This window comes from Hibiscus syriacus, unplaced genomic scaffold (assembly GCF_006381635.1).
Source record: "Hibiscus syriacus cultivar Baekdansim isolate YM2019G1 unplaced genomic scaffold, ASM638163v2 tig00112293_pilon, whole genome shotgun sequence".
NCBI lineage: Eukaryota > Viridiplantae > Streptophyta > Magnoliopsida > Malvales > Malvaceae > Hibiscus > Hibiscus syriacus.
The window spans coordinates 487,999-560,087 of NW_024063296.1; the positions used below are offsets into that span (position 1 = coordinate 487,999).

At 33.4% G+C, this 72,089-nt stretch overlaps 2 protein-coding genes, 3 long non-coding RNA genes and 1 pseudogene across 5 annotated transcripts; 2 read left to right on the plus strand and 4 right to left on the minus strand.

The window, feature by feature from the left end:
• Nucleotides 1-4,486: 4,486 nt before the first annotated feature.
• Nucleotides 4,487-5,009, minus strand: LOC120177650 (mediator of RNA polymerase II transcription subunit 17-like). The gene is made up of 2 exons (XM_039183723.1): nucleotides 4,900-5,009; nucleotides 4,487-4,801 (listed from the first exon to the last, which is right to left on the minus strand). Exons 1-2 carry the CDS (start codon nucleotides 4,968-4,970, stop codon nucleotides 4,519-4,521), a joined length of 354 nt encoding a protein of 117 aa, XP_039039654.1. The 5' UTR covers nucleotides 4,971-5,009; the 3' UTR covers nucleotides 4,487-4,518.
• A 992-nt stretch (nucleotides 5,010-6,001) lies between these two features.
• LOC120177612 lies at nucleotides 6,002-23,057 on the plus strand. The gene is made up of 3 exons (XR_005521434.1): nucleotides 6,002-6,279; nucleotides 17,642-17,649; nucleotides 23,043-23,057. It is a non-coding gene; the product is annotated as an uncharacterized LOC120177612 (long non-coding RNA).
• Nucleotides 23,058-23,930: 873 nt separating this feature from the next.
• On the minus strand, nucleotides 23,931-25,707 carry LOC120177543 (zinc finger CCCH domain-containing protein 39-like; the record flags this gene model as incomplete). The annotated part of the gene is given in 4 exon segments (XM_039183655.1): nucleotides 23,931-24,138; nucleotides 24,631-24,703; nucleotides 24,705-24,888; nucleotides 25,302-25,707. Coding segments are annotated over 4 exon segments (669 nt in total), but the record flags the coding sequence as incomplete, so codon positions are not given.
• Nucleotides 25,708-26,013: 306 nt separating this feature from the next.
• On the minus strand, nucleotides 26,014-41,310 carry LOC120177611. Its single transcript, XR_005521433.1, has 3 exons — nucleotides 40,982-41,310; nucleotides 37,327-37,332; nucleotides 26,014-26,249 (listed from the first exon to the last, which is right to left on the minus strand). It is a non-coding gene; the product is annotated as an uncharacterized LOC120177611 (long non-coding RNA).
• On the plus strand, nucleotides 27,588-28,161 carry LOC120177613. Its single transcript, XR_005521435.1, has 2 exons — nucleotides 27,588-27,864; nucleotides 27,969-28,161. It is a non-coding gene; the product is annotated as an uncharacterized LOC120177613 (long non-coding RNA).
• Nucleotides 41,311-68,619: 27,309 nt separating the features above from the next.
• LOC120177544 lies at nucleotides 68,620-71,177 on the minus strand (annotated as a pseudogene).
• Between the last annotated feature and the right edge of the window lie 912 nt (nucleotides 71,178-72,089).

Below are 72,089 nucleotides of genomic sequence, written 5' to 3' on the forward strand. Positions count from 1 at the left end.
ATATCCAATTCTCAGGTTCAACTTCACGACGAAAGGGCCATATACATACACAACTTCACAGCAAAGGGCATCATACCCTAACAGATGGACCCAACTTCACGACGAAGGAGTCATTTGTAACACCACAACACCAAAGTCTTCAAGTCGAGTTTCAGCTTCATAACAAAGTATCTTTGGCTAGAAGACAATCCATGAGCTACTTCCAATACTCTGAGTTCGATTTCAACTTCACGATGAAGGATCCAGGCTCAGAATTTTCTAGTTTTGACTCAACCTCACGACGAGGGGGTCATTTCGTATTGACAAACCAATTTCCATATCGGATTTCAATTCTACGACAGAGAATATTCGATATGACCGAAATTTATGTCTTTTAATCTTTGCCCTATTTTTCGTTACACGAAAAAGGACAAAGAGGGGCAGCTGTAGACACTAATTTCCGTCCCTATAATGTATATATTATATAATATATGTAATTTACATATTTTCCTTTTTTTTACAGGCCCAATGATGAACCAAAATCCACCAGGCCAAGTGTGCAACAGACCCAGCCACACGTCCAGCCGCATCTCCAAGACTCCATGTGTATCACGTCACCTCACGCCTTCCTCTCCGATTCTTCCGGCAAACGTTACTCCATCAACAACGTGGGTACCTAGGACACATCCATAACCAAGAAACAGAAGTTCAGTTCAATTATGACTCAAAAACTGAAGTCTAAAATAGGAATTTTAAGCTATAAATACATGGGTAATCAACACCATTAGAGAGGGAGGAGAGTGGTGTCATGGCCTCTCGGCCATGGCTCGATATTACCAAATAGTATACCCTTGCGTCAGTCTTAATCATCAAGCTTCCATTCCCAAACTTAGCTAACACATTCAACAACACATAAACACTCACAACACCGTAGCCCCGTTTTCCAGTACAACCAAAACCCACCACAAAAGAACCCATGACTAGCGATGAGCAAGAGGTGGAAACATATGAAGAAACCTACGAAGAAAGAGGCCAGCAACCGAAAAGGCAAAACAGAAAAATAAGAGAAATGGAGAAACTTACCTTTCGACTTTGGGCGTTTTCCGACGATTGAAGGCTCGTTTGATTATTCCAAACGATCAAGCAATAGAAGACGATAAGAGAAACTACATAATCGAAGTTCACCATGATCCAACGGTTCAATCTCATGCGATCAAAGGTGAAAAAGGCTAAGATTTCCAAATTTTGTTTCCTGTATTTGAGTTTAAAAGGAACAATGTTGTGCAAATCGAAGGCAAGGGCAAAAACCCTTTAAATTATATTTTATAAGGGGCCCACGAGCTTGACTCATGTGTAAGGTAACATATTTTTGGATTTTAAGGGATTAATCCCTGGTGTAATCATTTCATCTTGAATTACATTCATTTTGGTCCCTTTTTATTTATTTATTTATTTTGACTTTTTATTTATTTTTATTCACAATATTCGTATATATGTTTTTTTTGTATTTTTTCTCCATATATATATGTTTATTATTCTTTACCTCTTATTTTTTATTTATATATATATATATTAACATTTTGTTATTATTATTATATTTTATTTTATTTTTCTCTTTGATTTGTTTTTATTTATTTGTTTATTTATTATTATTTTTAAACATTTTTTTAAAATTATTTTTTATTTTGATTTATTTAGTATTTATTTATATATTTACTTATTTATTCCCTCTAACATTTTTAACTTTGTATATAAATTTCAACTGATCAAAGGTGAGTAATTCGAATCGGATTTTTAAATTCTAATTTTCAATTTTCAATTTTCACAATTAAAGACAACTGAAAAATTAATTGGTACCGAAAGGGCGGTTCAAGGGTGTTAATCCTTCCTTGATCGTAACCGACTCCCGAGCCCGACATATTTTTGGTAAGACGCAGATCAGTAAGAAATAGGGTATCCGATCAACCCATTTATTTTTAAATAAATGATCGGTGGCGACTCCAATCCATTTTCCTAAGTCGAAACCCAATTCCGGGATCCAACCGAAAGACGATTGCGACAGGTAATATCTAATATTAATATTTTTGGTAAAAAAAATAATATTTTAAATAATATTTTATCAAAAATATTAAAAAAATAATAACATTTTCGATAATATATTTTCTTTAGTCGTATATTAAACTGTCACATAAGACTTATCCACTTAAAATTCAAGATTGGTGGAGGAATGAATACTTACTTGGCCGCCACTCCTCTAAACACACACGTGTTTATCTTTCAATTCCAACTGACATATTAATGGGTATTTGTGAGCTGGAAATTGGATCAGATTTTTTTATTAATCATAGTTGGTAATGAATTAAGTAATTTGGGTAAGTTGGGGGTACAGTTGTTGCAAACCACATGCTTTTAAATCATTTCCAATTCATTCATCCATTTCTTGTCAATGCCAGAAACAAAATTAAACATGTCCATACCATTAATTCAGTTGCAAAGCACATGAAAAGAAAGAATATTTGATCCCACAGACTCCGACAATTGTTTTTATTTTATTTAAAAAAACAGATTAGAATCAAATTAGATTCTTTTCAAAAAAATGAGTCGAGTTCGAGTTTATAATAAAAAAAACTTTGGCCCGACCTGATATAACATTATGATTATCCATATGTTTAGAGATTCTCTATATTATCTTTTCAATTAAATTTCTATTTGACCTAATAAAAATAAAACAATTATAATTATATTTATATCGAATCAGATTGCATAAAAGTGCAGGTTTTCACCTAAAAGTTGGGTATGATTGAAGATCAAATGAAATCCTCTTAAACTCGGAATGAATCAAATCAAACGAAGAGATTTAATTTTCAGGTAAAGTCTAGGTGAACCGAAAACCAACCTAAAACATGACCATCCTACATATACTTTTAGCCCACTCTTACCTGTTGTTTGTCTGGGATGAAAGTGACATGTTTTAATTTGGTGAAATAGAAAACGAAATGAAAGTGAACTGACCTTGAAATCTTAATCAAGTCCAGGTCCATCCTTTCCTGATTGACCAGATACATTTGGTTTATCCTTTTCCTTTACAAATGCATGTTCATCAAAATTTTGACAAATGCATGTTCAACATTTTACAGCAGATAAATTTCACAACTAGTACGATTAGGGAAAACCCATTTCTTTTTAGTATCAAATGGCACAATTGCAGATTCTAAATTCTGGGTATCAGCACTGTCCTGATTATTTTATTGCATAAAGGATGTGAAAAGAGTGTTTCCTTGGCCTATACTTTCAGAATATATACTCTTTTAAACAAATGTAGAGGTATACCTTAATAGAACACCATAAAATCTTGCTTCCCGGGCAATCTGCTCTTCAAAAGCTTTGGCAGACTGTTTAAACTATTTACCCAATTGCAGCATCATAGAAGTAAAGTTCAACAGTAAATTAAAGAAAAAAGATTTGGTACCTTGACAATTAAGCATATTTTCAATAGCAATTATCACCAAACTTGTCACACTACTCAAACTTATATTCAACCAAAGAGTTACGAACTTACGATAATCACTTCTATTCACCAGAAGAAGAAGAACAATACCAGGTAAGATTGTAGTTTTTGGTTGCAGCAGAATAGATACAGCAAGATCAGACAGGAGCTCAGGTTTAGGCCTGGTCATGCCAGCGACTGTTACAGCATAATTAGCTTCCACCTTTCGAAGGAAAAAAGAAAAAAAACGTTATGTACAAATGACTGGGCACTTACCATTCAAAGCAGACATTATTCACCCTTTATCTTACTACATGAAAGGAAAAAACAAAACCTAGCCAGACAAATAAAATAAATGGCAGCTTCAATTATAGATTGTCAATTCACTTACTGGAGTGAATGTCTTCTCATGCTCTTTTACCTTGAGAATTCGTTCAATCGAGGATAAAGATAGTGTCATGACAATAAGGGGGCACCTAGGGAACACGAATATGGATACACAATAAAGGTAGAACACTACATGGACATAGTGATACAGGAATTTCTATAAAATTAAGACACATATACTGCAACAAAATATATAAATTAAAAATGTAGGAATGATACTCTTTGATCAAATATTAACATAATAATAGCATTTTGCTCAACAAGAGAATTCTTTTCATATTTGTATCATTTGGTTTACCTCTATCTTCTTTCTCTTTTGTTCTGTCCTTGTAAGCTATTCAAGTTGATACCTTGCTTTCTACTCCATTCTGTTTTATTTTTCTTTATGGATTTCAAGCAGTTCACTTCCTTCAGACGTGTTTTTTATTCATTTTCCATTTAGTTCTGGAAAAAAAAAGGTGGAGAAAAACCCTTTTATCATGTTCCTAGCTGTGTCTTAATCCATTTTTTCTTTTTTTGGTGATTCGGACATGTATCCAACACTTCTGCATAGAGTGTTGGTGATTCTGAAATTCAAACATTCGTACACGATATACATGGTTTTACTCTGTATGTAACAGATGTTCATTTTTCATATTTACTAGAATTTTTAATCAGATGCAATTTTACTTTGGAGAACTAAAAGAAAGAAGTTCAGTTGCAAACGCAGCAATGAAAAGAAGCCAAAGTATACAATCAAAAGCTGGGGAACTTACAGCGTTGATAAGGTCGATGATGACGCAGAGCTCCTGGAAATTCTCAACCATGCTCTGCCACTGCCACGTGTAGGAGGCAACTTTGGAGTTCTTCTTCTTCTTCTTCCTCCCCCTTTCTTCGTCGTCCTTCACTGCCCACGATAAGTCTATTCTCCGTATAAGCGACGCCCGCTTCTCATCGTAGCTCGAATCTCTATATAGTTAAGTAATTCAATAGCAAAAAAAAAAAAAAGACATCAGCACGTATCAGTAAGGAAACAAAGAAGAACTTGATCAGAGAGAGAAGCTTACGGAGGGTCTTCGATGGCGTCGAGGCGATTAACGGGAAGTTTAGCGAAGGAGATCTCTAGATTTCCGTCCATATTTAATTTTCCCGGGAAAATCTGAGGGAAAATTTTTGAAACAACCCCCGGCCCAATTGCTCTGGTTTGAGATTTGGCCTAATTAAAAAATAATTGATTATTTGTTTTAGGTTAAATTATACGTTTAGTATATAAACTATTATTTTTGTTCTGTTTTGATACCTAAATTTTATTTTTTTAAAATCATATCTGAAATTTAAGTTAGGTTTTATTTTGGTACCCGAAATTAAAAACTTAACGTTGGCGTGTCACCATAAGGTAATCTCAAGTCATCATTGAAAAATAAAAAATTTCACATCAGCAGTTTTGTTAATTTTTAAATTGACGAGTATCAAATTGAAACCTAAACTAAATGTTAGGTATGTTTTAAAAAAATAAAGTTTGAGTACCAAAATAGAGCAAAAATAATAACTTATATACTAAATGTGTAGTTTACCCTTTGATTTATGCGATTAAAGTTCTGTGAGTAAATTATATAAATGGTCGCTAATGTTTGAGTAAGTTTTCATTTTCCCACTAAAATTAAAAAAATTACCAAGCTTGATCACTAATGTTATCTATTTATAATAAATCGGTTACTCGCTGTTAACAAATGGTCACAGAGGTGGTTTGACTAATGTCATTTAAATAATTAAATGATCTTATTGATAAAAGTAAAAGATCGATGATTATATTAGAATCTTTCTTAGTTAAGTGATCATGGATTTCATTTATCATATTTAAAAAAATATCGAATAATATTATATATTTTTCTTTTTTATCCTTTAATACCCAAATTACATTACAAAGGAAATAATGGAGAACTCTTGGAAAAATAAAAGAAATCAATCTCTACATCTAATGAGATCACAAGAAACACATAGTTTGAGGCTTGTGCCCTCTCAGACACACATTTTCAATGCACTATGTGGAAATTTAACACCAAAATAAATAAAGTAAACACACACATAAATGGAATCTCCATATACCCCATAGCACACAAGCTATATGTTGTACATGCTCAATACTTACATTTGTTTGATCTTCTCTTCTTTGCTCCTTCCGGTTTACCAAAAACCCCCACAAAATCCACAACCTGAGACCCTAGGTGAAGGAGGATCGAAGCTAGGCGGCGGCGCCTTCATCATCGGCCGGTACATGTTCCCGTCGCCTCCGTTGGATCGGCTACGTTCATTGTTGAGTTTCATTTGGTTCAGGTCTCCTGATAAAAACTTGTCGTCCCATATCAACCCCGAGGACCCTTGTCGCCTGAACGACGTGGTGGACCGTTGCAAACCACTCTGCTCCATCACTTGAACTGCGATTCCTGGTGCTCCTAGTCCTAGAGGAAGTGGGGTTTGATGGTCAGATGCCACTTTTTCAATGTATTTATAAGTGGGGAAGACGACAAAGGAATATAAGAAAATGCATAAAATGGCGACTAAATATGTGTAAGAATGGGGATTTTTGGCCCTCCATTTTTGCAAACTTTTAAAGCACCGAATCAAATATTGTTGTTGTGGTGTTTGCTCTAAAATTTGGAATATTGAAGGTGGCCGGCTTATATAAATAATCTTAAACAAGAATGCTAATTACTCATGTTTTTAAACTAATGTCATCTTTTTTCTGTTACTTCATTCGGAAATAAAAATAAAAATTACTTCATTTACTCCTATTGGAGCGTTGACATGAACTTCTCTTCCTATATATATTTAAATAACTAATGTCAACATTTTAATAACTAGGACTAAACTGACAAACTAGTAGAGTTAAAGGGGCCAATTAATCATTTTATCTAAAACTTGTATAATTATAAATTAAAGTAGTGATGAACTCTTTTTTGATATTTAAGAAATTTATAATTTGATTCTAGCCCCTAAAGTAATTTCCTGAATTTACATCGTTAATTTGTCACTGAATTTGCAACGTTAAAGCTGAAAGCTATGAATTGGGGGTTTATTTATAGCCAGTTGTTTTTTACTATTGTGTTGGGTTTAGGTTTGTACATGGGTTGCATTAGATGGGTTTTCAGTTATTTGAATCTGAATTTAGTATTATATTTCTTTACCGGTCAATTTGGGTTTAGAGAGATTTCATACTATATATATATATATATATATATAATTTTTTATTTTATCTTATAAAGTAAAATTTATTTAAAAAGTTGTAAATAGATGTGTATTATTATAATTATATTTAAATATATAAGAGATAAGTTGAATTGTGAAATTTTTATTATAAATCTAGACCCGATCCGAGTTTATTTTTTTAAAAAAAAAAATCAACGGTATAAAATTAAGTCGGGTTGAATCCCATACACGTCCATATGAGTCTCACGGTCGCCTAACTCCTAGACTTTTGGCCTGCGGTGGCCTAACAATATAGATTAGAGAGAATATAACCTAGTAGAGAGAGTGTGATTTATAGATTAGAGAGAATATAACCTAGTAGAGAGAGGGTGATTTATGGTGCAGCAGAGATGGTTTGAGGATGGCAATTGGAGCCTAGTGTCCACGTGGCATGATTCTATTGAACCCTCATATTTCAGACACGTCCAATAACAAATATATAACACAGTTTCAAAATTTAAGGATTCCTCGCATGAATGTTATTTAGATCCGTTCATATATAATATTTGTGCTATAATGATATTTACATTGGAATGGAAAATAAGTTTTTTCCACTGATTCTCGAAAAATAACAGAGAAAGTAATAAATGAATATTATTATAATATCTTTAATTATTTTTTATGATAAATATAGATAAAAGAACTATTAAAAATTCTTCGTAATTTTAAATTTAACAAATTAATTTTAATTATAAAATGTTTTAAGGGTTTTATTTTTAAAATAGTGAAGTATCTTCGTGTCATTTGGGACGAGCCTGTTTCATGTTGTCTAAGAAAGCAACGCTTTTTCAAACCACTTGCAGAAACTGCTGCATCTTTGTTCATTCATTCAAAGGAATATGAACCCAAACTCTGCACACCTGTGCTTTCTGCACAACACTGGACAACTTTCCCTCACAACCATCACAGTCAACATGGAAAAAGGGTGAATAACAGAATGGAGGACAAGCATAAACAAATTGTTGTCTTTGTATCTATGGTTTCAACGGTGGACAATGGTATAAAAATCCTAAACCCTCTTTTACAAAACATGCGAGAAGAATCTGGTTTTTTTGATATGGTATCCTTGAAACATGTCGGTTGCTGTTATAGGGAGCTTGGGATCTGCAAATTTACTCCACAGGTGCACACTTGAAGCTGAAATGCAGCGCTCTCACGGGTTTTTTTTAACTGTTTTAGGTTCTGAAATCTTTTGGTAATTTGGGATGTTTACTATAAACTGCCCACAAGTAGTAGGTAATATGTGTAGAGACAGAGCTCGGTGTAGAACAAAACCAAACTCAAGTTTTGCAGTGAAAATTATTGGATTAAAATTCATATTGTCGTAACCGGTTTTCGTCCGGGCACGAAATTTTACTTGACGGAAAAAATAAAATGAATAAATAAATGATTTTTATTTTTTTTAAAATATTTTGGAGTCGCCATTGATCTTTTTGAGTTAGATAGATCAAATACCTAAAAATAATTTTTTAAAATAGTTTTTAAGAAAACATAATTTAAAAGATAAACTGATCTGCCTATAACAAAAAAAAATTAATAAAGAAGGGATTCGTGGTCGGTTACGTTTAGAGAAGGATTAACACCCTATAACGCCTAAAATTGATATTCATTAATTATAAATTGTCTCTATTATTAGAAATTTAAGAATTTAAAAATATATTTAATTCATAATCCTGTTATTTCAAATTTATTAATATAATTTTAAGAAAATATATTAATATATATATTTAATATATATATATATATATATTTAAGTTTTTATAAATAAAATATTTATTTACTTAGAAATATCAGAAAAGAACTTCTAGTTGTTTTAAGATAGCTCCTTTCTTAATATTTAAAAATAAATAAATATTATTAATTAATTAAATATATAATCGATTAAATTAATTAGCAAAAAGCATTGATTTTCAGTTAAATAGTAACTTTTGTCCAACTGTAAAAAAAAAAATTAAGGACTAATATTTAAAAATAATAATAATAAAAAAAATTTGAATTGAAGTCTGCTCCCACGTTGACTTTATATTATAAAATCATATATATATTAAAATAATGGAAAAATAGGCCTAAAATGAAAAATCGCATATAATATTACAAAATCCTACTGCTCTATTACTCCTATAATAAAACAGACATTACTACACAGTTTATTATTTTTTTACAAAGTCTATTTTTGAAGCACTACATGTGCGTGAGACTTAAAAGTCAATAATTGTTGAATAGCTTTAATAACATACTATTCACATGTTGATTTTAAAATTATATATTTATATAATATAATTATTATCACCTAACATCCATAACAAATCATTTAATATAGGTATTAATCATAATCAATTATAAGAGATAAAAAAATAAAAATAATTAAACTTATAGGGGATAAAAAATATTAAATTAAAAATATTAAAACTAAAGGGTAATAATAAAAATAATTAAAATTATAAGATTAAAATATAAAATATAAAATATTTAAATTAATAGTCCTAATTTGAATTATTATTAAATATAAGTATTATTAATGTAATTTAACTATAAATAATTATACATGATTAAAATAAAAATTATTAAAATTAAAGGACTAAATATGGTATTTATCTTAAAATAGATGAACATGTTAGTAAGGATTAAAAAGTAATAAAATAAAATTTAATACTAAATTAAAATAACAGAAATTGATTTTAATGACTAAAATATAAGATTACAGAACTTAGGAGAACTGCGGAGATAGTTTGCCCGTTACGAATTTACACAAACACCCCTCACCAAAACAGTGTCGTTTTGGTGAGGGTATAAATACCTTGTAACCGGCCCCATTTCTTCTTATTTTCCTCTTTCAGTAGAGAGAGAAGCTATGACTTCTCTCTAAGTTTCCCTCGTCGGATGGAAATCGTCCACCGACAGCCACCACTCGCCGGCGATTCCATCCACCACCGGCCACCGCACACGGTGGCCAAATTTTCCTTAATTACCCAAATTAAAGATCTAAAACCCCTAATGTCAAATCTAACCTTTATTTCCCCTAAAAAGCTCTTGATTTAAGTAGATCTATAATTTTTTACCATACGACGTTTCGGTTTCCGGTGAACTTTGAAGAACTCTGATGATGTGGTAAGTCTCTTTCTTTTTCCTTTTTCTTTTGGTTTAATATTTGGCTGTTGTGGTTTTTTTTTCTTGTTTCCTTTTTTTCCTCTCGTTTTTGTTGGTTGCACTCTCTTTCTCCTCGTGTTCCTCTCTTCTTTGCAGGTAAATCAAGTCCTTTTATAGGGTTGAGGTTCTCCTCGGTGGATCTATCACAGGAGGGTCCTCGGCGAGTCACCGGATTGTGATGTATGCGGCTCTCCTTGAGTCTTCTAGAGGATTTGGTGGCGTGTCAGAAGACAACTGGGGAATATGACGGCGGAGCAGTTGGCGTAAAAGTGGCGGAGTAGTTGGAGTGGTTGAAGGCAGCGCCGGAATAGACCCTAGGGTTCACCAACCCTAGGGTTTCTGCTGGATCTTCTTTGGACTGTTGGATCTCTTTAGATCCAACGACTGAGATTGTTGGTGGCTGAGATGATGTAAAAAACCCTAGATGGGTGTTGGGTCGGTTCTGGATCTGGGCTTTCGGGTTTTGGGTCTGGGCCTCCGGGATTTGTAAAACGGGTCTTCGGGTCTGGTTATATTTTGTAACTGGGCCAGTTTGGTTTTGGGCCTGTGATGTAAATAATAATAATAATAATAATAATAATAATAATAATAATAATAATAAATACTATAAATAATAATCAAATGGAAAAAAACTAGTGTCTTCAGCTGCCCCTCTTTGCTCATTCTTGTGTTAATGAGAATAGAGCAAAGATAAAAAGACAATAAGTTTTTTTTTTCATTTGAATTCACTTGGAAATGTTGAACAAGTTCTTCTTCGGGATTAGTTCTTCTCATTATGAACTTTTCCACTGTGGATGACAATTTATCTCCTTCTGTGATGTAACCTAGCAAAAAGTTGAACAAATTCTTCTCATTATGAACTTCTTCTTCTTTTTCGAATGAGTTCTTCTCATTATGAACTACTTCTGGAAATGCCGGTTTTCAAAAGAGGGGTTATTAATTTGGCTTCATATGTGATAAATTTAAGGCAAGGTTGAACAAGTTCTTCTCATTATGAACTTCCTCTGAAAATGTTGACCCTCAAGAGAGGTTCTTCTTTCATTCAACTCCATAGGTGATGAATCAAGCTAAGGTCGAACAAGTTCTTCTCATTATGAACTTCTTTTTCCTCTTCAGATAAGTTCTTCTCATTATGAACTTTATCTGGAAATGTTGGTGCTGATCTATCTCCTTTTGTGATAGAGTCGAGCAAAAGGTTGAACAAGTTTTTCTCATTGTGAACTTTTTCTTCCTCTTCATATGAGTTCTTCTCATTATGAACTTCCTCTGGAAAAGTTGATCCATCGAATGATGAATTTAAGAAAAATGTTGAACAAATTCTTCTCATTATGAATTTCTTCTTCCTTCTTCAGATGAGTTCTTCTCATTATGAACTCTACCTGACAATGCTGATCCATCAAGTGATGAATTTGAGCAAAAGGTTGAACAAGTTCTTCTCATTATGAACCTCTTCTTCCTTCTTCAGATGAGTTCTTCTCATTATGAACTCTACCTGGAAATGTTAATCCATTGAATGATGGATACGAATCTTTGCTAAAATCTTTGAAATTCCTGTTAAATATTCAACATGGATAAAATGAATGAAAAATGCCCCTATTTTGAAAATGTCTAAATATGATGCATGAATGTTAAGTTCTTCTTTATTTGATTTCACAGTGGCCAAATAGGTCTTCCTTCACTTGGTCGAAATCATAAGCTGAAACTATCGTTGTAATTAGAACTATGAATTTGATGCCCCATTTGGTCTTTGATAAAACTGGCTTTCTTTTTCTTAACTTGCGTAGAAATCCAATAAATCTTTCTTCTTTGAAAAGAGGATCTATCATCTTTAAAGAGAGAATCTATCTTTGAAGAATGTAGATGTAGATATGCCAAACTTAATAGAGATAAATTAATAGAGCAGTATATGTTCTGATTTGACTCTTGAAACACATCATAAGGAGGATTTATCCTAAGTCCTTTCATGTCTCCAAATCTAATCAAATTTCGAACAAAGCCATTCAGACCATATCATGTCTAGATGCTTAACAATAACCTGTCGTTCAATCTTAGTTGGCTCCTAGTTTCTTGTTGTTAAAATTTCAGCTTCTTTTTGTGGAAAAAAATCATATCTCACTTCAAAGCTTGGTGTTTGAAGAAGACAAACTTCACTTCGGATCAATAAATGGAAACACCATATGATCACAACATTGGTTCAGCACCATAATTAATGGTTCGTAAAACATTTGACAAAACATTCATCTTTTCCTGTGGCTTCTGCCCAGAATGTCTTTTCTGCTTTTCTGTTTTACTTGCTTCCAAATGACTCTATGATGGTAATAACTTGTTTGCTTTTCAACAATGATTGCAAATGTTGATAAGAATTACTTTGTATTCCATGCACTTAAAAGTGTTATCATAAAGTAATAGCCATAAATCTTTTGCTTATTTCAAAATTATGTTAATCCATTTGCAAGAATAAATTGAATTTTGGAAATAAATTGAATTTCAGAAATAAATTGAATTTCAGAAATAAATTGAATTTCGAAAAGATAAACTTGGAATAAATATATAGAAATATATTCAATGTCATGACAAACATAGGAATGATAAAAATTCAAATGACTCAACAAATCATTAGCATAAGTATTTCTAAACTAATCAACTTGATATAATTTAGAGTACTGAGGTAAGCTTAAGTCTGGAAGATCTTGAACGTTGCCAGAATGCTTGTAGATGTGAAGTTCCTCCCAAAATATCAAACTTTTTAAGAGGGTTTAATTGCCAGATCTAAAGGTGAAATATTAATGAAGTATTCGATATCTTGAAATAAGGTTTAAGTGTATTCAAATTTATTATTATTTTAGTTATCTTTAAATTTTATTGAAAAATAAATTAAGAGAAATTGATTAGTTGACAATATTTATATAGTTTTATTTATATTTTTAATGCATATGTATATATTCAATTCGGTTTTTTAGTTTTGATTGTTGGTTATGAATATATATATACATTTTTTGAAACAAATTAATTCATATTTTGGCTAAGTATGATATTTTAGTAGATTTGTTGAAATAAAATGTCTTCAAAGTGATTTTTTTGTGTAGACTGATTTATTTGAAATACCAAGATGATTATGTGTTTCTTGTGATTTATGCGTTTATTAATTGACCCAAATGAAAGTTAATATTTGGCCGGATTTCAAGCGACACATGTGATAATAACATGTGACAATTATAAGGTATTTATTTTAGGCATAATGCAACAAAATAACCTTAACGTTTGACAGTTGTGTCAAATTTGCCCATATTGTTTTTTTGGAACATTTGACCCATTAACGTTTCATTTTAGGGCAAAAAACACCCTCGTTGGATAAAAATCGTTAGTTAACTAACGATCAACGCATGGAGATGATGTGGCAAGCTTACATAACATCGCACGCTGACATGGCAATGCCACATATGCAAAGGTAATGACATGGCAAATGCCACATCAACAAAAATTAATTTTTTTTAAATAATTATAATATTTTTTAATAATTTTCAATCAGTACAAAGATGACATGTCATCATTCATTGACTTAAATATAAAATTGAACTCAAAGCTCACTTATTCTTCTTCTTCTTCTTTTCTTCTTTTCTTCTTTTCTTCTTCTTCAATCTTCATTCTTTATCGACAAAACACTGAAAAAGGAAGAAAATTACTAATCAAATTAAACTCAACCCCATGATTCACTTCTCATTCTCCTTGTCAAAACCCTCACTCTTTTCAACTCCTAAAAGTCACCCAAACAACAATAAAAGTAAAATATAATAGCAATTTGAATACATGAAGCCAAACTGCAGAAATTCCTTCAAAAAAACTAAAGGGAAATGTGCCATCTGTTTTTCCAAATTATAGTAATACATATAAAAGTGAGACTCATGAGCAAAAAACCTAAAAAACAGACTGCCTATCAAAAATTCATATAATAGTAAATATCTTAACCTCGTTTCATCATCAAGCACCGGTAATCGTCGATTTACGACCGCTTCCTACAGTAAACATACACCGCAGCAGCCGTAACAACAATGGCACCGGTCGTTCCTGCTGCCACAAGCGACGACACACTCAGCCCTTTCCCTCTACTCCCAGTAGTCCCTACAATCTCCCTTGACTAGTCATTGATGAACTCAGCGGTCTTCTTCTCCACCTCCTCCGTCAATTCCAGCAACTTTATTTGCAACCCCATGACCTTCTCCTCGGATTCTCGTTGTCCTTTCCTAGATGGGTTGGAAAGTAAACAAAATAAAACACGCCCAGCATTCCTTGAGCAGGTGGTGGTTTTTATGTTGTTACGCCAACTCTGCTGTTTTTCCATGATCAAAACCTGAATCTCAATGAATTACCAACTATTACCAACAAAGAGTATGCTGCTTGGCAAAAAATGAATTATTTGCTTTTCTCCATCATCAGAAGCGAATATGAAGCTCTTGTTTTAGGCCTATTTCTTCAAATACATAATCCGAAAAAAGTATCACTATCCCTTTTTATGATCGACAAGAATCTAATTACCCAGAATTTCCGAACAACAAAGTCGTTCCCCTTTCCTACAGTTAGAAGAAATCAGTTCTCAGTCACAACGCTAAGCAGCCCAAAACCAAAGAATCTCGTGGTAAAAATCGTTGATTCTCTAAGCGAAAAGTTTATTCCATAGGCTAAACTGGGAAGAACATACGAGCAGTGCGGTTCAGATGATAAATGAAAGATGATTCCATAAAAATAAAAATAACACAAAACCTTATTTAACCCATCATAAAAGTTGAAAGTGAGCAGAGAGAGAGATGGAGCTAGAGAGGAAATTGGGGGTTTCAGAAGTGAGGGAAACGAAGGAGAGGAGCAAGAGAGTTAGGACTAAAGAGGAAACCAGGGACTAGGTAGATGGATTGAAAGGTGAAGGTAGATGGATATTGAAAGGTAAAGTCATGGACCAATAGGAGAGTGACACATATTGCTCTCTCATTGGTACAAAATTCTAAAAAAAATATTAATTTTTTAATAAAAAAATCTGACATGTCAATTCCACGTCAATATACATTAGTGACGTGGACACACTACATTATCATTTGTGTCCACATGTGTTTGCTTAGTCAGCTGGAGGCATTGACCGTCAGTTGACTAACGGTTTCCATTCAACGGGGTGACTTTTGAATCAAAATGAAACGTTAAGGGGTCAAATATTCCAAAAAAAACAATACGGGCAAATTTGACACCACTGTCAAACGTTAAGGTTATTTTATTGCATTATGCCTTTATTTTATGTGAGCATTACATTAGACCAAAGATTAGTCTTTTGTTCGACATAACTTATTGTCAATGTTTGATTACCACAACAAGAGTACCGTTTACTGTTAATATTATTGTCCAAAGACTTGATATTGATGTAGTGTTTGGTATCTTGTGATGAGAATTAGCCATAATTTTGAATTTATTTGTTTACTTAAGATGTGAACTTCAATTTTATTTATATTTTATTCTATATTTAAATGATTTATTTATTTGTTACTACAATATATGCTCTATGAAAAAATGTACTTAGGAAATTGAATATTAATGACTGGAAAAATGCACTTACATAAGGTTTTGGTTGTATGAATATATATTTTGTGCTAAGTAAAGAACAATTTTCACCTTTGATGGGGGATAACATTCTTAATTGGTATAAGGGATTTTGAGAGGTGAAATTTGTTTAAATTTCATAAGTCTAGTGGTCATGAAGCACAATATTTTAGAAGCCTTTATGGGTACATAATCTAAAAAGATTAATGGTTTTTTCAAAATTAAAAACAATAAGGTTTAAATGACATCACTTTTGACTTTTTTGATGTCTATAAAGTATAAGGGTCAGGAAATGTGAGGAGGTACATCATGGATATGTTTCATATTGCTTCAAGACTTAAAACACTTAATATCGAGTTATTTTTCTAAAGAAATACTCATTCTTATAATTCCAGTATTGCTTCCTATAGAGTTTAATCAACTCAAAGGGAATAATGAACTCTAAATGAGCTCATTTTTCATTGTGTGTAGGAGGAAGAAAGCTTGAAGCATAATATGTTTGAAAGTACTCATTTGAAAAATGCATATAAAGATAAGGGAAAAAATAAAATCATAATATAGTTGTTAAGGGTCTAACTTAAAAGAGATAACAATATGTTACAAATGGTTGTTCTCTTTTGTAATAAGTTAGAACATATGAGAAGAAATTAAATTCTAAAATAGTAAGCAACTACTTTGGTTATTCTGAGCGATCCATGGGTTATAAGTTTTATGATCTCATGATTAGGAATATTTTTTAAGGAGATCTATAATACTATCTTTTACGGTGTTGAGTTTGGAGAGAGAAATAAGGTTTGATGAATTGATTTTGAGGAGGAATTGGATTATTACTCAATTCCTATTATCACTTTTGATGATATTCATGTGTTCATACATGTCATTGATCAAGAAGTGAATCTAGAAATGTCAACAAGATTATTTTGAAACTGTAATACCCTAAATTTTGACAAGTGACTAAAATATAAGTTTTGAAAGTTTGAGGGCTAAAATATAAACTTTGTAAAAGTTTAGGGACAAAAAAATGTAATTTTAAAAAGTTATAGATTTTAGCTAATAAATGAAAAGTTTGGCCTAAAACGAGAATTTTTGTGGGAATCAGATTTTCAGTATGAGATTTGTGTTAAAAACTATAAAGCGATAAAGTTCGGTATTGAAATCAGATAATCGGATTAAACCGGAATTTTACGAAAATTTGAAGGATGTTATAAAATGGTTGAAAATATTATTTTCATATTTTATATCAGAGAAATTTGGCTCCTAAAATGTAATTTTTTAGATTTGATCGAACAGTGGGATTTTAGTGACTAAAATGAAATTTTGGAAAATTTGATTGTCAAAAAGGGAAATTGAGAGATGACTTTTTTACATCCATTTATGAATATTAAAATATAATTAAAGGAGTGGCATGGAGGTAAAAATAGGGATAATCAGATAATCGGATTAAACCAGAATTTTACGAAAATTTGAAGGATGTTATAAAATGGTTGAAAATATTATTTTCATATTTTATATCAGAGAAATTTGGCTCCTAAAAATGTAATTTTTCAGATTTGATCGAACAGTGGAATTTTAGTGACTAAAATGAAATTTTGATTGTCAAAAAGGGAAATTGAGAGATGACTTTTTTACATCCATTTATGAATATTAAAATATAATTAAAGGAGTGGCATGGAGGTAAAAATAGGGATTCATTAAGGGCAATTTAGACTTTTGGATTAAATTGAATTAAAAATTCTATTTAATTAGCTTTTAAAAGTCAAAGTTAGGAGATAATTGCTTAGAATTTTCAAGAAACCATCTTCTTTCTTCCAGCAAGTTGCTGAACCTCCATTGCCAAAGGTGAGTTTGTTTTGTTTTGTTTTGTTTAATTTTTGGTCAATTTTCATTAAGATTTAAAGTTAGGTTATTAAGGATAAAATAACCTACATGAAATTCTCTTTCATTTGGCATAAAAATCTTCATGTTTTTTATTTAAGTTGGTGAGATGTGGATGAAGGGGAAGTGTGATTCTTATGATTTAAGGTTGATTATTGATGTTAGAAGTGTTGTGAAGTTGAAATCAAGCATGAAAGTTGTTAAACATTAAGTGTAAGATTATATTTATGGTTTGACCATAGGGTTATGTTTAGGAAAATGTATGTTTGATTTATATTTGATATGGAAAGGAGTTGAATTGGTTGTAAATGTTGTGTGAATGGTGAAATTGAGCTTGAATCAAGTTTAGATAGAGATTATTTTGAAAAGAATAAAACTATTCGGCCAAAGGGGAAAATATTTGGAAAAATTCTCAAAAATTTCATAAAGGCTTAGAATGATGATAAAAGTGATTTGGAAGTTGATTTGAATCAATTTGGAAGCTTGAGCTAGTAAAAAGGGCTAATATACAAGTTTTGAAAATTGTGGGATATTATTGCAAGAATGTGAAGCTTGGGGTGTTCAATGTAATTTTCAACATTAAAATACTGTAATTCTAAGTTAGAAAGTTGGTTGGAACTAAATTTCAAGTTTGATAAAAGTTTGGGTTGGAATTCGAAAGGTTCTAAGAAAATGGGGACTGGTTTGCAAGTTAGTAAATGTAGAAGTACCATTTGGGTAAATTAGGACAATTCTAGAATCTTTCTGAAATTTTTGTTTAATTATTAAGTTTGAACCAAATTACAAGTTTATAGATTTTGAAAGTTGAATTGACAAAGTTTAAGAAAGTTTAGGATGGATTTGTAAGCTTTTGAATGTTTAAGTATTGATTTGAAATATTTTATTGAGGTGCTGGATATTTTATGTTATTAATGTGAAATAGTCATAATGGCGAAGGATCATTATGAAGTTAATAGAAAACTTAAAGTGAATTCTAGAAAGAATTCATAATTAGTGGTTTGATTGTGTAATTGGAAAAAGTTGAAGGGTTGACAGTTACGATGGAAGTACAATTTAGTTTTATATCGATTTAAGTATCAAATTTATTTCTATCAAATTTTATATTTATGTCTAGATTATTTTAGTTCGATGCTAACATATAGTTTGAATATTTTATGTTATTATATAATATCATCAAATCAAGGTAAATCTAGTGATTTAAGTAGCTTGTAGGGAAGGAAAAAATTATGGGATTGAGAAGACTATCGTGGAGAATGTTCAATAACGAGGAAAATGTGAGTGTATTTAATTAGTGTTTGTGTTATCGTACAAACATTGGCTGCGATGAGCCAGTGATAGAGTTACAATGGTAAGAGGTGACTTCTAATGTTATGATAGTTGTGATTCTAGCCTAAATGTTCATTTATTAAGCTTACAAAATTATGAAATTAAGCTAAGGAAGAAAATTAAGGAAAGTTGTCTAGAAATTAGAATTCGAACAGTGAATTTATAAATTCACCATAAATTATACATAATTTATTAGAGAATAATCTCTATATCGTTAGATTCCTATATCAGTCTAGTTTTATTTAAAACAGACGGTGACTGATTTCAATGTATACACAAAAAGAAATGAATTTTTAATTGGTGATAGGTCAGAAAACAGGGCAGCAGATTCTGGCGAAATAGCTTCTATCAATCAACTTTGAAAATTCGCTATAAATGTAAAAGTAGAAATAGACGGAGTTCCTTATATAGTTAGATTCGTATTCGAGTCTAGTTTTTAATAGTGCAAACAAAATAATTTTTCAGTATATTAATTAATAGAGAATAATATTTGTTTGAAGGTAGTGCAAACTGTCAGAATATAAAATTTTGATAAATTGTATATTGAAAGTAGTGGAAGGTAAAGAATTTAAATCTAAAGCTTAGTGAAGCTTATATTTTGATTTAATAATAATAATAATAATCAATTGTTAAAGTGAATGCAATTTGTTTGTTTGATTATTATAGTCGAGCACGACTTACGATAAGTCAACCTCATTTTATTTTACAGTATGATTTATAAATTTTTAGTATGGAATATTTCTATAAAATTTTTCATCAAGTTTTATGAATTATTTTGGGTATGAACTGCCTAAGTATGATATTTATGATGATGAATTCTAAATATATTTAGTTATCAAATGATTTTCAGTTATCAGATGATTTTCAGTTATCAAATAATTACAAATATCAGATATTTTACAGTTATCATATACAAATTAATAAATGATTCTATGATGATAAATATAAGTCCATTGTATGTTGCATGGAGAGTCGTAGGTACATTTAGTATGCCATTAAATGAGTACTTATCAGTTTAGCTTTGGTACATTCGTGTATCAATGTTCAGTTATCAGTTCAACTTTGGTACATTCGTGTATCAATGTTCAGTTATCAGTTCAGCTTTGGTACATTCGTGTATCAATTTTCAGTTATCAGTTCAACTTTGGTACATTCGTGTATCAATGTTCAACACCGTTTGTGCTCATTCAGGTTATGATTGCTTTGAAGTGCATCATATCTCAATTTCAGTTATGATTTGGGATGGTTAAACTCACGTACCTTAAATTCTCTTACATATATATTGAGCTATAACAGTAAATATGAAAGTTATGACAGTGTATGAAAGAAATGTACATAGAATTGAAAAGAAAATTTTGAAACATGTTTGAATGAAAAGAAAAAAAATTATTTATGATATTAGATGTTGACTTACATGATTTTTAATAAAATCATGAGACGATGATTTTTCATGTTTTCAGAAGGAATAACGACTTGACTAGCCAGGTTTGAAGTTTAATTTTTTTTAAATTACACTTTATTTCTTATATTTTATGGTTTTACGTTTTAGTTATATTTCTGCCTCACTAAGTTTTACTTAACGCATGATGATTTTTATGTTTAAGTTCGAAAAAAGTAGAGGTCGTGAAGTGAGGAGCTTGCCTTACCGACAGTATCAGTAAGATATCCTAACTTTAACTTATTAGTGACATGTACATTATATATGGTTGGTTGCTTTATCATATTTATTTTAAAATGATTTGTAATAATAATTAGAATTATTTTATTTAATTTTGTCTAATTTTAATATTAATCGTATTTATGAGTGAATAGTGTAAATGTTATTTTTTAAAGGTTTAAAATCAAGCGGAATTAGGCAGTTGTACTTGGGTATGAACAACACTAAACTGCCTAATTATTGACTGAAATCAAATTAGTTTTCAATGATCAAACGATATTTTATAAATTTATATGATCAAGGAAAAAGTTTTTAAAGTAAAGGGAAATATTTAAATGACACAAAATTTTTTAAGCATTTAAGTTCATCAAAAGTCAGTTGAGTTGATGTGATATCTGTAGCTCGTATTATGAGATATATATTGGCTATGGGTGTTATAGAAACAACTCTCCATTTTATATTAGAAATTGTTACAAAAGAACAAACTCAAAAACCTCAAAGAACAAGTGTCATTAGGAAGATCCAAGAGATGAGAGAAATATCATTATGTTTCTACAAGAAATAAGGATGAGAATATGATGATGAAAGATGATCTAACCATCTTTCGTCATGTCATAAAAGTTATGACTCTCAGAAGTGGATTAATGCCATGTAATAAGAGTATAAGTTCTATACAAGATATTAAAGTTTGATGACTTATCTCATTGTCTGAAGGTGCAAAGATAATTGTTAATGAATGGATATTGATAACCAAAGATGGATGCAAATGGTGATGTTGACAAGTATAAGACATGTCTTGTATACAAAGGATATGCTCAGAAAGGGGCATTAATTTTGTAGACTTTCTCTTTGGTTCATTAAAAGACCTTTTCAGGATAATTATGATACTTGTTTCTTATATTTGATTTTGAGTTACATAAGTTGAATTTCAAAATTATATTTCTCCATGGTAACGATGAAATATTTTATACAATGTAATTATAAAATTGTATCTAATGATACAAAACTAATGAGTTTAAGTATAACTCCCGTTAATTACATTGTATAACTCCCGTTAATTGTATAAAAAAATTTCATCAAGTGATTATAATTAGTTTAAATATCCATTTATGAGTTTAAGTATAACTCCCGTTAATTGTATAAAAAAATTTCATCAAGTGATTATTTAGTTTGGTTTTGAGATGAATTTGATTCACAATTGTATATACTATAAGTTTAGTTGGAGTAAGCCAAATACTACTCTTATTGCTAAAGGAACCAAGTTTAGTCTTGATCAAAGCTCTAAGGATGATTTTGAAACTAAGGAGATCTAAAAGGTTCCTTATGATTCAAAATAAATAAAGAATTAAATGTATACTCTGGTTTATACACATTTAGACATAGCGTATGATTTTAGGATATTAAGCATATATTTAAGCAATTTGGGTATGGATCATTGGATAGCAGCCAAATTGATTCATAAAATACATTTAAGAACAAAAATGTTACATGCTCAAATATCGAAAGTCTAGTAAGTAAGAGATCATCAAGTTTATGGACTCTGACTTATTGGAATATGAATGCAAAATTTTGTCACATGAACTGCTAATTATGGATTAATAAGAAAGACCACTTGAGTTATTTTGTGACAACTAATTTGTAACTCTTTATTCCATATATAACAAAAACACCTTAAGTCTATGCACATAAACATTATGTTTTTGTTTGTTAAAGAAAATTCAGAGTGATTATGTGTTTATAGAGCATGTTGGTACAAACTCATAATTGTGTGCTTACTATAAAACTGTCACCCAAGGTCTTTCATGAGCATACTACTCATGTGGGTGTAATATTATTTAAGGATATTCAGTTTTAGTGGGAGTTTGTAATATTAATGCTTGTTTGTTATAGACACAATTTTAGTTACTTCAGTTTAATGATATTTATGTCAAAGTTAATTTCTACATAAATAAAGTTTATTTTGGTTTGTCCACTCTGGTTTTGGAAAAAATTTGATCTCACTAATGTTCAAAGAGGACCAATTGGAAATAGACGTACGATTCACATTGCATGTAATTTCCATGCTAAGCTCCATGATTGATCAAAGTCATTTGACTGTTTGTATACGTGACCATTGATGGGTCTAGTCATAATAAATATGGGAAAGACCGCTTTGATCCTATATGGATATAGTTGATGTACGAGATTGTTAAAGAGTACTTAATATGTGATAGCAAATTTTGAGCTCTTGTACATTTGTCAGGAAACATATGTTGCCCTAGTGGGAGATTGTTGGATTAAAATCCATATTTGTGGGCACATATGTATAATGTACAATGTTATCATAAAGTATGACACAAAATTAAGTGATCAATTATGTTATATGTGTTATATGTATTAAAGTGTAATGAATTCAAAATTTAGATATCATAAGTTGTATTTATAATTTGATGAGAGACATAATTATAAATACTTAAAAAATAAAGAGGTAGTGGTCCCTAAGAAATAGGTTAACTTGTATCATTCTTATCCCGTAAGAGAGTTTTTACGACAAGAGAAAATCTATCTTTTTGGAAGCTCATAACCAAAGAGACTCAAAGATTTCAACCTATCAATTAATTCAGACATGTTTTCGCAAATATAGTATTTTATTCTTGATGATTTGACATAATTAGATCCTGATTAATTATTATATTTTTATGTTTCTAAATTCTAACAAAAATGTCTGCAATTCTTGTACAAACCGATGAGAGCGGAAATCTGTGTGGATCGAAAAAGATATCGAGTTCATGTTCAGAACAAGTGAAATCTCAACCTCAATTCCCTGATTAGCCAGGCAATACTGTGGGCATCATTGGAGGGGTTTCTGTTTTGTCCACTCTTGTTCTTTCGATGGAAGGGATCTAAACAAAGCGATTATCCAGAATCTTTGGCACAAAAGACTGTTCCTAGAAGAGTCCGCTGCTCGATGCATAGTTATGCCATGCCACATCTCAAATGCATGGCATGAAAATATATCGACGGGGTGCGGATCGGGGTGCTTGCCACCAGAGACAATTGCTGGTTCTTACCAGGAAAAACTTGGGAATCAGGTATCTCACATTCTATACATGTCTGTGTTATGTCTAAGGAAGCAGAGGAGCTATACTGTTTATACATCACCAGGAAAAACTTTCCCTACATTCACCCTGAATTACAATTGTTTTGTGCCGAACACTTATGTTTGCAGGGGTTTGAGGTTGTCTTTCGAGACAAGGAAACCATGGAACACATTGTAGTTCTGGCAACCGACTCATTGAACAAATGAGATATCGATGGGGCTCGGAACCTCTTGAGAATCACAATCCAGGTCCTTTTGATAAGTGCTGTGAATGTTGTTGTCCTTGCCTCCGATGAACTTAACAATATTTTACCTCGAGAAGATACGCTTCTCAAGAAATGCATAAATGCATTGATCCGATGGACGCCTTAGCCGGATCAACTATAAAATGGGCTAAATCTGAAAAATAAGGTGCATGAGAAAACTACTTGATCTCTTGTAAGGATACTTGGCTATCAAGTAATGCAGACCAACTTGTTCGTTCACATTATCAGACAATAAAAGGTAATAACATATCAATATGATCAAACGATCATTACCAGATGTTAACTGCCCTGGTTCTAATTGCGGAGCCTAGACTTCTGCAAGATCAAATGATATGTGTTTGAAACAAATAATCGTATGATTGAAAAATTGGAATGACCTAAGTTTCGACCAAAATTCAGTATATTTTTTCATTGATAATCTAAATTTCTAGATATTAGAAAACAAACAATTAAACTCTTGCTGTGATTATACTCATGATCTGAGACAATTATTTGGTTTTGTTTCAGCCCCTCCAAGGAAGGATAACAACACCATAGTTGACAAAAAAACATATAAAATTTGAGAAAGACATGATTTTCTCTTCCAAAGAGAGTTCTCAACTTGAATTTTAACTCAGACCTCCACCTGACTGGGCAAATTGTGCACCAATGGCATATCTTCAAGCCAATCCCCATATATCCTAATGATTTCCCCGTCTTTTCCACTTTAACAAGCATTTTTTAGCCTGGCCATTTTCATCAAAAGAAGAGGAACTCAACGTCACTGGAGGTGGATCGTTAGCAGGGAGGGAGTGAATTTTTGATGAAACAGAACTGTTTCTTGTCAAACCAGAACCCGAATTCCCAAAGTCACCATCAACACGTCCGTTCATGCCCTGCAACTCTGATAACAAAAATGGGCATTGTGCAAAGCCATAAGAAACAAAGAAATATAAAGCATCAAAAGTCATACGAAACCAAGTCTTGTTCATGCTCACACCTATGACATTCTGCCAACAGTATTAACATTTCGAATATAGAAATCTCTTCTAAAATCAAATTAGAGAAAGATCATTAACAAAATTCAAGAAGGAAAACTAGTAAGTGAATTCTCTTAATTTAAAGCATAAATAAGAAATTACTTAATTTGGTCAGTAACTTAGTATTTAACACAAACAATATGTGCTTATACGCTTTCTGTAACAAAATACCAGCTAATGTTAACATTATCCCGTCTTAATTCAAATCAAGAAAGTTGCATGGCACAAATAATATGATCAATCAAAGCTTGAACAAAAATATTAACATGATATATACCTGCTTGCCCATGAGCAAAGTGGCATTTCTCACCAAAGGGGCAGTGACCTGTAATCTCCCACTTTGTACATAACTTCGTTTTCCAATACACAGGATAAACAGGTTTTGTATTTCCTTGAAAAGCATCCGAACTGCTGCTTTTTACCGGCCAATTACCTCCAAATTGGTCGGACACAGTTCCATGTCCTGCAGGTGGACATGTTGTTCCAATGCTAATAGCTGAACTCTCCCTAAACCTCCCCATATCATCGCTGAACTTCAATAGATCTTCATGAAGAAAATTACATCTGTCCCCATATGGACATTCCTCTCCATTATAAAACTTCTTACAAAGCTTCATCCTATGAATAATCTTCTGATCATCATCCCAATTTCCCGATGGGCGTTCTTCATCACGGCCAGGGTTTTAAATAGCGTTCGTGATCACGTTTTCGGTCCTGTCGCGTTTATCACGTAAATTGCGGCCGCAATCCGCCGCTATTGGTGTGATCCCGCTTCACACCGTTATTTTCCGCGATAGTGGTTTTGGATACCGCTGCGACCGCGATATAACGGCCGCGACACCACTATTCGACCGCTATTTAAAACCCTGATCACGACTACCAACCGGTTCTTGCCAATTCTGAGGGGGTTGACGCAGATCCTCAATGCCATGAGCAAAGTTACAATCCTCACCATTCCTACAAGCACCCAATCTAAATTTTGCACACATTTGAGTTTTGAAGAAAATATTTATGGTTCCCTTGTTGATCGGAGAATTTAGGGGCATCCTCAGATTAGTATGATTGGTAGGAGTACATCGCACAATATTAGACTGGTTATCCTCAGAATGCCTAGGTCTTTTGAATGGAGGCGATTGTTGTTGTTGTTCGAAATCGGAATGTGGCTCGAATTGTCAATCATTCATGGGAAATTCAGGCAAATCCCAATGGCATCACTGTCGGCATACTGACTGTCATAACCATTTTTAGGTGGAACAATTGTTTGTTGTTTTAAAAACGGTTATGATTTTAATTTGGAAAATTTAGTGATTTGAAATTAAATTGGATAGAGTCGCCATCGACCATTGGGTTAGGTAGGTCGAATGTCTAATTTTTTTTTTAAAAAAACTATTTTAATAAAAATCGTTTTTTAAAACAATAGTTGATCTGCATTTACCAAAAATTCGATTAAAATAGGTTCGAGAGTCGGTTACGGATGGAGAAGGATTAGTACCCCCACAGCGCCCAAACTTGGTACTGTGTCGCTTACACGTTATTGAAAATGGTGGGAATATTGAGTCAAATATAAAGTTAAAATATGATCAATTTATTGAATGTTAATTAATTTGCTTCAAAATAATTAATTAATTAAATAAAATTCTTTAATTTGAAAAGAAATATCGACATTAGCAATCTCTTATTGGGAAAGCTATTTCATCTATTTCTTATTCAAATTTAAAAATTTCATCCTCATTGATTTTTAATTCAAATCAAATATAAATTGACTATCATTCTTTGAGTAAAATAATATGAACAATTATTTAAAGAAAAATATATTGAATAATAAAATATTTATAATATTTTAAACCTTGAAATAAAATAAAATAATAAGAAAAATAAATTAAATAATAAAAAGACTGAAAAATTAAATGTATAATCATTCTAATAATTTATATGTTTCATAATATGAAAATAAAACAATTTAACTCTAAAATATAATTAGGATTAAAATATAAATTATCCAAAATTAGAGAATAAACTTAAAAATATACCAATTATGTAAAAAATACATATAATATAATATGATCGAATTAAAACAAATAATATTTTAATGATGACTCAACATGCAAATAAACCTAAAATGAATTATGACAATAGCATAACTAAAATATGAAATTTATAAATTTTGTAGCCAAATTGAAATTATCCAAAATATTATAACACTAAAAATTTTAATACGAACATTGATTTATGGACCAAGTTAAAATTCACATAAAATATGAAGGTCAAATTAAAACATAAAAACTCGAATTTAGGACTAAATCGAATTATAAACAAATCATGAAAGACCCGAAGACTTAGATAACCCAAAAACTATAACTGATACCCAAATATTAAAAATGACAAAATCAGGACAATACAAAAACCTAAATTCTAAAACAAACCTTATTAATGACTAAAGTAAAAAACGTGGTGAAATTACAGTGACCTTAAAAGAATAAACCCTAACAAGCCCTAAAGCTTTAATATAAAACCTAAAATAAAAAGAAAATAAACCTAACCTAATTTGTAATTTAAACACTCAGCCGCAAACACCATCTCCACTTCTCTCTTTCTCGTCTTCTCACTCTTCTCTACTCTCTAATAACACGAATGGCTGCCATGGTCTGAACCAAAGTCTCCATGGTTGCCACTCACGACGCAACTTACTCCAAAAGGCCTCCATGGTCGAAGCTCAGTCGTTACTCAAAGATGGCCACTCCTATCCTTCCTCATCATCTCGCACGATCATCACTCACCGGAGTATTCTAGGGCGGTCTTCGGATGACTTAAGTAAACTTGAATCGATCCCCCTTTACTCTGTATACTCCTATTTTCTCTAAGTTGTTTCAGTTTACTTTTCTTATTTTTTATTTGGATTTTTATATGTTTCCTTTGAATGTTTTTGTTTTGTTTATCCTCGAAGCTTTCGAATGGTTGTTGCTTAAGGGAACCCAATCCTCACTAACACTCGGTCAACCATCACATAACAGCTACAATGCGAATTAAAAAAAAACTGAGCAAGGTGATTGAACTAACTCATAATCTCTATATTATTACTTGCTTAGAAATAAAAACATTTAAAGGATACTGGAAATTGAAAGAAAGGTGAAAAGTACCAAAAAAACCGTTCTTTGCTTTCTATTACTTACTCTGTAATACAACGGTGAATCAAACTCCTGTTACAATGATTTTTCGAAGAGTTGAGTCCACCGTCACAAAATGATCCCCCGTGTTTTTATTCTGTTCCCCCCTCGTTTGTATTTTCTGCTTTCTCCTCCCCCTCTCCATGATATGTTCGAACACCCTTGATTTATCATTGATCTCTTCACCAAATCCCCATGGCTGCATCTGAATTTTTCTTTGTGTTTGGTATGAAAATGAAAGGTTTAGGTGGGATTTAGGTGATATGTTTTTGACTTTGTTGATATCTTTTATTTGTTTTGCTGTTTGGTGGCCAACATGGTGATGATGACGTTTCGGTGGCTCGGCGTTCGGCTGGAGCATTCGGCGATGGCGATGGCTCGGTGACTCGGCTCACAACTGGTCGGGTTATTGGATCAGGTTCACGAATCTGGGTTGTACCCGGGTTTGATGATAGATTCTGTTGTTGGGTCGGATATGCTTGTATTGGGCCTTGGTAGGCTGTTGGGCTTCTGGATTGTATTTGTTTTGGGCCTGTAAAACAGTGTAATAATACTAATTAATATTAATAATAAATAATAATACTAATAATAATAATAATAAATTAACCCGGACAAAAAACGGGTGTCTACAACTGCCCCTTTTTGCACATTCTTGTGTTAACAAGAATAGGGCAAAGACGAAAAAGACAACTGGTTTTTGTCCGGTTCTCTTTTTTTGTTTTGGAAACTTGATAGTGTTTGATTTGGAAAATGACACTGCTCATACGTGATGAAGAGTTCGGGTCGTCTAAGGGTTGACACGATTCCTACATAATGAAAAAACCTAGTCGAGGGATGACAATGCTCATACGCGATGAAGAGTTCTTGGCCATCTTTAGGAAGGGGGATAACTCGGTTCCTACATGATAAGGATTGTTGGTTATCAAAGGTTGACACGGCTCCTACATGATGAGGAGATTAGGTCGGGTGATGTCATGACTCATACGTGATGAAGAGTTCTGGCCATCTAAAGGTGATAACACGGCTCATACGTGATGAAGAGTTATGGTTATCAATGATTGACACAGTTCCTACGTGATGAGGAAATCAGGTCAGATGATGACACGGTTCCTACGTGATGACGACGGCAGGCCATCTAAAGGTGATAACACGGTTCCTACGTGATGAGGACGGTTGGTTATCTGGGTTTGACATGGCTCCTACATGATGAGAAGATCAGGTCGAGTGATGACACGATTCCTACGTGATGAGGACGTCAGGTCATCTATAGGTGATAATTCGGTTCCTACGTGATGAGGAATGCTGGTTATCTGGAATGACAAATTGTTGTGACATTAAGTCAATTCATTGGGCACAATATTCTTCTTCGTGAAGTTGAAATCGTGGGTGGCTCCTTCATCGTGAAGTTGAGCTTTGAGTTGGATATCCTTCGTTGTGAAGTCAAAATCCAATCTTGTGTTGTATCGAGCATGATATCCTTTGTTGTGAAGTTGAAATATAGTTTGACATAGTCAACTTTGGTCTTCTTCTTGGCTTAAAGACATTGGTTTAAAGTTCAACTGGAAAGTAGTTCCTCGAGCTGAATAGACTTAAGCTATATTGCACTAAGATGAGAGATTGCCTCATATCTTCTTCTTGACTTGAAGACCTCGGCTTCAACCAGAATGTAGTTCCTCATTGCTACCCTGCAGTTGATATGTCATCGAGTTGAATGGAATCAAACTCGAAGGTGTTTATTGACAGATAACCCTCATCGCCTTGAGTTATGCTGTAAATTTGACATGTCCTGGAGTTGAATGTAATCGAACTCGAAGGTTTGTGTTGACAGATAACCCTTCTCTCCATGAGTTATGCTGCCAATAGTTCCTTTAAGTGAAAAAATGACTCCCTTTCACGGGTCCAAGCCGGTCATAATTCTTCAGGTGGTTCCCCTTAACAGGTCGGAACCAAGTGAGATGATCTTTGTATGACTCACATTCACAGGAAAGTCATGTGATATGTTCTTCAAGTGACATTGAAATTCGTTTGAAGTTGATTCTAAGATCTTTCAATCTTTCAATTGGTCAAATTGGTTGAATTGTAACTCTTTGCTGTTGAGTTAAGCAACCACCATCAATATCTTTTGAAGTTACTTTTGAAACGAGTATCTTTCGTCTTAAAGTTGAAACTTGACTCTTAGCATGAATCTGCAAAATTATACACATATGCGATGCTATGAATACAATGGATATGTATCTAAATGTAATATATGATTTTCTTATATTCAAATGTTGTTCTTATGAATGCAAAAATGTTGATGCAATCTTCATTTGACTTTAAAGTGAAGAACTCGATCTTCCTTCACTTAGTCAAAATGTCATTTCAAGCTGGCATTTCTGATGAACAATCTGACCCACTTGCATCTTTGTGTTTTCTTTGTTTCATTAAAGCCTCAAAAGAAATATTTCATTTGTAGAACTCTTGTCGTAGTCAGAATTATGATCTTGATGCCTCATTTTGTCCTGGATAACACCAGCTTTCTTTGTTTGGACTTGTGTAGAAATCCAATAAAGCTTTCATCTTTGAAAAGAGAATCTATCATCTTTGAAAAATGTAGATGTAGATACGCTAAGCTCAGCATAGATTAATTAGGAGAACAATCGTCTGTTCTGATTTGACTTTTGAAACACATTTCAAAGAGTTATCCTAATTCTTTTTATGTCTCCACATCTAATTGGATCTCGAGCAAAGCCATTAAGACCATATCATGTCGAGATGCTTAACAACAACTTGTTGTTTAACCTTACTTGGCTTCACTAGTTTCTTGTTGTTGAAATTTCATCTCCCCTTATGTGGAAAGAAATCTTCATCACATCTCACTTCTAACATTAGGGTTGAAGAAGTCAATCTTCATCTCGGATCAACAAATGAAAATACCATATGATCGCAACATTGATTCGGCACCATAATCACTGGTTCGTAAAACATTTGACAACACATTCATCATTTTCTGTGGCTTTTGCCCATATTTCTCAATTAGTGATGCTCTTTGCATAGTGTTCAGAGCTTTTGTAGGACGTCACTTAAGAACAAAGCTCAGTGAGACTGTAAGTGGGATGCTTTAACTTTTTGTCTCATTGGAAATATTTTCTCAAATCAAAGATCTTTCCATAAGATGATATATGCCTTCAACATTCCCCAACATTTGTTGATACGAACGTTTAAAATGTGTTCAACATTTCTTAGCTAATTGAAATAGGATTTCAGCATGCCCCTATATTTGCTTCTTGTTGATGTGAGCTTTCAAAATGCCCCACATGGATCATTTCTAGTTGAAATGGGTTTTCAAAATGCCCCAACATTCTATTTCTGATTGAAATAGACTTTCAAAATATTCCAACCTTTTCATGCTGATGTGAGCCTTCAAGATGCCCCACATGGATTACTTCTGTCTTTTCATGCTGATGTGAGCTTTTAAGATGCCCTACATGGATTACTTCTATCTTTTTATGCTGATGTGAGCCTTCAAGATGCTCCACATGGATTACTTCTATATTTTCATGCTGATGTGAGCCTTCAAGATGCCCCATATGGATTACTTCTATCTTTTCATGCTGATGTGAGCCTTCAAGATACCCTACATGGATAATATGAACCTTCAAAAATACCTCTAACCTTCAAGTCAAAATGTTCTCTCTCAATGTCCATTGAATTTGAATCTCATGATTCCCATGAGGTATAACTTTGATAATACCTTATTTATGGATCATCGTGGCTCTATTTGTGCCCAAATCTGTTTATCTTGAATGCTCTCATTCTGGTGTTACTAAACAACAGTGTTGTCGAGTAACCTGAGGGAATGTCTTCATGTTATCACAAACTTAAGAAGTGATCAATCCTTCTGACAGAATGTCTGAGATATGTGCCTCTTCTGAATAAGGTAGTCAGTCATCTTATGCTTGATTGGTTGCATTCTTGCCTTTTTGCTATGCACTGAGATATGTGCCCCTTTTGAATAAGGTAATCCTTCTTTTTATGAGGTTACTGATAATGTTAAAAGTGAGTGTTACAATTTCAATTCTCCAGTCTTTCAGGTCTTTCGGACCATTTGCTGTGAAATGCTTTATTATTGTGTCATTGCTTATTATTTTTCTCCAATAGAGGTAGAATAGGTATCAGCTTGCTTCAAGGACCTTCCTCATTTGAGATTGTCCTGTTTGAAAATGTTTTTCCTCATTTCTTTATTGAAGAATGAAAGAATTTTGTAAAATATTGTCTATTATAGGTTCACAAATGAATCAAATCATAAAACATGAGTTTAATGAATATCAAATAAATCAACTACTCTTTTAAATCATTCAAAAATCATTGTCCTATGACAAGTGTCAAAATTATTGACTGGTTTAAGGTATAGGTTGATTTTGGTAAATTAAGGTCTCTCAGGTTGGTCCAACATATATGTCTCTTTGAACTTCCACTAACTTGAAGAAATGGTTGCTATATACATCTCATAGAGATACTTCTTGGTTCCAGACTCTCAGGAACATCTTTGGAATGTGTGGTGCTTCATCAAGAGCTTAAGATCATCTCTTATGTCGTTGTTGCACCATTCAATATTCGAGTCGCCTTTTCAAGTACGTAACATAGGCCAGGGCTCATGATTACGAAACAAAGGGATAAAAAGGCCCAAACAAGTGTTTAAGGATAATTGAACCAATGATCAATTCATTATGATGCATTCAATCTTGCATTGCTTGACTTGAATCTGCTTTGCTACTTTTCTCTCATCATTTTTTTCTAGATCCCTCTAGACTGCCAATTTTTGGGTTCATTTCCATTTTCTTATATCTCCAGTATTTCTTGCGCTTCTTGTTAAATATAAATCTTTGAACTAATTGCACTTGATCAACCTTGTAGCTTGAGGCTCAATGATTTACCCATCTTGATTCAATTTCTTTTTTATTCTTTTTTTCTTTTTTTTTTCTTTTTTTTTTTTTTTTTTTTCTCTTTCTTTTCTTTTCTTTTTTCTTTTTTTTCCTGATAGATGAGTATAAGATTTCAATTACTTTGAGTACCTCCTTTTCCTCTTGCATTTGTTATTATTGACTGGATTTGATCTTCAAGTACCTCATATTTGACCTATCTTGTGGTTCAAAACTCTCTTTACTTCATGAAGATTTGTCTTCATAATAAAACTGGATTGACGATATTTATTGAGCATATATCCTTCACCTTGCCTTCCAATATGGAGGGTGATCATTGGTTAGGATTGAATCAGAAGAAAAATCATTCAGGCTCAAATGGGGACAATAAATGATATATTTTTCTTTTGCGAAGGAATAAATGAAAGAAGTCTGTTCATCATTTCATACACATAAACCTTTGTAAAAAGAGGTATCCACATAGATAAATATCTAATTAAGCACCTTCATCAAAGCATTTCAGTGTACTTCCAAATTTATCAACAAATTCAAACAAGATGCTAAAAATAAGAAGTACTACAGTGGTAGATTTTCCCTTTTCTTTCGATGTTTCGGGAGAGTAACACCTCCCACTTCTTATGAAAAAACTCCTACTTCACTCACTGTTTCGGTTGTCAAATCAATTCCATGTGCTTTCTCTTTTTCTTCTATTTTCCAAAGAAACATGTCATCGTACCATTGAAATATTGACAGTGTAATTCCAATGTACCTTGCAGGTTTCCTTAAATGAAAATGGTAAAAGGGTTGTGATAACCACTTTTGGTTTTTTTTTCACAGTATTCATTGTAGATGGTTTTACAGTGATAATCACAGGCTCACTTGTTCTATGCATGGGCTTGGAATCTTCTGATGTGCAGATATCCTCTTCTTTTTTTCTTCATCTTTCTCGAAGAATTCTATCTCTTTATTGTCCCTCAACTTTTATATCAATCCCTTAAATTCAGGACACAGCTGAATTTCATGTTCTTTTTTCTGGTGATATTCACAATAATCTCCATAATCATTAGGTTTTGGCTTAAACTCTTGATGAATAATACCAACTTGGGAGAGTTGCTGGAATACCCAACTGATAGGAGACTTAATTTCAGAAACATTGACCTTTTCTTTCCTCATATCCTCCTCATATTTCTTCTTACTTCGAGTCTGCTCCAATTACTTGAAATTCTCTTCGACAAATTGAACTATGATGCCCCATCTCGTCTCTTCATGCAGGAAGATTCACGGATAATTGAAAGTTTGGTACTTTTGAGGCCTTTTGGTTTTACCAGTATGATGGTTTAATTTTATCACTTGCCAAAGATCTATAATTCTTGAAAAATTAAAAGAATATTTAATTTACTTGATACTCAAAAAATTTCAAGTTTAAAATTTGTTTTCTTGCTCATAACCATAAAAACAACACAAATTTATTTATAAAAAAACAAAGAAATGAACAAAAAACAAGTTCAAATAGGATGCTGAAAATAGAAAGGTATTATAGTGGTATATAACAATTTCCACTTATTTATCTATCATGCCCCATCACTCCTATAATGTTGGGTGTATAATCGGCCTAGGTCCTTATCCTCATTTGCCCCCATTTCTTGATCATATTTTGTGTCAACTTTTTTAGATAAAACCTTCAAATGCACAAATCTTTGCTTCCTCATAGTAATCTCCATCATCATTTTTTCTTCTCTGACTAGAAATTGGGCTCAATTTCAGATCCATAACAACTTTCCTTGGTGATGACAGTTTTTTCTTGGTTCTGAATGCTCATTGCAGCTACGATTGGGGTAGTATTCACCAGCCTCCTTAAATTGCCCCACGTCTTACTTGTTTTCAGAAAATCTGATATAGGTGTCTGAGGCGTCTTCTGGGTTACATCTGCCCCATTCCTTCTTAGACCTATGGGCCAATCTCGAATTACCTTTCCTTTCATTTCTTCATTTAGCATCAGAGAAGTATCGAGAGTTAAATCTGCCATACATACTTCACCTTCCTTAGTTTTGCCCTTTTCCCTTTTAATGTCCTCTGCTGTTTGAACTTTACTTGTTTTGACACTATCAACTTTATTTTGGGGATTGAATCTCGATTGTTTGATCAACATGTTAAAATCCACTTCTATGATTTTATGAACCAAAAGGTCTTGAGCTCTTCGTTTAAAGTTACCATAATTCTCGATGGAGTGTCCTTGGGCTCCGACATGATATTCACAAGAAACTTTTTCATTATACCAAATTGGATAAGATGGTAACAGCGACTTAGCCAAACGTGGAGTAATCAGTTGGGTCTCGCGCAACTTAGAATATATTTTGTTGCATGAAGATGAAGGAAAACTGAGTGGAGACTTCAATTTTTCTTTGCCACTATTATGATCACTCTGAAGTCTTAGTGAAAGATCATTGAGATATTCATTTTGAAGGTACAACTTTTGATAAACGTCTTGTAGGAAACATTGATTTGTTGATTTCCCCTCGTTGATAAGTTTTAAGTCTCTGGAAGTTTAGGTTTTCCACCTTCAAAGCATAACAATCCTTCCGCGATGAGGTTTTAAACCTTTAATCTCATAGCCACACAACTTTCTGTAGAGTGACTAAAATCTCCAAGATGATAACTGCATGAATTTTTAACACCTTGCCAATCTGGATGCCAGTAAGTATTAGACTTTGAAGGAATAGGTGTTAGAATGCCACTTTCAAAGAGAAATGGTAACAATTCTGAATATGACATTGGAATCTGAAGGAGATGTATCTTCTTTTTTTCTTCTTGTTCTTTTTAGCCTTCTTGAATGGCATTTGAACTTCTTCTACGCCTCTCTTCTTTGAGTCAGACTCAACTTTCCCAAGGGAAACTTTATCTCTTGTTAGCTCTTAATTCATTGTGGGCCCAATGGAACCTTCTACAATCATAGTTTCAACACTAGCATTCACAGTCTCATCCAAAACGGGATCCTCTAGTGGCTCTTCTCCATGGATCATAATATTCACCATGTCAATCAATTTAGTTATCTGCTCCATTGACTCGTCTTGAAACTTCTTTGCTTGATCATTCATTTCTTGTTGAATCTTGATAAGTTGCTCTTGAAGTTTCTTAATTCTACCAACTCTTGCTAAAATCTCATTCATGGTTCTTATCCTTCTCTAGGAAGACCAAGTTAACTCCAATTTGAATTCAAAAAAATTCTGTCATGAAATCCTCTACGAATTATTCTCATATTTTCATAATTTAATGCATATAAAATAGTTTGAAATAAAATGCAAATGCATGATGTAAGATTAAAACTATAATTATGCAAAGATGTGAATTCAAATGCAAATACAAAGATGCAAATGCAGATGCAAAAATGTTGATTCCAACGATGGATATTGTAGAATAATTTTCACCAGAAATAAAAACTTTCACATTCTAACACAATGCACTTTACATGCATGCATTCGCTTAGATGTTGAGCCTAAAATAGATCGATTCTCCTTGAAAATGATGCCCCTCAAGCGCTTTGTAGCCTAACTCCATTAATGCCTTGGCGGTGTTGAAGTTAGTACGTCGCTCCTTGATGACTAGTGATGACATGATTGTAGATAAGACTTCACTGTTGGATTACTTCTTGGATCAAAGGATCAGCTTTCCAATCTCAAATGTTGCACGATCTTCGAACAAGTCTCATTCTGGTATTCTTGACTTCTCTTAGCCCTCGGCACATGTTTGTGTACGCGACTGCTTGATTGAAATTTTTATCTCTTCTTGTGCAAAATTTCCACTTGACTATCCCCTTGCAAATCAACATTTTTGCATTATGTTATGTTGATGCAATACAATACAAAGAAAGATAAAAAAATGACACAAACAAAAGAAATAAGTTAGTGTACCCAAACAAAAGAAAAGAAATTAGTTAGTACATGTAAGATAATCAATACAAACAAAAATGTTATTCAAAGATGAATATAACACCTACCCTGTCATGATATCTACCCGAACATGCTTTAATTAAATAACACTCCTACCCGGACATGCTATCTACCCAAAATGATTTTTCAAAAAATTAATCCTAACCTCATGGTATCTAGTTCACATGCTGTTATTAAACATTATTTAAAAAGAAAAGGTTCAGAAATACTCCTCCTTTGTGTACACTTAGTTTGAGTACCTACTGACGGACAAAGGTTCGATATGACTAGACCTATGGTGACCGTTCTACAGTTCACTATATGCATGGTTTCAGCTCTATTGAGAAAAAGGTACTCGAATTGTCCTTGATGTCGGTGCCCCCTTGTGCTGCCAAACCCTCGATCCTCACCCATTATAGGTTTCAAGCGGAACGAGTTCAATTCGAGGGGATTCACTACCTTATACCCATACGAGGAATAAATCCCTTCGAAGGTATAAAGTATGTATCCCGTGGGTTATTTGCTAAAACTCATACGAAGAATAAATTCGTACGAGAGTAAAACATTCACCCCGACTAATTTGGATCAAAGCTCGGGTCTAGAGCTCATGTCATGCAAATGCACGTGATGTGCGTGAGGAGAAACATTCAACCCTTTGACTCCAAAGGAAAACGAAACAACTCGACAAAAACTTGGACATATCTGAAAGCAAAGATAAAACTGTTAGTATGATAATAATAAAATGAGGCAATTAAAAACTTCAATAAAAGGATCATAAGTTAACTAAAGACTCGAACACACAATTTCTACCAAACGACAATGTGTAAACAACTAACAGCCTGACTCTCTAAAAAAGATCCCCAGCAGAGTAGCCAAGCTGTCATAACCGTTTTTTTGAGGTGGAACAAATGTTTATTGTTTTAAAAACGGTTATGATTTTAATTTGGAAAATTTAGTGATTTGAAATTAAATTGGATAGAGTCACCATCGACCATTGGGCTAGGTAGGTCGAATAGCTAAAAATTTCTTTTAAAAACAATTTTAAGAAAAATCATTTTTTTAAAATAATAGTTGATATGCGTTTACCAAAAATTCGATTAAAATAGGTTCGGGAGTCGGTTACGCATGGGGAAGGATTAACACCCCCACAACGCCCAAACTTGGTACTGTGTCGCTTACACGTTGTTGTAAATGGTGGGAATATTGAATCGAATATAAAATTAAAATAGGATCCATTTATTGAATGTTAATTAATTTGCTTCAAAATAATTAATTAATTAAATAAAATTCTTTAATTTGAAAAGAAATATCGACATTAGCAATCCCTTGTCGGGAAAGCTATTTCATCTATTTCTTATTCAAATTTGAAAATTTCATCCTCATTGATTTTTAATTTCAAATCAAATATAAATTGACTGTCATTCTTTGAGTAAAATAATATAAACAATTATTTAAAGAAAAATATATTGAATAATAAAATATTTATAATATTTAAACCTTGAAATAAAATACAATAATAAGCAAAATAAATTAAATAATAAAAAGACTGAAAAATTAAGTGTATAATCATTATAATAATTTATATGTTTCATAATATGAAAATAATACAATTTAACTCTAAAATATAATTAGGATTAAAATATAAATTATCCAAAATTATAGAATAAACTTAAAAATATACCAATTATGTTGAAAAAAATACATATAATATAATATGACCGAATTAAAAAAAATAATATTTTAATGATGACTCAACATGCAAATAAACCTAAAATGAATTATGACAATAGCATAACTAAAATATGATATTTATAAATTTTGTAGCCAAACTGAACATTATATAAAATATTATAACACTAAAAATTAGTGACTAACATACAATAATTACAAACATTATAACCAAAGTCAAATAATAACATAATATTTAATAATATGACTTAAATACAAATATTAAAAATTAAATACATTACCACTCAGGACTGGAATTAAATTCGGGTAAAATATGGAGACAAAATTGGAACCATACGAACATTGATTTATGGACCAAGTTAAAATGCACATAAAATATGAAGGTCAAATTAAAACATAAAAATTCGAATTTAGGACTAAATCGAATTATAAACAAATCATGAAAGACCCGAATACTGAGATAACCCAAAAACTATAACTGATACCCAAATATTAAAAATGACAAAATCAGGACAATACAAAAACCTAAATTCTAAAACAAACCTTATTAATGACTAAAGTAAAAAACGTGGTGAAGTTACAATGACCTTAAAAGAATAAACCCTAAAAAGCCCTAAAGCTTTAATATAAAACCTAAAATAAAAAGAAAATAAACCTAACCTAATTTGTAATTTAAACACCCAGCCGCAAACACCATCTCCACTTCTCTTTTTCTCGTCTTCTCACTCTTCTCTACTCTCTAATCACACGAATGGCTGCCATGGTCTGAACCAAAGTCTCCATGGTTGCCACTCACGACGCAACTTACTCCAAAAGGCCTCCATGGTCGAAGCTCAGTCGTTACTCAAAGATGGCCACTCCTATCCTTCCTCATCATCTCGCACGATCATCACTCACCGGAGTATTCTAGGGCGGTCTTCGGATGACTTAAGTAAACTTGAATCGATCCCCCCTTTACTCTGTATACTCCTATTTTCTCTAAGTTGTTTCAGTTTACTTTTCTTATTTTTTATTTGGATTTCTATATGTTTCCTTTGACTGTTTTTGTTTTGTTTATCCTCTAAGCTTTCGAACGGTGGTTGCTTAAAGGAACCCGATGCTCACTAACACTCGGTCAACCATCACATAACAGCTACAATGCGAATTAAAAAAACCGAGCAAGGTGATGTAACTAACACATAATCTCTATATTATTACTTGCTTAGAAATAAAAACATTTAAAGGATACTGGAAATTGAAAGAAAGGTGAAAAGTACAAAAAAAAAAAAAACTGTTCTTTGCTTTCTATTACTTACTCTGTAATACAATGGTGAATCAAACTCCTGTTACAATGATTTTTCGAAGAGTTGAGTCCACCGTCACAAAATGATCCCCTGTGTTTTTATTCTGTTCCCCCCTCGTTCGTATTTTCTGCTTTGTCCTCCCCCTCTCTCTCCATAATCTGTTCGAATACCCTTGATTTATCATTGATCTCTTCACCAAATCCCTATGGCTGCATCTGAATTTGTCTTTGTGTTTGGTATGAAAATGAAAGGTTTAGGTGGGATTTAGGTGATCTGCTTTTGTTGATATCTTTTATTTGTTTTGCTGTTTGGTGGCCAACATGGTGATGATGACGGTTCGGCGGCTCGGCATTTGGCTGGAGCATTCGGCGATGGCGGTGGCGATGGCTCGGTGAGTCGGCTCACAACTGGTCGGGTTATTGGATCGGATTCATGGATCTGGATAGTACCCGGGTTTGATGATAGATTCTGCTGTTGGGTCGGATCTGCTTGTACTGGGCCTTGGTAGGCTGTTGGCCTTCTGGATTGTATTTTTGTTGGTAGACCTGTAAAACAGTGTAATAATACTAATTAATATAATAATAATAATAATAATAATAATAATAATAATAATAATAATAATAATAATAATAATAATATTTAAACCGGCAGATGTCTACACTGACAATTACCAAAGGTTTAAAAATCGAATCCAACTCTATCCCAAACACTATTTTTAACTCTCAATTAAAACCTACCAAAAATCAACTGCCAAACCGAATTCGGACCAAAACAACTGATTATTAAACCTAACAAAGAAGCAAGACAAACAAAATCCCAAACGGATACCAATCAAATTATACACGTAATAGATAAATGTACCAAGATCCAAATTTTTTCTAACAAAATTAATAAACCAGATTGGATTTCAATGAATATAACAATCCGATTGAAAAAAAAAGAATAAAAGAAGAGTATCTGGAAGGAAAATGAATGGTAAACAGCAAAAGCTTACCGGTATCAAACGAATCCAAATTGAAAAATTTGAGAATGTAGATAATGAACGATCACTGCTCGGCTAAGACTAACAAAGTACCACGGATGATAATTTGAATGAAAAACGAGTAATTAGAGAAATCTTGAAGTTCGAAATATGGGAATTGAATAGAAGAAAGGGGGAAAATGTAAGTAAATGTTGGGAAGTTGGGTATGGATAGAGGCAGTGCACTATGAGAAATGGAAATGAAGGAATGCAGTATACAAATATATAGAGAGAGAAGGCAGATCGCAAAGGTCAAAGAAAAACCCTAGCCGCCTTAGACAAAAAGATCCTTGTTCAGAAAACAGAAACCCTAAATCTTGAAAGGAAAATGGAGTTCCTCGACCCCCAAAACAAGGCTCAGCCTCCTAAACCCTACCGTTACGGCCTTCTATACCAGCCACTACTTTTTTTAAATAGGTTAAAATTTTAAGTTGTGTATTGAATTTAGGGTAAACTACATGTTTAGTATCTCAATTATTACTTTTATCGGTCATTCAATTATTTCTTCTCAGAAATATGTCTAACGCTACGTTTTGGTTTTATTTTGGTCACCCGACTTTAAAAAATTAGCAGAACTATTAATGTGATATTTTTTAAAAAAATTTCAATGATGACATGGTATTATCTTATAGTGACATGTTAGCATCACAGTTAATTTTTTAACGATTGGTGACCAAAATGAAACTAAATCGTAATATTAGGTGTGATTTTGAAATAAAAAATAGGTGAATGACTAAAATAGAATAAAAGTGATAATTAATGTACTAAACATATGATTAAGGCTTAATTTTATTACTAAATATTGAAATATTTTAATTTTAGTATTAAACTTTTATTTATATTTTTTATCATGGAAGAAATAAAAACTAAATTAAAAACTAACAATAGCCTCCTCAAACACCAATGTTTTTGTTTGTTTGTTATAGAATGAAGGATGCACTTAGTCCTAGGGCCGTAAATGAGACGAGACAGATCGCGAGCTACTCGAGATCGACTCGATCAAGGCTCGATAAATACTCGGCTCGAATGAACTCGACTCGAGTTCTTAATGAGCCGAAACGAGCTACTCGATATTCGACTCGAAAAGCTCGTGAGCACCTCAAAAAAATGTTATATTATAATTTTAGATTTTTTAAAATTACATTATAAAAAAGTTTTTAGAAATACATTATTGATAATTATAAAATTTTAACAATATAGTAAAAATTCAATAATACAACTACCCTCAATTTTTAATTTTTTTAATTAAGCAACCCAAGTCCAATTGTTACGTTGTATATTACTAAAAGAAAAATAAAAGCCCATTTAATTAAGCACATGTTAGATTACACCCTAAACCTTAAACTTAAGCCCTAAACTATAAACCCTAAAGTATATATTCTAAACCATAAACCCTAAAGTATACATTCTAAACCCTAAACCCTAAACCCTAAATCCTAAACCCTTAATCCAATTATGTGATAGGGTACTAAAAGAAAAATAAAAGCCCATTTAATTAAGCATATCTTAGATTACACCCTAAACTATAAACTATAAACTATAAACTATAAACTATAAACCATAAACCTTAAATCTCAAACCCTAAACTATAAGCCCTAACTATAAACCCTAAGACCTAAGCTTAAACCCTAAACCCTTATCTCGATTATGTGATAGGGGTTAAGTTATGCACATGAAGGTAACATACAAATTACACAAAATGAAAATAATGAAATTAAAAAGGGTTTATATGTAAATAAACTAATAAATCACACTTGGTCAAATCAATCAATAGGTCCATTATCAAAACAAACGGTGATCAAAACATAAAATAAAAATAAATTAACATCCAAAATCATAAAAACGTAAACCTTGATTAATGACAAAATCAAAAGATTACAAATATAACAGGTCCTAAAATGCTAATACTCCATTTTTAAAACACGGGCTTGAATACTTGTCCACTGTCCATGTTTCTCTGGTTTTCTTTTTCTCTCTTCAACTCTCTGTTTTGTGTATCCTCAAACTTTCTGCAACAAACATGGGGGCTTTGATTGACGCGTTTTCCACGACTCATAAAGGGAGGAACGATAAGAGCATGCTTATCAGAGGAAATCTCAACATCCTTCATTAATAATCAATCAGATGTAAGCCACGAGTGTAATAGCAAACTCAAATGAACATTTTTTATGGTAAAACCAATTCACCTCGCCATATGTCAGGTGAGGGACCTTTGAATCAACAGATGTAGCATCGAGCTCTGCCAGGGTGCTCAAACCTGAAGCGTGAGATCGGGAAGAACGAACTCATTCCTGTTGTGAGAACCAGCAATGAGTCTTCCTTTGGTGTCCATCTAGCTCCCAAACCCCGACAATAAAAACAAACCCAGGTTAAATAAAAGCTTTAAAAGCAACAGAAACACACTAAAATGGAGTTATTCTCTCTTTCTGTCCATCACTCAAAACTAATAAAGACCCAAGCTATACCCCCCTCTTAGACTCTCTGTTCCTCTCAGGCACCAATTACAGGGAAGAAGAAACCCACATTATAGATAGAAGCACGTGACGGTGACCGAGAACGTGGATCCGAACAGGGTATTGAAGAGGGTGAAGAGCATGGGGAAGAGGGCGGAGTTCTAACCGTATATCCACTCATATCATGTGGCCTTATATCTCACATCTTTAAGATAAAAGCAAGTTCTCCGCAAGTGATCTTATAAATTAAAGCTCAAACTCAATGGTTTAATTTATGGAGCCGCACTGTGAGCACTCGAGCTTTAATTGAGCTTGAATCAAACTCAAAATTGAGCTTTAGTCGAGCTTTTAAATTTTTTTTTGTGTTCGAGCCTTTTTGAGTTTGAGTCGAGCTTAAAAATTTTAGGCTTGCGAATTTTCGAGTCGAGTTTACATTAAAAGTTTTTGAGTTTGAGTCGAAATCGACAATACTCGAGTTCGACTTGGCTCGTTTACACCCTTACTTAGTCCAATTCTATATAAGTAGTTTTTCTTCTAGTACATTCATTTTTCAAGAGCATAGTTTTTCAAAACTTATTTAAAATTTATAATATTAAACATAAAAATTTGTAATTTGGGGTATTTGATCAAAAATTCAAACACTAAAACATTCTTTTAAGAATACGAACAAGTGCCAATAGAATAGTCTCATCGAAAATCATCGCTCGATATCAGAATATTAGAATCTCAAGTTTTTCGATTGATTTTCATCAATTTTGAGTAGATTTCGTAAAAAATCAATTCAAGAAAAATATAATGAAGTGCCAAAAGAATAGTCTCATCAAAAATCATCGTGCGATATCAGAATATTGGAATTTCAATCTTTTCGATTGATTTTCATTAATTTTGAATAAATTTTGTAAAAATCAATTCAAGAAAAATATAATGAAGTGAAGTGAAATATGAATATTTTGATATTCATCTTATTATGAATAATGACTAGTGCTAACGTACATACTCTGTAAATAAAACTATTCGAACCCAAACATATAGGAGGAATAAACTATTGTTTTATCACTGGACTACCCGATGGGTTTTCTTAAATAGAATTTGTATATATATTTATATCAATATTTGACAAAAAAATCATAAACCTCGTGATTTTCAGGCTCCAACTGGAGGAGTTTGGCCAATAATTAACCTAACTCAACGCGTTTATGAACCCTACAAGGTCCAAGTAAAGAACCCCAAAGCGCACCATCTTGTTTCATTTCCATAGTCTGAATTGTATCCTTCATCGGTCATTCGTGCGAAAAGCTCAATGGCCTCGTCAGCCAGCCTGTGCATTGCTAGTCCAGAAATCTAGATGTCATTGCACTCCAAGAAGCCAAACATTCTTTTGTCTATCAAAATTTCTAGAAGAACTCCTACATTAATCGATGTCACCGAAGTTTTATATCTTACGTATCGAACGCCACTCTTCATCTAAATAAAAGGGTAAATTGTGAATAACGTTTACAACCATCATTTTCCCATCAATGTAATTGAACCACAAGACTTGTAACACTAGGGATGCATAGTGAATCTTGTAGGGCGAGCAGGGTTGTTTGATGAAGCAGAAGCTTTGATTCAGATTATGGAAATTAAAGCAGATGGTGCAATCTGGGTTATTTGCTTGGACCTTGTAGGGTTCATAAATGTGTTGAGTTTGGTGACACGGTGGCCGAGCGGTTTCTTGAGTTGGAGCATGAAACTCTTGGGGTTTATGTTCTCTTGTCAAATATCTATGCAGGAGGACGATGTACTATAATTGCACATATCAACTTATTATAGAGCAATAGGCCTTTCATAATGATATTGCAATCCTATGTACAAGGTGAGTTTAAGATTGTATATTTAAAGTTTTTGAGTTTTGTTCTTTTATCGAATAAAATAAATGAATATAAATAAAATAAAAAATATCTTTAACCCGATTAACAACCACCACATGATTGTCATGTGACAAGAGATATACATATTGTAATACCATGATTTCTGGGTCAGTAGTTTTAATCAACCAGAAACCCGCCAACAGAGTCCATTAGATTCTTGCAAGCCAAATTAGACTAATTCTTTAGAGTATTGGGCCTAACCCCAAGAATTAAGATAAGTGATAGTTTTAAATTGAGGTAAAAAGGAGAGAGACCAAGTTAGCAATTTACCTATAGTTGTTTTAAAGGTTATAAACACATATCTTCTCCAGAAATTTCCACATGAAAAACCAAACCCAAAATATCTCCTCTTCTCCTCTTCCTTTCCTCTCCCACGATTAAACGAAGAGGTGAGAGCCATTGAGATTTCAAGCCTAGATTGAAGAAACCAAGGTAAGAAACCTATTCTTTATCTTCTAAGCTTCAATTAGAGCTTTAATCTTAAGATTTAGTTTAGATTTTCAAAAATGGGTTTTAAGAAATCAAGTGATTCAAGTCATTTGAAGAAACGATTTGAGTTATAGGGAGTGCATTTAAGTTTTATTTAGCCTCTAGTTGAGTAAATAACTCATTTCAAATACCTTGTTAGTGAAAGAGGTTGAAGAGAGTTCAAAAGCCAATGGTAAAAGAAAAGTGGATTCCTAGTTGTTTGAGAGAGGTTATAGCATCCAAAGAATCCATGTAACATACTATTAGCTTTTCTATACAAGTTGTAGAATCATTAGAAAGAATTTTAGCTTGAAAGTTGAGTACGAGCATGTTTAGTAGATTTACGTTGTAGATTTTATGTTTAATGTTATTAGCATATTTTAAAGCCTTAATTATGCTCCTTTATGATCACATAAGACATAATAATAAATATGAAACCTCAAGGTAGGAGTTTGGGGGACTTAGGAAAGCTTTTTAGAGTGTTTTAGAGAGTTTATCGGATGAAAAAGTGAATTATGTGGTATAGGTTTCGAAGCTCCTGGGATGGTTTCGAAACCCCTACCCCAAAATGTCAAAATTTGCCTAGAACGTTGTCTGAAAGGCCCTAGACCCATAATATGACCATAAGTGGGTTCGAATACACGTAAAACACTAGAATAAGTTTTATAAAAGGTTTTTAAAGTTGGGATGCATTGAATGAAGTAGATGTAGGGTTATTGATACCTTGGGTAGGGTATCGATATTGATGAAAGGGTATTGATACTGTAAGGCCAGTATCGATACTAAGGGAAAGAAATGGTATTTGGTTCAGGAGGAGTATAGAAGCAAGTGAGGTTTCCCAAAAGCTTATAATTCCTCTCAAATAAGACTACAAGTGGAACGATATTAATGTTTAATTCAAACGTAGAAACCAAATAATTAGGGACAAATAAGACTAACCTTGTTTGATGCTTGGGAAATGATTCAGACACTCAAGTTCCTTTAGAAAAGCTAGTGGAGTCGCAAGTATAAATACAGTCTTGATATATCTTTGGGTAGGGTGCAAGGCCCTTAAAACCGACTAATTAAGGTCAAGGTCTGACACTCGTAAGGGGTGGGTTAGTTAGGGATATGATGTCCGATGCAGAATTCTAGGGGCCATATTCTAGTAGACTAGAGGGGTACGTGAGCTCCGAGATGCAATAATCTCTCAATCGCACCATGATGTCTACAATAACGTAGAGAGTGAATATCACAAGGATATTCACTAAGCAGATTAGATCAGTAGACTTGATAGTTAACCTTTCAGTGATATGTAGCCAGTATGTTTTAGCTATTAGTGTGTCGTTGAGCTAGTTAGCTATTAGTGGTCAGGTTAGTAGATCCAAAAGGTGAGGAGCAGTAGATAGACCAAAACCCATTTCAGACCAGTGCAGGTTCAGAGTACGTCTAAACATTTTTGAAAGGCATGTATATTTGTAAACTTTATTATCCAGATGAGTTGTAGTTTCAGTAGATTGGTCTGTATTATTTTTGTAAAGTGTAAATATTTTAATTTGGAGCTCATCAATGTAAAGATTTTATTTATTCTTCAATTTATTTTACAATTGTTTTATATTTAAATAAAGTAAGAAAAAGTTGGTCAGCCACTTCAGTGGTTCTGTGAAGCACCTTAAATCGGTTAATTGTGTGTCGTATTGGTCTAGGGTGTTACATTTAGTGGTATCAAAGCGTCAGGATTGATGTTCCTAGGACCCATGGGTCAGTAGTGGTTAGTTTCCGTCAGAGTCAGTCAGTGTCAGTAAAGAGTTTATAAGTATACATTCCTCTAAAGAGTTAAGTCATACTTATGTATCTGAACAGTGATGGTAATTCTTTGTTTCCTCTTAATTTTAGAATTTTAGAGATTGACAGAAGCTCATATCATAGTAGAGAGGGTAGAGATAAGAGTAGAGATTCTTTAGTTACTGATTCAGGAGATGAGTTTATCCCAGACTCTGAGTATAGAGCGTCTGGAGATGCAGGAGTTGATGAGGTTGCCTCCTTTATGAATCTAATATCTACCTTAGAGCGGATTATTAATGCTATTCCTCAAGCACCTGCTACCCCATCTGTCCAGTCAGTCCAATCTATTCCTCTAGTTGTAGCACCTCAAGAAACCTAGTAGAGAGGCTCTGGAACTACCGGACCACTGAATTCTTTAGGTCAAGGGATGATGATCCAATCGTAGCCAACCAATGGTTAAGGGAAACCCTTAGAACCCTTAGTCAGATGCAATATTGGAGTGCATTATCTCATTGCTGAAAGGTGATGTGATAGATTGGTGAAAGACGGTAGAGATATCGTTAGAGCTTGAGCGACCCACTTGTGACCAATTTTTGAATGAGTTCTTCCAAAAGTATATCGGAGAGGCCCATATGGATGCGATGAAGGATTGGTTTTTGCAGTTTACTCAATGGGGCATATGAGTATTTGAGTATGAGGTGGAGTTCCTCATATTGAGTAAATATACCCCAGAGTTGGTTTCGTCTGAGTATCATCACTGTAGGAAATTCAAAGAGGGTCTCTAGTTAGATATCTTGACTCACCTAGCTATCAATCCATCGAGAGTCCTTGCCGAGCTTGTAACATCCTCCATGTCGGGTGAGTGATTAATTTGCAAAGTTTCAACATTTGGGGATTAAAGTAGAATGATTATATAGTTTAAAAATAAAGGTTAGTAAATATGAAATGAAGGTAGGGACCAAATGGTCATTTGGAAGGAAATTTTTAATTAAAATAAAATGTTATGGGATATATGAGACCCACGTGTGGCATAGGTTCCAGAACTCTCCCATTTCTTCTTCCTTCTTCCTTATTTTCTTCTCTTCCTTCTCTCAACGTGGGGCTTGCAATTAAGGTAAGAAACTGAACTTGGTAGTTTCTTGGATTGTTAAGATTGGAAATGAAAGTTGGTATGTTATATAAGATAAAGGAAACCTTATATGACATTAAAACAACAAGATAAGTGATTTAGAGAATGATTTGGAAAATGAGTTTTTAGATGAAATCTTGATAGGAATGAGTTTTGATGTTTGAATCAGATTTTTGACTTGTCAGTAAGCTAATTAAGAAGTATGAAGTAATAGAATGGAAATTAGAACAAGTTGAAATTGGAGTAAGATTCTTCAATTCTATATGGATGAGGAGTTTTCTTAGTTTTAGAGGTATTGAATGGTTAATAATTAGTTTAAGTAAGTGTATGATAGCTAAGAGTGTTAAAGGGATTGAAATAAGTATGTTTGAGCTGAAATTAGATGATTTCCGGGCTTAAAATAGGATTTCTGGGTTAGGGGAATCGGTACCCATTCAAGGGGAACCGATACCCCTTCAACGAATATGTTTTCCAGAATGCTAGAGGGGAATCGGTACCCCCAGGGGGGGAACCGATACCCCCTCATCGTATAAGAAATTCCAGAAGGCTATAGGGGAACCGATACCCCAGGGGGGGGAACCGATTCCCCCATGAGAAAAAGAAGAAGAAAGAAAAGAAAACATGACTAAACTATAGATTCTTTAAATTAGTAAGCTATTAAAGCTTAATTTCAAGACATAGACATCTGATGATCATCTTAAAAATTATGTTTATGTAGATACCGAGCCTACTCGAGTTCGGGAACAATCTACAAGTAGGATCGATCGAGGAAAAGGCAAAGAAGTATAGGTGAGTGCATATGCATAGCATGAATATAGTAGTATATTCAGTTCTAGACTTGTGATAAGTCTAGATTCCATATTTTGACATATGATTACATTCCATATTATGATACATGACATGAAATTGTATTAAATGTATTACATGACATGAATTATATTATATGTATTACATGACATGAATATGCAGAAAAGTTATATGCACTATGTGATAAAGGTATGTAAATGATATGCCTATGTGTTAAAGGTATGAAAATACTATGTCTACGCGATATGAACTACGGGAAATGTATAAGCCCATGTTATGTAGATGAGAACTATAGGTATAGTTGGCATGCCAAGGGTAGAGGGTATACTCGGTTCTTTAGGACACATATATATCCTTTGGAACCTGTGTGAAGTCTTGAAAGACACATACTTGATCCATAGTATATGTATATGATTCTTAAGGAATTCTACGTGGTCCTTATGGACAAAATTCTACGGGCACTTCGGTGCAATTCTACGGGCACTTCGGTGCAATTCTACGGGCACTTCGGTGCAATTATACGAGCTGTGGTGACAGCATAGTGCACAACCTCACATTACTCAAATACCTTAGGTTCTCAATATGCTATCATGGGCCAATAAATTTATTAATACAGAATAATGAATGTTACAGTCATATGCTTACAGGTATGGATATTGATGAAGTATACTATATTGATTAAGTACATGTTTGCATCTCATATCATATGATCCTGACATTTTGATTACATTACATTGCCTTATTATTATTGCCTCACTAAGTCGATGACTTAGCGTGTGAGTGTTTCACACGTAGGATCCGAGGAAATTAGACGAGACAGGTGAAGCAGCTTTACAGTATTACTCCTGCAACCATCAGATCAGAAGCAACTTATCAGTAGGTCATTTTGTTATGTAATAGCAGTTGGCATGTAATTAAAGGGTTAAGTTGTGTATGCTCTGAATATTTTTGTAAACTCATATTACAGTATGTATATTATTGTATTTTCTTAATACAAGTTCAAATATTTTACTATTATTTATTAAGAGTTGTGTTTTAAAGTCCATGTAGTATCTCTGGCTCATATCCGGGTCGGGTATGGGTTGGGGGTGTTACATTTAATGGTATCAGAGCTATGGTTTAGCCGATTCTAGGCATAAACCAGAGTCTATGGAGTCTGTAAATGGAATACATGCCAACAAATAGCGAAAACTTCTGATCTGGTATAGTATGAGTATGCTGTTTTGCTAATAGAACAATGTGTTTATTCTGATTAGATGTCCGGACATAATAGCTCCCGAAGTGAAGCGGGAGAAGATAGGCATGCTGAAAGCAGTAATTCACCTGCCCTGGCCAGGCAAGGTGAAGAACAGGCATCTCAAGGAGTGCCTGTGCAAGATCAAGATACGTTCTTCAGAACGTTAGACGCTATTCTGACGCGTCTTCAACCTCCTGCTCCACTAACTCCAAGAATTAATGTAGCAAAAGAATTGAGAAGTTTAGGAGCTCCCGAATTTAAGGGAGAAGCTGAGGAAGGTCCGGTGTCAGCGGATCTTTGGTTGAATGATTTGAAAATCATGTTAGATGGTCTCCACTGTTCCGAAGTGGAGAAATTAGATGGAGCTGTATCTTTACTAAGGGGTCAGGCGAGGATATGGTGGACGAATGTCACCATGAGGATGTCAACCGACCAGTTGACTTGGTCTTTGTTTTTAGAAGAATTTAAAAGCAAGTATATTGGAGATCAGTTTATCCGCCAAATGAAGCAGGAATTTATGAATTTGAAGCAGATGAGCCGCTCGGTATATGAGTACGAATGTGAGTTTAATAAGCTGAGCAGGTTTGCAGCCGAGCTTGTGCCTACTGAGAAAGATGCTTGCGAGTGGTTCGTGGAGGGCTTGCGCCCTAGACTTAAAGAAATGTTGATAGTATTAAACCTGTCCTCGTTCCAGGAGGTGATCAATCGTGCAAAAGCTCTTGAAAGGGCTCAGAATGAAAGATTTGGGGACTCGAGAGTTCAGACATCAAAGAGGACGACTACTTATTCTGGTTCAACACCAACAAAAAGGGGAAGAGACTCGGGATTCCGATCACAAGCTAGATCAGAATCAGTTGCATCGTCTGCTAGGGGAGCAAGTCAGGCAAGACCTAGACAGACGCAGTCAGTGGAATCTGGTGTTGGGAGATCTACTCCGGGTCAAGGGAGACAGTGTCAGCAGTGTGGGAAAAACCATTATGGAACTTGTCGTATGGCAGCTGGGACTTGTTTTCGATGTGGAGAGGCCGGACATTTTGTCCGTGATTGTCCATTGATTATTGGTGAGCCGGCACCATCTGGAAGAGCTGGTTCTTTCTCACAAAGAGGACGAGGAAGAGGCAGAGGAAGAAACCCGTCTGAATTCTCTGCTCAACCTGAAGTGCGATCCACTGCTCGAGTATACAACCTAAAGACAAGTGAAGACCGTGATGACCCTGATATTATAGCAGGTACTTTTCAGTTGTATGATAAATTAGTACTGGTACTGATTGATCCGGGTTCTAATTATTCTTATATTACAAGTAAGTTAGTAAAGGAGTTGGGGATTCCCTTAGAAGCTACGAGTAATGAGATTATAGTAACAACTCCGTTAGGCCAGAGTGCCCGGGTGAATAAAGTTTGTAAGGGGTGTCCCATAAAGATTCAGGGAATTGAATTCCCTGCTAATCTGATGGAATTACCCTTTGACGAGTTTGAAGTGATTCTGGGAATGGATTGGTTGTTCCGGTATTATGGAGATGTTAGTTGCAGATTGAAAAAGGTAACTCTGAAAAGTCCAGACGGAATAGAGATAAGTGTGAGCAGTGAAAAGTTTAATCCGTTAGCGAATGTAATATCAGTGATGTCTGCCAAGAAATTATTGCTACAAGGATGTCAGAGTTTTCTGGCAAATGTGATTGATTCAAGAGCTCAAGAGAAAAGGTTGGAGGAAATTCCAATAGTTCGAGAGTTCCCTGATGTTTTTCCTGCTGAATTGCCAGGATTACCTCCGGATAGAGAGGTAGAATTCCAAATTGAAATAATGCCGGGAACAGCTCCGATTGCAATGGCACCTTATCGAATGGCTCCGAAAGAATTGCAAGAGTTAAAGAATCAATTACAAGAGTTGCTAGAGAAGGGATTTATCCGACCAAGTGTATCGCCTTGGGGAGCTCCGGTGTTATTTGTTAAAAAGAAGGATGGATCAATGCGTCTTTGCATTGACTATCGACAGCTCAATAAGGTGACCATCAAGAACAAGTATCCCCTTCCGCGCATTGATGATTTGTTTGATCAACTAAAAGGAGCTTCGGTATTTTCAAAAATCGATCTACGTTCGGGTTATCATCAATTGAAGATCCAGGAGAAAGATATTCCGAAGACAGCTTTAAGAACGAGATATGGTCATTATGAATTCATTGTAATGCCATTCGGAGTAACGAATGCACCTGCTGCTTTCATGGATCTTATGAACAGGATTTTTCAGCCCTACTTGGACCAGTTTGTTGTTGTCTTTATTGATGACATACTGGTGCACTCGAAATCCCATGAAGAGCATAGCACACATTTGAGGATCGTCTTGCAAATTTTAAGAGATAAAAAGTTGTATGCCAAATTGTCCAAATGTGAGTTCTGGTTAAAGAAAGTAATTTTCCTGGGGCATGTGATCTCGGCAGTTGGGATTAGAGTAGACCCTCAGAAAGTTAAAGCTATAATGGATTGGGGAGTTCCTAAGAATGTGTCTGAAGTTCGGAGTTTTCTGGGACTTGCCGGGTACTATCGAAGATTCGTTAAGAATTTTTCTATGATTGTGCTGCCTCTAACAAAGCTAATGAGAAAGAACGTACCATTTGTTTGGACTTCTGAATGTCAAGAAAGTTTCGAAGCTTTAAAGAGAATTCTGACGGAAACTCCGATATTGGTTCAACCAGAATCTGGCAAGAATTTTGTAGTATACAGTGACGCATCCCATAACGGGTTGGGGTGTGTACTAATGCAAGAAGGAAAAGTGGTAGCGTACGCATCGAGACAGTTGAAACCACATGAAAGGAATTACCCCACTCATGATCTAGAAATGGCTGCTGTAGTATTCGCTCTCAGGATTTGGCGTCATTATCTTTATGGGGAACGTTGTTACTTATATACGGATCATAAGAGCCTGAAGTACCTGATGACTCAAAAAGAATTGAATTTGAGGCAACGTAGATGGGTAGAGTTTTTAAAGGACTACGATGTGATAATTGACTATCATCCCGGAAAGGCTAATGTGGTAGCAGATGCTCTGAGTAGAAAGACGTTTGCAGCTTTACGAGCTATGGATGCAAGATTATCTTTAACGGGAGATGGTGGTCTTTGTGCAGAATTAACCCTTAAACCAGCATGGGTGGAACGAATAGGAGAATTGCAAGGTAAAGATGAAATATGTTTGAAAAGAATTGAGCAAGTAAAGAACAAAGAGATTAAAGACTTTGAGATTAAGTCAGATGGAAATCTATATTGTAAAGGAAGAATTGTAATACCCGACAATGAAGACTTGAAGAAAGAAATATTAACAGAGGCTCATTGCAGTCCGTTAACGATGCACCCGGGTGGAACCAAGATGTATATGGATTTGAAGAATCGATTTTGGTGGTCAGGGATGAAGCGAAGCATCACAGAATTTGTGTCTAAGTGTTTGATATGTCAACAAGTCAAAGCCGAGCATCAAGTTCCATCAGGATTATTGCAACCGCTTTTCATTCCTCAATGGAAGTGGGAAAATGTTACGATGGATTTTGTTTCGGGGTTACCCTTGACTCCGAACAAAAGAGAATCAATCTGGGTAATTGTTGATCGATTAACTAAGTCAGCGCATTTTCTCCCTGTTAGAACGGATTTCTCTATGGAGAAGTATGCAGAGCTGTATATTAGAGAAGTTATTAGATTGCATGGAGTACCTGTTTCCATAGTCTCTGATCGAGACCCTCGATTCACTTCTAGATTCTGGAAATCTTTGCATGGAGCGTTGGGGACTCGTTTAAACTTTAGTACGGCTTTTCATCCTCAGACTGATGGGCAATCAGAGAGAACTATTCAGATATTGGAAGATATGTTGAGAGCATGCGTAATGGAATTTAAAGGATCATGGGAAAAGTATTTACCGCTGGCAGAGTTCGCTTACAACAATAGTTATCAGTCTAGTATAAAGATGGCCCCCTATGAAGCATTATATGGAAGAAAATGTCGTACTCCATTAAATTGGTATGAACTCAAAGACCGAAGTGTTCTTGGTCCGGATTTAATTCAAGATGTAGAACAGAAAGTTCGAGAAATTCAGCATAACCTCAAAGTGGCATCTGATCGGCAAAAGTCCTATTCTGATCTTAAAAGGAAAGAAATTGAATTCCAAGTTGGAGATAAGGTGTTTTTAAAAGTGTCTCCATGGAAGAAGGTGTTGAGATTTGGTCGGAAAGGAAAATTGAGTCCTCGGTTTATTGGACCATATGAGATTGTAAAGAGAGTAGGACCGGTAGCATATCAGCTAGCTTTACCACCTGAAATGGAAAAGATACATGATGTTTTTCACGTGTCAATGCTTCGAAGATATAGATCTGACCCTTCTCATATCGTGACACCAGAAGAGATTGAGGTTCGTCCTGACTTGACTTATGAGGAAGAACCGATTCAAATTTTAGCACATGAAGTTAAGCAATTGAGGAACAAGACCATTCCTTTGGTCAAAGTGTTGTGGAGAAATCACAAAGTAGAAGAAGCAACATGGGAGCGTGAAGAAGATATGCGACATCAATACCCTCATTTGTTTGTGCAATGAAAATTCGAGGACGAATTTTCTTAAGGGGGAGAGATTTGTAACATCCTCCATGTCGGGTGAGTGATTAATTTGCAAAGTTTCAACATTTGGGGATTAAAGTAGAATGATTATATAGTTTAAAAATAAAGGTTAGTAAATATGAAATGAAGTTGGGACCAAATGGTCATTTGGAAGGAAATTTTTAATTAAAATAAAATGTTATGGGATATATGAGACCCACGTGTGGCATAGGTTCCAGAACTCTCCCATTTCTTCTTCCTTCTTCCTTATTTTCTTCTCTTCCTTCTCTCAACGTGGGGCTTGCAATTAAGGTAAGAAACTGAACTTGGTAGTTTCTTGGATTGTTAAGATTGGAAATGAAAGTTGGTATGTTATATAAGATAAAGGAAACCTTATATGACATTAAAACAACAAGATAAGTGATTTAGAGAATGATTTGGAAAATGAGTTTTTAGATGAAATCTTGATAGGAATGAGTTTTGATGTTTGAATCAGATTTTTGACTTGTCAGTAAGCTAATTAAGAAGTATGAAGTAATAGAATGGAAATTAGAACAAGTTGAAATTGGAGTAAGATTCTTCAATTCTATATGGATGAGGAGTTTTCTTAGTTTTAGAGGTATTGAATGGTTAATAATTAGTTTAAGTAAGTGTATGATAGCTAAGAGTGTTAAAGGGATTGAAATAAGTATGTTTGAGCTGAAATTAGATGATTTCCGGGCTTAAAATAGGATTTCTGGGTTAGGGGAATCGGTACCCATTCAAGGGGAACCGATACCCCTTCAACGAATATGTTTTCCAGAATGCTAGAGGGGAATCGGTACCCCCAGGGGGGGAACCGATACCCCCTCATCGTATAAGAAATTCCAGAAGGCTATAGGGGAACCGATACCCCAGGGGGGGGAACCGATTCCCCCATGAGAAAAAGAAGAAGAAAGAAAGAAAACATGACTAAACTATAGATTCTTTAAATTAGTAAGCTATTAAAGCTTAATTTCAAGACATAGACATCTGATGATCATCTTAAAAATTATGTTTATGTAGATACCGAGCCTACTCGAGTTCGGGAACAATCTACAAGTAGGATCGATCGAGGAAAAGGCAAAGAAGTATAGGTGAGTGCATATGCATAGCATGAATATAGTAGTATATTCAGTTCTAGACTTGTGATAAGTCTAGATTCCATATTTTGACATATGATTACATTCCATATTATGATACATGACATGAAATTGTATTAAATGTATTACATGACATGAATTATATTATATGTATTACATGACATGAATATGCAGAAAAGTTATATGCACTATGTGATAAAGGTATGTAAATGATATGCCTATGTGTTAAAGGTATGAAAATACTATGTCTACGCGATATGAACTACGGGAAATGTATAAGCCCATGTTATGTAGATGAGAACTATAGGTATAGTTGGCATGCCAAGGGTAGAGGGTATACTCGGTTCTTTAGGACACATATATATCCTTTGGAACCTGTGTGAAGTCTTGAAAGACACATACTTGATCCATAGTATATGTATATGATTCTTAAGGAATTCTACGTGGTCCTTATGGACAAAATTCTACGGGCACTTCGGTGCAATTCTATGGGCACTTCGGTGCAATTCTACGGGCACTTCGGTGCAATTATACGAGCTGTGGTGACAGCATAGTGCACAACCTCACATTACTCAAATACCTTAGGTTCTCAATATGCTATCATGGGCCAATAAATTTATTAATACAGAATAATGAATGTTACAGTCATATGCTTACAGGTATGGATATTGATGAAGTATACTATATTGATTAAGTACATGTTTGCATCTCATATCATATGATCCTGACATTTTGATTACATTACATTGCCTTATTATTATTGCCTCACTAAGTCGATGACTTAGCGTGTGAGTGTTTCACACGTAGGATCCGAGGAAATTAGACGAGACAGGTGAAGCAGCTTTACAGTATTACTCCTGCAACCATCAGATCAGAAGCAACTTATCAGTAGGTCATTTTGTTATGTAATAGCAGTTGGCATGTAATTAAAGGGTTAAGTTGTGTATGCTCTGAATATTTTTGTAAACTCATATTACAGTATGTATATTATTGTATTTTCTTAATACAAGTTCAAATATTTTACTATTATTTATTAAGAGTTGTGTTTTAAAGTCCATGTAGTATCTCTGGCTCATATCCGGGTCGGGTATGGGTTGGGGGTGTTACAGAGCTAGTCTGTTAGGCAATAGAAGTAGAGAGAGTTTTGGAAAAGAGAGTACCAGAAGAAGATACCACCTCAGGTTAGGGTAGAAAAGTAGCAGAGTCAATGGAACCAGTCTATCCATCCAAGAGGTCGAGAGAATCTCAAGAGCTTGGGAGAGTCTTGGTAGGTCAGTCTAGCCGACCAACGTAGAGTGATAGCGGATGTGTAACATCCGCAATACCGGGTTAGTGACCAAATTGTAAAGTTTCAGAATTTGGTGACTAAAGTATAAGAATGAAATAGTTCAATGATTATTGGATATATATGATGCAGGTTATTTAGTAATTATTAAAGGAAATAAAGGGCAAAAGGTTCAATTGAACAAGAAATGAATTAAAAAATGGGATTGGTAAGGATAAATGCACGTGGAAAGGGAGAGAATTCTCCAGAGTTCTCTTCTCCTTTCTTCTTCTTCTTCACGTGGAAGCCAAGAGCCAAAGGTAAGTTTCTTTGTTTATAATTGAATTGTTGATTTTAAGGTTGAGTTTTGATTATTAGATGATAACTAAGCTTAAGGAAAGCTTAAATCATCTTAAAAGCAAAGGATGGTGGAGTTAGGAGAGATTAAAGATTTAGAGTTTACAAATGAAATCTTGGAATAAAGTTCATTTCTTAAATTGGAAGTTAAATTTGACTTGTCAATGGTTAAATTAAGAGATTTGGAGTGATAGAATTGGATTTAGACCATATAGAAAATTTGGTATGATTCTTGAATCTCATAAGGAAGATAGGATTTTGAGGTTAAAGATGATTTACATAGATATAAGTTGGTTCAAGTAATGGTAGTGGAGTTTAATGTCATAAGAGGGGCTTAAAATAGAAGAATTAAGGGAAGAGTTGATGATTTTCGTGCTAAAATGTCAGTTCTGAGCAATGTGCATCGATGCACATTCATTTTGCACCGATGCATCGATGATAAAACCCAAAAATTTGTTTGAAGGTGTATCGATGCACAGGTAGTGCATCGATGCACTCTTTTAAAATAGAAACATCGAATGCAATTAGTGCATCGATGCATAAGGCATGCATCGATGCATCCCAATAATAATACGACATCGAATGTATTTTATGCACCGATGCATCAGTAGTGCATCGATGCATACCCTTATTGAAAGAAGAAATTGACATTTATCTTAATCTAAAGAGTGAACCATTAGAGTATATTAGTTATAATACTAATATAGATCTATGTATGATTATGTAGATATAGAACGTGATCCCATTCTGAATCAATTGAAGGATTAGAATCGAATCAAAGCAAAGCTAAGGTGAGTGCACATTATTTAGTATATGATGTTAAATGGAAAATAAGACTTATGATAAGTCGATTTCCAATAGTAAAATGCATGAATTCATAGAGGTATGTGTTTGTTATGATTTATATGTGTGCATGAGTATATGTGTTATTGATTTAATTCTATGATCATAGGATGTAAACTATGTGATAAGTGAAAAGTGACATATATGTGATAAATGAATGATATGAAAAGTGAGATAAACAAAGTATGGTTGATATAGGGTAATATAAGAATAGCTCATAGGTTAGATGATAAAGATGGAACCATATAGGAACATTAGTTGAGTACTTGATAATAAGTCATAAGGTTATATGCATAGGTAATATAAGTTATAAGATGAGAATATATATGAATATCAAATAAGTTATGAGATAAGTTATATGAAATTGATATATAGGCTAAATGAAAGTATACACATGAGTAAATATATAAGTTTATATGTTATTTTATATGCTATGGGATATAACCATGAACATATGTGATGTGATATATGTTATGAAAAATGACCCATGTGACTAAGTGTGAATTGATATAAGTATGTGATATGAAGTTATGGGTATATGTGTCATATGTTATTATAGGTGATATGATATATATGAGTTTATGCGATATAAAAGTGTATATGTGAAATAACATGATAGGTGATAAAACCGTGAGCCTATATGATTATGTGTTATATGTTACATGATATGACATGCAAGTTATATGAACAAATGAGAAATGATATAAGTCATATGAAACGATCTAAGTGAATACATGCACTTGTGATACATGTGATATGATATGAGATATATGGTTACACATACATGTGGTATGTGACAGAAGAGAAATAACAAGTGATATGAAATGTTATAAATGATAATGCCCATGCTATGTGATATGAGAGCTAGGGGTATAGTTGGCATGCCAAGAGTCGAGGGTATACCTGTGTTCTACGGAACATATGGACAGAATTACCTATGTCTTTCGAGACATATGGACAGTATACCTATGTTCTAAGGAACATATGGACAATTTACCTAGGTTCTACGGAACCTATGGACAGTTACCGAGGATCTTTATGACCTCTGGATAGTTACCGAGGATCTTTATGACCTCTGGATAGGTCCTTCGGGACATTTATATGAGCTGTGGTGACAGCATATATGTGCACAACCTCAATGTACTCACATACCTTAAGTTCTCACTAGTGTACATGGGATAATAAAGAGATTAAACAAACATACTGAATGTGATATGTATACGATGGGTTTATAAATGGTTATCAAAAGTAAGTGGTTTGAAATGTGTTGCATGAACCATATGATGTTATATGTGTTTCTTAATGATAATGATAGAGATTATGATAATGATGATATATGTTTATGTATGCTTTATGTTATATGAAATATTATATGTTTTATATGCCTCACTAAGTCATCGACTTAGCGTGTGATTGTTTCACACGTAGGTTTGGAAAGCGAAAAGAGAAGTAAATAGGAACAAGGTAGGTCAGTTCTCCTTACCGAATGTCAGATCAGAAGAAAGGTGAATAATATGTATATTCTTTTTATATAAAGTTCTAGTTGGCATGTAATCAAAAGAATATATTGAATAAGCTCTGAATAGTTTTGTAAATGTTTTGAATAAGTTAAATGTTATAAAATATTTTAAAATTACTCACTATTTTATACGAATAAAGGTTTGAAAAGTCAATGCGACACTTCAGACTCGTATCCGGGTTGGATACGGGTTGGGGGTGTTACAGGATGAGGGAGTATGACCAATCAAGGCAGGAGACCATTGTTTATTACACCAGTAGCTAGTGTTGAAGGATCGTTAAGAGTGCCTTCTCACCCTACATGTTCTCGCTGTGGTAGGAGATTGTTAGGATTGAAGAGGCTCAATTTGAACAACCGAAAAAATTACAAGAGGGGTGAATTGGCAAAAACGATTTAGGGAGTAAGGAAAATGAAAAGATAGAAACTTTTGCATAGAGATTTATAGTGGTTCGACTTCTCAACTAAGTCTACCTCCACTACCTTATCTCCTCACTAAGGATTTTCTAAAATATTCACTAATTTGTTCTTTCTTTTTCAATGATCAAGAGTAATATTTACAACTCCCTAGTTTTTCACTTGGCTAAACTAGAACCTATCCCCTTTACAAAGGTAATAAGAAGTAAACAAATAAAACCTCTCTAAGGTAGGGTGTTTACAAATTAATGCTCACAAGAATAAAATATATACAAGAGAAAGTAAAATAGGAATAAAAACTATTCTATTGTGTTTGATTACTTTGATAGGTGTTCTAACTCTTCTTCAAGTGTCTTGAACTTGTATTTATATGTTGGAATGTGTTTGTGGTCGTTTCTAGCTGTTGGGAATGTTTTGGAGCCATTGGGGACGTTTTTCTCTACAAAATAAAACTGTCTAGAACAGAGGGTATCAATACTTCCTTTGTTATTTTTAAATCAACTAGCCGTTGGGCCCTGATGGTATCGATGCTACTATGTAAAATAGTATTGGTACCCTTTGGGTATCGGTAACATTTTTACATTCTAGAATTTGAGCAATGCTGGTAGTATCAATACTACCTTGAGAGTATCGATACTTATCTTACCTTGGGTATCGATACCACATGAATAGTATCAATATTGTTCATATAGTATCGATACTGTAAGAACATTATCGATACTTCTTGTCCAGAAAAACATTTTGTGTTCAATTCCAAGTTAAATAGACTTTGAATTATTTTTGAAAACTTTGACTAAATTTAATTCAAGTTCAAAAATATTTTTTCCATAAATTTTTGTATCAAAATATAGTTCAACAATCTCCCCTTTTTTTATATAACAAAACATTTAAAAAATTGTTTTTGGAAAAACTCCCCCTTAATAAAATATTTAATAAAAAAGATGTCAATTGTTGTAAAAATATGAAAATGTTCAGCTTCCCTTTTTCATTAAGAAAGTGAATTTTCAAACCATAATACTTATCCTCTTTTTGTTATATAAAAAATAATTCAACTTTAAAGTTCTAAAATAACATTGGAGAGTAAGTGATAAACTTGACATTAAAAACATTTGAAAATCAAAGCTCCCCCTCAAAAAGTGCATTCCAAACAAAAATTTGACTTTAAAAGCTTGACACTTAAACAAAATTGAATTTCAACAAAGAATAAAAAATATTTTAGTAGCACATGAAATTCAATATATCAAAGTCTAAAATACTTTATGCAATACCAAATGTTGGAATTAACTGCATATGCATAAAGCTTTCCAAAAATGTTATGAATTTGAAAATTATGATTTCAATTGTTAGATAGATATCATTTGCAATTTTAATTTACATACATAAACATTTAAAGTTAGGTCAAAAACTTAATTCTTTTTAAAATCAAAGCATTTGGAAAATTGATATCGATTGTTAGAGAGATATCATTAGCATTTAAACCCAATTTTGACAAAAATTCATTATGATGAACTAAAAATTATGAAAAATCATTAAATCTTTAAAGTGTTCATCATAACACCTTTTTAACATACATGACATAAAATCATTTAAAATAAAATATCATGCATGCTTAAATCAAAATGAGCAACCAAATAATCAAAACAAAAGTATTAAGCTTGGAGGTTACCCATTCCTTTTCAAGTGTGGCTAGAGCATTTGAGTATCGTCACTTTCATCATCATTGGTCCCATACACCTACAAGAGACATTTAAGTTGATTTTGGTATCCAAATTGCTTTGGATCCTTGAAAGTTAGTTTCAATGCCCCTTGTTCCCTTAGGAACCCATACTTATCTAATTTAAAAATATTTTTCTTTCTTCAAAGGACAAGTATGTTCCAAATGACCATGAAAATGACAATATGAGCATTTTGCCTTTTGTAAACAAAGTGAGTTGTTTTTAGAAATTAATTCTTCTTCTTTTATTAAGCTCTCAAGCTTAGCCTTCAAATCAAAATTTTATTTTTCTAAATCTTTGAGTTTAACTTTTGAAAGCTCTAAATCATTTTTCAAATATTCATTTTTTTTTCAAAATCAACTTTTTCTTTCAAAACCAAATCATTTTCAACTTTAAGTTTTGAAATTAATTTATTATATTTGGAATTCATGGTCTCAAATTCCAAATACAACTCATTGTAAGCAACTTGTAACTCATCAAAAGAATAAAAATCTAATTCATTTGAGTTAGAAGTTACCATTGAATATTCTTTAATGGCCATAAGGCATACGTTGACCACTTCATTTTCATCATTGGAGTCATATTCATCACTCCAAGCTGCCATAAATGTCTTTTTCTTGCTTGATCCCTTCTTCTTTAGGAGGGGACATTCATACTTGACATGCCTCATTCTTTGACATTCAAAGCACACCGGGGGACTCTTCTTCTTGCTTGATTCATGTTTCACTTCCTTTAAAGTCATGAATCTCTTAAATCTTTTGAAGAGCTTGTCTATCTCTTCTTCATCATCATCATATTCATCCACCTCTTCATTTGATTCTTGATTACACTCATTGGTGGATTTGAAGGAAATTTCTACCTCATTCTTCTTGTCCTTATTTTCTTCAACATCTTCCTCTTCATTCACCATCAACTCATGAGTGATAAGAGAACCAATAAGCTCATCAAGAGTGAGAGATTTTAGGATTTTAGCTTCGACAATCGTCGTCTTCTTCGATTACCAAGACTTTGGAAGAGAGTAGATCATCTTCCTCATAAGTTTCTCATTAGGGATTACTTTTCCAAATCCCTTGAGATCGTTGACAATCACGGAAAATCTATCCGTCATAGCTTTAATATCTTCATCGGGTTTCATCTTGAAGTTCTCGTAGCTATGGTTGAGAAGACTTATCTTGGTTTCCGTCACTTCATCGGTTCATTCATGAGTGACTTGGAGCTTATCACATATCTCCTTGGTATTGGAATAAGAGGAGATTCTTTCATATTCATCCAGGCCTAATGCACAAAAGAGAATGTGCATAGTCTTAGCATTGAGTTGGAGCTTCTTATTCTCTCCATCACTCCAATTGTCCATCTCTCCAGTTGGAATAATGTATCCTTTCATGATAGAGTTCCAAGCTCCTAAATCATTTGCTTGAATGAAGAGCATCATTCTATTCTTCTAATAGACATAATTTTCTCCATTAGAGTAGGGTGGCTTGTTGACCGGTTGTGAATCTTCAATTTAATAGGCACCGGAGGTTGAAGCCATCTCTTTTTTGGTTGCATCGGGAATTGGTAAAGCTTTTTCGAGGATCATCTCAAGCTGCTTAAACCTTCTAATAAGTCTAGCTCTGATACCAATTGTTAGGATCGAAGAAACCCAATTCGATCAACTAAAAAAGTTGCAAGATGGATGAATTGGCAAAAACGGTTTAGGGAGTAAGGAGAATGAACATATAGAAAATTTTGCACAGAGATTTATAGTAGTTAGACTTATTAACTAATTCTACCTCCACTACCTTAGCTCATCATTAAAGATTTTCTAACAAATTCACTAATTTATTTTTTCTTTTTCAAGGATCAAGAGTAACCTTTACAACTCCCTAGTTTTTCACTTGGCTAAACTAGAACCAATCCCCTTTATCAAGGTAAAAAGAAGTAAACAAATAAAACCTCTCTAAGGTAGGGTGTTTACAAATTAAAGCTCACAAGAACAAAATATTTACAAGAGAAAGTAAAAGAGAAGTAAAAAACTCTTCTCTTGTGTTTGATTACTTGGATAGGTGTTCTAACCCTTCTTCAAGTGTCTTGAACTTGTATTTATATGTTGGAATGTGTTTGTGGCCATTTCTAGCCGTTGGGAGTGTTTTGGAGCCGTTGGGGACGCTTTTCTCTACAAAATAAAACTGTCCAGAACAGAGGGTATCAGTACTTCCTTTGTTATTTTTAAATCAACTAGTCGTTAATAGCTATTGTGCCCTGATAGTATCGATACTATACATATGGTATCAATTCTACTATGTAAAGTAGTATACGTACCCTTTGGGTATCGGTACCATTTTTGCATTTTGGAATTTGAGCAATGTTGGTAGTATCGATACTACCTTGAGAGTATCGATATTTCTCTTACCTTGGGTATTGGTACCACATGAACAGTATCAATACTGTTCATATAGTATCGATACTGTAAGAACAATATCGATACTGCTTGTCCAGAAAAACATTTTGTGCTCAATTCCAAGTTAAATAGACTTTGAATTATTTTTGAAAACTTTGACTAAATTCAATTCAAGTCCAAAAACATTTAGCCAAAAATTGTTAGATCAAAATATAGTTCAACAGAGATACCCAAGAGTTTGCAGGTTTGGGGCTCAGGGTTGTTACCGCTGTGGATCTTTAGATCATTTTCTCAGAGATTTCCCAGAGGCTCATAATGTAATTCCACCTTTGACCCAGTAGTCAACTCCCACAGTTCAGAGGGGAAAAGGATTTCAGAAAGGAAGTAGTTCATCTGGTCATGCTGGTAGGGATGCAGTTTAGTCTAGAGCTAGTAGAGAGCCAAGAGTAGCAACCCGTCAATATGTGATTAGAGCTCTAGAGGAGGGGAAGGGTATAACTGGTAAGACCTCAGTTAACCTTACCTTATTTCCTATTCTAGTAACCGTCATAGTTGACTTAGTGACCAACCCTTAGAATTAGATTTTTTAGTAATTGAGATTAGTAGTAGATGTCTGTTGAAATTTCGGAGACAAAATTTCTTATTAGGAGGGAGAGTAGTAATACCCCGATTTTCGGTTCAGTAGTTTCGGTCAACTCGAAACCCATCAATAGAGCCAATTAGATTCTTCCAAGCCAAATTGGACTAATTCTTTAGAGTATTGGGCCTAAGGTAGTCCCAAGAATTAAGATAAGTGATAGTTTTAAATTAAGGTAAAAAGGAGAGGGGCCAAGTTAACAATTTACCCATAATTGTTTTAAAGGTTTTAAACACCTTTTCTCCGTAAATTTCCACGTGAAAAACCAAACCCAAAATATCTCCTCCTCTTCTTCATTTCCTCTCATACGGTTAAACAAAGAGGTGAGAGCCCTTGATATTTCAAGCCTAGATTGAAGAAACAAGAACCATATGATACTCATCGACGGATCGTTCGACATCGTCGGACTCGAATGGACCCCCCTCGATCCTGGGTTTAATCTTCTTGTACTTAATCCAAAAGCAGCCTAAGCTAAGTATAACCGATCAGCAAATTGGATGAGGAACAGAGCAACACAAAATTTAGAGAAAGCTTGAATCGGCGGTGCAATATAATACACGAACTGACATAAACCGAGTGACCATATCTTAATTAAATAAAAACGAAAGTGACCATATTATAATGAAATGAAAACGAAAGTGACCATATTATAATGAAATGAAAACGAAAGTTACCATATATTATATTTTCTGAAATCAATGAGAAAAAGTAGACAAAACACAAATATAAATAATCAATTATGTAGTTAACTATATTACTTGTTTGATTGAGTTGTTATCTTAAATTAAACGCGTACATGCTCGACTGGAAAATAAAAAAATCTAAAATATTCATTATTATTGTAAAGAAAAATTGTCTATAAAAACTTATTTATTTTAATTTAAGTGTTATATTTAGGGATTAGAGTTTTGAATATTTGAATTAAAAATATATTTTTTGTCGATTTATTAATTATGATTAACAGGAAATAAATATTTAAAGGTATAATTACCAACTTATTTATAAATTGAAAAAATTAAGATGCGTGCAGTAAGATAAGAATATTCTTTTGTCCTTTTACGTTGTCTTCCCATTGTTTATTTAACTTTTGTAAAAGTATAATTATAGTAATAAGAAAATCATTATCTAACATATACTAATTGTAAAGGTTTTTCTTTATAAATAATTTTAATCTATTAATAACTTTAAATATTTAAATTTTATATTAAATAATCTAAAAAACATTTTTTAAAATTATTCCTTCATTACGTTTTTCAAAAATAATATGGACCTTACCCAAATATAACAACTTTCTCTTTTGATCTGGATGACATTTAGTTATTATTTTGTAGGGACAAAGCTTACTTTTATAGTTTAGGCATAATATCAACACTAGCCTCCAATATTTATTTGAATGTTCATTTTGGTCCTTATTTTTGAAGTATTTTGGTTTTATATTTCATTTTAATACAAAATACTATAACATTTGATTGAATAGTTACTTTGACCCATATTCTTTAATTCGAGTATTTTACCCCTAATATTTCATTTTAAGGTAAAAAATTATTATTTTGGAGTGATAATTATTTATTAACTAACAATTTTTATTCATGGAGGGGGGTTTCTCAAAATAAAACATTAAGAGTTAAAACAGTAACAAATTATTATTTTAATGAACTTAAGTGTTAATTTTTTCCTCGCCCCTTTTTACAACATTGACTCTCATATTTTACTTTTACCATATTAAGATTGGTACAATAATCTTTCTACCCCTAATTTTATAAGTTTAGTTATTTTCATTTTTAAATATTTATTATTACTAATTTAATCATAAAATTTTATTTTTATTAAATTAATTTAAAATGATGCAATGGTAAAGTTGCGAGGTAAAAAAACTATTTCCTTTTTTAAAAATAATTTATATTTTTATCTGTATTGGAATAAGCTTTCCACCTTTCAATTCAAAAAAGAAATTTATATTTATTTTATGATTTATATTTAAAACTCGTGATTAAAAATATATATTTCATGATTTATGCTCGAAACTAATGATTATTTTTTAAAAATATATATTTTCGGAAATTTAATCGCATATTGTTATTAGTTTGAGAGTAGAAAGTAGCATGTCACTACGGTCAATACTTATTTGCATTAAAAATATTTTTATTACTTATAATTTTTTACGTTAAAGAAGAAATTTAATCCAGCAACACTGAGCTGGACATAGTGGGATAAATTATTATTTATTAATTTAAAAATATTTATATCTTTACAGGAAATTATATCTTCAACTTGATGGCTAAGATTTTGTCAAGCAATGGAACCCAAGTGATTTGTTCAGGGCTCTCATTTTTATAGGGCCCATCATTTTTAATCTTATTTTTTATATTTATAATTAAGGTTATTTTTTTAATTTTATTTTTTATATTTATAATTAAGGTTATTTATTTTCAATTTTATTTTTTATCTTATGATCGAAGCCCTTAATTTTTGTAATTTATTTTTTTTTTATTTTCATAATTGAGGTCTCTATTTTTTTAATCTAACTTTTTACATTTATAATTGTGCCTTTTAATTTTTTTTCAATCCTACTTTTTACCTATATAAATGAGGCATTTAATTTTATAATATTACTTTTTACCTTTATAATTGAAGTCCTAATTTTTTTAGTTTCACTTCTTTTACTTTTATAACTTATGCTACTTATTTAATATTTTTGATTGATTTATTAATGTAATATTAAATTAATTAATAGAATAAAATTTCATTAAAGAGTAGATATAGATGTAAGTTGAAAGGTACGTTAAAACATAGACGGATAAAATTTAGAAAAGTTAATTAATAACTAATTATGATGACATAATCCCAAGCAATTATTCTAAGTAGATATACATTATAATGTTTAGTCCATCTATATCCCTCTAATGGGGCCTCCTCAAAAGAAATGGCAGATGGGGCATAAACAATATTGTTTGTTAATCATCACTTGGTGTAAAGAGAAAAACACTTGAAAGGTAAAATCGAAACCAACTAGGCATTAACCACGTAAAATCGGATTTAGTTCACGTCCGATGCGACTCCAAATCCGACATCACTTTGACGGCTTTGATCCTCCTTTGCTGATATTTGGCGTAAGAATACCACACCCCGCCGGCCGTGTTTATGACCAGTCCAGTTACGTTCAAACCGTGAACTTGCACACCTCCCAGCAAGACAAAACCATGTGTCTGGTAATAATAATCAAAACTTAAACAAATCACTCATCATATAAGAAGAGAATCATACCTTGGTTCATATGTATATGTGTATATAGATAAAATATCCACACACTATATTAACCGGACTATTTCGTTTCCTTTATAGTACTCACGCTCATGTATGGAAATAAGATCCTCCGAATATACGGAAATGTTCGATATACACATAGGTGTATTCGAGATTTACTCGAGTCCAGGTAACATAGTGTGTGTATATGCTTTTCATCATCCCCTTGTATGGTTTTCAACTCGGTTATGAAGCAAACTCGCTTACCGTGGTCCGACACCTTTGAGTACTCCAACAATGGTTGTTGTTAGAGCAGAGTTAACTATGGTACACAAAAACATGGTGTAGTTGAGAGCAATGCCATCACCAATGAAAGAATTAGGACGAACAAAAACGAGAACGAATTGCTCTGCAATGTTAGAAATCTCTTGCGCTACCTCGTGTGGGTTAAGTGCCTTAACCGACTCTAATCTCATCTAACTGCCACTGTTCCGAAGGTCTTGAGGCTGACATGTTGGAAACAACGTTTTCACTGAATCTCAAGCCATTAGATCTGATAAGGCATAACACAATCGCAAATGAATTACAACTGAAAAAAATGTGCAGAGTCCTAACCTTTGCTAGTAACAATGCCAAAGAATTCAGGAATTCTCCGGTCGCTATGATGAGAAACAGCAAAAATGGAAGAGAAAGAAAACTGTTATAGAACATTATCTCTATTGAAGAAAGCCCTTCTTCTGCACCAGACTTCTCCACCAACACGAGGTACATGGTCTGCATTTCGGATTAAACTCCAGTATGAGAAATCAAACTCTATATAATGAAACCTCAACGAGCACTGCCCATTCATAACTGGCTATTTGTTTATATACAAAAGGAAACCTGGAAAAACACAGAGGTCAGGGCCATGGTGTATCCGGGTAGGTTGAAAGAAAAATCTCCAATGGCAGCTACAATAACTCCCACAGCAGTCAAAATTACTGAAAGGATCACCTGAAAATTAACTAAGAATCAAATAACAGTAAAGAAAGTTTTCTAGGCTGAAGAAACAAAAACAAAGTGCGAAACGAAACTGGTCACTAGCCAGGTCAATAAAACTCAGGGATTGGGAACAAGAAACAACGGTTCCGGGGTTAAAGGAAATGATAAACCTGGAATGATTCGAGACAGATTATGAAAACAAAAATTAACAAGGAACAACAAAGGTTACAAACAGAAAAGAAACAAAACCCATGAATGCGAAACAGCGAGTTACGATCACAAAGGACATGCGTCTTTGACAACTTATATATCAACATGATAATGAGAAATCAATTGACATTGACACGAACATTGATCAATGCATTAACAATCATTTCAGGATACACAAGTTCAACAGTCAAGTTATGATCACAAGGGCATACGTCTTTGACAACTTATATATCAACATGATAACGAGGAAGGCATTGACACGAACATCGATCAATGCATTAACAATCATTTTCAGGATACACAAAGCTCAACAGTCAAATTACAAAGGAGATCAAAACTATATATCAAAAGAAGTAAACTAAAAGTGTAAGCCTATCACAGAAATGTCATCACAAACCTGAGTTGTAGGCTTTCCCTTTCCAGAAAAGAATCCGGCAATGAGAACGGCAAGCGATGTGAGCCTCTTTATAGCAATATACATAGGAATATTAACCCCCTTCAAGCTTGCAAGAGCAAATGCCACATTTGCATTGTAAAACTGAGAAACAGGGAGAAGCCTTTTAGCTGTGGTAATATCAACCCCTTTAGCTTTCGTATAACCCATTTTTCGACCAAAGTGAATGAACAGGGCGGTGGCCAATTGCTAAGACAATCGTATTACCAATCAAGCATGTTTTTCAATAAATTCAAAGATCCAATGACCATTTTCTATCTTTGAAAGAGAAATACCTGAAAAGTAAGAAGCGTCATGGAATGTGCATACTGCATAATAATTGCTTTGTTGATAAAAACCATAGCCATGGAAGCAATCCCATATGATATAGCTGCAAACAAACTACAGGGCAAACACATCTTCAGCTTCGCAGCTTTAACAGTAAAACTTGTTTATTTTACCCCCTCCCTTTTTTTTACCCTTTTTCATCTTCTAAAAAAAAAGAGCAAGAACAGTGTACTTGGTAGACAAAATAAATGGCAGTCGGACATGCAAAATATCTGTCAGAAGAATTACAAGACAAAATCATAACCTTAAAAAGGAGCTGCCATCTGTGACACTGCTTGAGTCCATGATTGATAAAGATCGAAAATTGAATTTCCCTTTCGCAAACCAAATCCAATCATATCTCGAGCTAACACAATCCAAATTTCACCTGCAAATCAAAGAACGAGAAATTTGGGTCTTCAAATCCAGAAATAAAAAAAATGAGAAACGAAAACCAACCCATCATCGGAAAATAAATCACCTGGTAGCAGAAAGAATTGAATTGAAAAGAGACCCAAGGTTTTATTCACAAGAGAAAATCTGGGAAATCAGAGAATGGTAGATCGAGTGAAAAGAAGTACAGAGAGAAGGAACGTGAAGATGGAATATCTAATGAAAATGATGAAGTAAATAAATAAATATACCGTAAAGAAAGGGGAAAAGGAAAGGAGATTTGGAATATAGAAGAAACAGCTGGCGGTGAGAGAGAGAATGTGAATGGGGATTGCGAATTGGGAACAAAGACATCACCATCAGCATCACCTGGGATGCTCCATTGAAACACTAATGGAGCTTTGGGTGCTTCGTTGTTGCATACACCATTTTCCAATAAGTAGCAATAATTACGTTTCCATGGCTCCATCTCCATCTACAATTCAACTTCTAATAATGGTTGACATTTTTATGTCCAAGTTTTTTACATCCAACTATATATATTGAATTATGATCATGGTTTAGATTCAAACATATTTACAAATAGAGTTCTAAAAGAGATTTAAACTTAGATCTATCATCTTTATCCTTAGAATTCAGATTAAATTGGTAATTTATAAGTGCTTACTAAGCCATCATGCTTCAAGTAGATGGGTGCTTTAAAATGATAAAAGAGTTGAGTTGGTGTTGATAGGTCAAAATAAGCCTAAATCATCCATTTTCTCTCATGGTTTCTTTTCGTTCGCTCTTTTCACAAGAAATAGTCACTCCCTGATCCCCTTATAATACATGTCAAAATGAAGTTTGAAGTGTTTATGATTCAGGTTATGCTCAATTCTACTCTAAAATTCACTTATTAAAGAAATAA

Bases quoted from the DNA above. Each gene is read 5' to 3' on its own strand.
- LOC120177650 (XM_039183723.1), bottom strand. From the start codon at position 4,970: ATGGACGGAAATCTAGAGATCTCCTTCGCTAAACTTCCCGTTAATCGC. The intron at 4,802-4,899 runs GTAAGCTTCTCT...TTAACTATATAG, and splicing joins GACGCCATCGAAGACCCTCC to AGATTCGAGCTACGATGAGA.